Here is a 72,089-nt window from a genome sequence, read left to right as displayed (position 1 = left end):
CACCATCTGCCCTCTGCCTGAGCCAAAGATCCTGCCACTCATATCCTTTCCATGTTTGGGAGAAATTAACTGTGCAAAATGGTGCTTTTAATTGTAAAGACAAACAAGCCCAGACACAGGTATTATTCTTCAATCATCTATGCTATTTATTTTAGGAATGCTCAATTTTAGTGTGTTTACACACATTTTTATGGATCCAAATTCAGTAGTTTGATGTAAATTGTTTGTGGCCATTAGTTTTAGTCTAAGGATCAAACATGTTCTTAACAGCTCACAATGCTTTCTGCTTAGTTGTTCTATCTTTTTCAAATTTGACTGTGTTATGAGTTTCATAAATGAAATGTTTTTTTTCCTTTTATTTGAACAGATCGATCTTTGAGCAGTTGATGCTTGTTTTCTAACCAGAGATAAGTGGGAGTTATGTAAAAAAAAAAAAAAAAAAAAAAATAGAGCTTTTTTTTTTTAATGAATGAAATTAAGAATTATTAAAAAATGTTATGCCGCTGAAAATGCTCCTTGTAAAGGCTTGATGATACCAATGCGGCCCAATATTAAAATGTTGCACATTTTGCCTTACAGCGATGTTTTTTGTTTTTGCATTTATTTGTACTCTGTATGTATCTGTATCCTCCATTTATATTTAATTTGTTGTTGGAAAATATGAATTCCCCCACTGAGTCCAAATTATTACTTAATTCTATTCTATTCTATTCTATTCTATTCTATTCTATTCTATTCTATTCTATTCTATTCTATTCTATCCTATTCTATTCTACTCCTATTATGTCTGAAAGTGGATATGAATCTATGTAGGCCTATGTGTCAGGGATATGTTTGTTCAACAGTGACATCTAGTGGGTCTACATTGGAAGTGCAAGGTCCATGAACAAAGAGTTCTTTGTTCCAGAAAAGAGAAAGAAAAACTGTTCTGAAAGACTAAATTCCAGGCAAAAATCCTTATTTTATTCATCAGTCTTTAAGACACACTGAGATACAGAATCTGTATATGTAACAACATTAAAATATCTGAGTGAGGCAATGTTTATCAGGACTTGTCAAGCAGGGCGACCTCAATTTCTGTCTAATTTTGGCCTCTTGGGAGGAAACTGAATCCCTGATTAAAAACTACTTAATTTGAGCATAATGAGGCTGTCACACTTGTAAAGGCAGACACTTGATACGCTACTTTAAACAAAAACTGTTTGATGAGAACTCATTTGGGACTGTTCATTATCCTCTCTATCCCCTGAACTCAATCCATTCAACACCAAAGCCTTTCTCTTTAACCAGCAGTTAACTGGAAACAGATGTGAAAAAAGCACAGAGTCACACAACAAATTTCAAAACAAGTACTCAAAGTAAACATGTAAACTGCTCGGACGTCATCAGAGACTCAGACCACAACCACAGGCATGCAGCACACATGCTGTTTACATAATCCTGGGAGCCCTTTGCCTAAAGATGGCACTATTTTCCCTTTTCAGCTGTTTTTTGTAACAGAAAAAAAACAAATCTGTAACTTTCTGTTTTCAAAGTACTTTCAAAACCCTGTTTGGTCTCGTTTAAGCTACTAGTAAGTCATAAATACTTGTGATAAACTGGGACTATTTTATTCCTCTGAAAAAATATTTATTGTAAGATTAAGCCTGCAAGTCAATGTTACTGTAATATATCGACTTCCTAGCTGTTATGCATACTATTAATTTCATAACCTAAACCTTATGAGTGCATGACTGTTTAATTGTATGCAGACCTCTACAGACCTGTTCCTGTTTCTACAGTCATATTTTAGTTTTCCCTTCTCTCCCTTGTTGATATTCTTGCATTTTGTAATTCTGTAATCTTGAAGATAAATCAAAACGGGCTTATCAACAGGAAATCCCTTTTGAGTTCAAATCTTAAAGCTACTACCCAGTGGTGTGTGTTTTTTTTTTTTCACCAACTAATTTACAGTATAAACAATATCAGGAAATGCCTAAAAAAGCACGAGGCACAACAACCAAACTTTCCAGTCGACACTAATTAACAGACATCCTGGTGGATAATCAAGGTTTGGCTGATTTCCATTAGCAATCTAACCTCTAAAAGAGCTCCAGACCAACTGGATGCGCTGGTGAGCATAGCTTTTGCTGTTAAGGTGGATGGCCAAGACATTTATGTAAACAATTGACCAAGTAGAACAAGGCTTTTGTCCTATAAATCTGACAAGTTGGTAACAAGTTTAATAGACAAACCATTAAACTTTAAATGGTGCCTACATTTAGCTAAACTGCAGTGTTTATTATTTATATATAAATATGGTCTAACCTACTTATCCTACCACCATCAATGTCTAAATGTGTGTATGAATGGATCCTCAGACTTGGTAAAGAGGTAAAAAAAAAAATGCTTGTCATGATCTTGACTTGCCATATTACTTATTTCATTCACCTGCCCAGCTCTGCCAAGTTCTCATTACCATTCATCTTATCCACCAGCTTCAGCTACTATTTAACTTGCCTTCAGACCAGTCATCAGTGCTAGATTATTCAAGCCTTTGGTGAGAGTTCTCTAGTGTTCCTTTGTTTCTGATTGCCTGATCCTGACCCATTCTGCCTCTGGACCTCTGACCCTGCCTGTCCCCCATTCTGATCTGTTTGCCTGACCTGTCCTCTGACCCCTGCTGGATTTTACCTGTGTACAGAACAGAGAACTGACTCCTGACAACGTCCTGGATTTCCCTTGGCCCCTCTTTGAGTCTCTGATCTCCTGGCTGTGACTCCTGAGCCCGTCCTCGTCACCTTATTTATGCCTTCCTTCGTCTGCTTGGTTCTAATATCATACCTGTCTTCCGGCCTCTTGCCTGTCCTCAGCATCTTGCTGGTAGCCAGCTGGCTGGAACCAACATCATCCTCTGGGCACTGACTGAACTTTAAGGCAAGGTTAGTGACTCACACATTGGTTATCATCTTCCACCAGATAGACGTGTTCACTAACCTGCTGTCTCCTCCTGTTCTGAGCCTGACAATGCTGGCCATTTACCATACATTTAGTTTTTAGCATTTTATCTAACAGGATATTTTGCAGGAAACATTACTGGGACCTTTTCATAAAACACTTTACCGTGTTGCATGATTAAACTGTTTTGTTTACAACGTTATATTAATGCAAATAGGAAAGCTGGGTGTGAGTTGTTGTTCGGTCAATGACAAGATACATTTGAAACTAGTCTGATAATTCTGCAGAGGTCAGGCCTGTGGCTTAAATATGTGAACTTCAGCCAAGGAAGGGCCTCTAACCCGATAAACACCTCTACCTTTGCATTCATTTGCCTCAGCAACATTGTAATTTACATGTGCGTCAGCCAGGCTGAGTGTGTTTATAAAATGTTTCCAGCAGATGGAAGTATAAGACAGGAGGGGAAGTCCAGACAGAGAGGCGTTCCTTATGTCTTCACTTTGTAACCAGGCCTAATATCCATTTGCAAAACAACTGCTGAACCAAATCACTCTTTCTGTTTTAGACACATTTAACCTTCCTTCACATCTCTGCAACTTCGCAGAATGAACGTGTCAAAACATTGTCACGATCTGTTTGACTTATATCCACCTCAGCGTATCATGTTAAGGTCATTTGTATATGTTGGCTGCAGGAGACGGCGATAGAGAGAGAGATCATGAAGATCGATTCCAATAGGCTTATGGAAATACTCGCCTCTCTTACTCCCTGATATTTCTACTGTGCCTTGTAAAATCCTACAGATCACCTAAAACATTTTAAACCATTAGTGTTTAAGGAGTTGTTTATCAGGATCTTATAAAATCAACACTTATGATGGTTGAAGAGTGAAAGAAAAATTTATTTTTTTTCCTTTTTTTAGGAGCAGCTTATTCAGTACCATTTAGAACCACTTTCTGATGCCATTAAAATTATTAAAACCCATGTAGCATTTTCCTTATGTAAAAGTATGCTCTAATTTGTTTTTATCCACCACATACAATCTCAGTAATATTCATGAGTGTTTATGGTATAAATGTGTATGAATATGGACATGAATACCTTGGTAAGACAATGTACAGCTGTAGCTTCCCTGCACTATAAATGTATGATCAATGCTGCAGTAATCTCTCTAAGGTGTGCTCTCCAGCTTTCTTTAAAATAAGAAAATGGGGATGTGCAGGTAGTTAGTGTGCACAACCAATGTACGAAGGCCTTAGTCCTTGACATGGGTGACCCGGGTTCGAATCCAGCCTGTGTTTCTTTCCCGCATGTCTTGCCCTCTCTCTCATACTCCCTTTCCTGTCACCCAACTGTGGAAAAAAAAAAAAAAAAGCCACTAGTGCTGTAAAAATTCAAATAAAAAAAGATGAGTCAACATTAAAACATTTTATTCCTAGAAAACCAAGAAGTAAAAAAAAGGTGGGAAAACTAAAAGTGGTGCTGGGCTCTACTGGTAAGCCTTTCTTCATCGTTTAACAGCATCTGTGGGACCTTGGCATGGGAAACTTGTTGTTAATTTTTTACAGAACTGTTTGGTTTTTCTTCTGAAAAGAAGAAAAAAAGCATAACAAAAGCATAAAAACAGAAAACTGGCTGTTCCGCTGGTCGGTTTTTCTCCAGTGCATTTTTTATTGTTGGAGTAAGTGAAAACACAATTCATCTGGTCTGTGTCACGACTGGAGTGAGCATTTCATGCGTCATCCTTTCATCCAAAAGTGGAGGACCGTGAAGTTCCTCCGCCCAGTTTGAAGCAGCTATGATGGGAGCCAGGTCAAAGTCCGGGGACTGAGCCTGTGCATGCTTGATTAAACACCAGCTTATAAAACACAAATAATCAACGATACATTAATAAAGTCTGGTGCTTTCAGAAAACCTCTGATTAAACTTTCTTCTTCTTTTTTTTTAATATGTGCAGCATGCTTCCATCCCTGATTTACAACATGATTTGGACATACATCATCACTCATCTTCTGCTCTCCCCTTCACTGGTGCGCTCTCGTTCCCCTCCCTTTGCTTTGGAGCCAGATGGATTACCTCATCAATCAGAATCCCGACCTGTATTTGTGTGTGCATCCCACCAGTGCTGTGTCTCTCATCAAAATGAGAAGATAGTATGAGGCTCCCACTGCAGCCATTTCAAAGGGGAGTAAATGACAAGCACAGCAGCTGTTTTGCCCCTCGCATCTGCAAAAACAAAACCAAAAACTTCTAACCTTTGCAGTACATTGAAACTCTTTAAGGTGGCAGAAAAAAGGCGATGGAATATTATCATTACTACCTGTTTCTTAATTTGTTAGTATAAAATAAAACTATGATTAATCAAACAACTGTAAAGAGTTAGGGTTTTGATAATGAGCTTAAAGGTAGCAAACAATCCTATATAATCATAAATAAAGCCTTGCACAGTTGGTAATACCTAAAAAAAAAATAGGTTTATGTACCTCTAGAAAGATACCTGTGTCTTATTATTCTGTTAGATGAATCATAAATTTGCAGACATCTACAACGGTTTTGATGGAAACCGATTGGAAGTTGTATTGTTAAATTGAAAAATCAGACTGTTTTGTTGCATTTAGCTTCGATCGAAAACAGTCCTCACCAAACTTATTCAAGGATAGTTGTTAAAAAGCAGAAACAAGAGGTTGAAAACCTGGACAGCATGAGTCCTTAAAAGTATGGCAAGGCCATTACTGACCAAATAGTATGAATTCACATATTTATTACATATACATTACATATGTTTGATAGCACGAGTCATTTTTACCTACTGGTTAGTTTTTAGTTAACACCAACACCATTAAATCTCCAGAAAATAAGGATTTCATGAATTGGGTAAAAGTCAGTTCTACCTTTACATAAAAAAAAAAAAATATCAGAACAAAAAATATTGAAACCTCCTAAAATCCCCACAATACAGAAAAGAATGTTTGATTTAGACAGCTTAACCCAGAGTTAAATCTTATTTCAGAGTTTTGCAGTTGAAAGTCTAAAAAACACATAAAGGAGGCAGATAAATTTTACACACATGTTCATGCTTTGTATTTGGGAATAGATAAAAAAAAAATGCAAAACAAAATCGTGTCTTTTCTAAACGTTTACAGTTTTTTAAAAAACATTTTATATAGAGACATTATTAACTGCTTTTCAATGTAGATATTTGGCTCAGTTTTATTTATTGGACTCAGCATATCTTAAATGTTGAGTTCTTTGGGAGTTATTTTCCCTTTCTGTTTTTTTTTGTTTTCATAGAGTAGTTTTTGTTTTTTATTATTATATTTGCTTTTCAAAAAAAAAAAAAAGAAAAGCTGCACATGCTCTCTAATTCTGCTTTCTAGCAATCTTTGATACCTCAGTCAACAATGTCACCATTGAGTTCTAAGCTCTTTGACCTCTTGCCTGTACAGTTGTAAAGTCTCTGCAAGTTTTCTTTTTTTTCTTTCTTTCTTCTCATTACTCCAAAGGAACAATTATGGAGCAGGCATTGCTGATAACACCTAAGGAATTTGAAGCATGCACAAACAGCCCTTCCCCCATTCGCACAGTGTCCCTCCCTCCTTCCCCCTCATGCCCACATCCCCCCGTGGTCTCTCCTCCCACTCCATCAGCAGCCTCTCCGTCTGCCTCCTCAAACTCAAATCTGTTGCTCTGAATTCTTCCACCTGGGTACGCAAGGTGAACTATTGACAAAAAAAAGTAAATAAATAGTTTAATCATATTAGTATTATCATTTTTTTGTTTGAGAAGTCTATATTTTATGTCTTTCTTCCTCTTTGGAGTCAAGAGGTGGAGTTAACACCCTTGACCTAACATCTCAAGGAATTTAGCTAAATGTAATGTCTTGATAGTTGATCAGTGATTTGGAGGTTAACTAATTAGATTGTAAAGGTATTTTTTTCAAGAACAATGCAGCATAAAGAAGAAAATGAAAAAGTAGAAGAGTTTTAGCATACCGGGGTCTTGGTCAGAAAGGAGCGGGACGAACTGATGGATCGGTTTATCAGTCAGAGGAATATGGATGCTGCATTGGTCTGTTAGGGTGATGAGAGAGCTGAACCAAAAAGTGAAGCTATGGGTTCATATAGGCCAAATTTCATGACCATTACCAAACGAACCTGATCATGAGTACAAGTGGCTGAAATTAGCTTGATCGGCAGCTTCGGCTGGGCACTCCTGTAGAGACAGGGTGTTTCAGCAGGCAACTAGTATGAGTAGAATTAAATATTAATAGACATGCAGTTAATAAAAAATAATAAATACTGAATTTTTTATAGGAAAAAAAATGTTCTTGTTTTCTTAAGACCACATTCTAACTCTGTTTATGAATTTTTATAAACTATAAATCTTTAAAAGAATGGTACGTGGCATGGTGCGTGGCACTTTTTTTGAGTTCCGAAATGCAACATTTTGTTGAAAATTGGATCATAGGTAAATTAACAAAATAACCTTTCTATCCATCCATCCATCCATCCAATTTCTCCAGCTTAGTCCGTGTCAGGGTTATGTAGGGGCCAGTTCCTCTCTCCACCTCTCAATGAGCGAGAGGCGGGGTAAGCCCTGGACAGGTCGCCAGTCTCTCACAGGGCAACCCAGAGACACTAAAACACACACAATAATGCTTGCACACACATTCACACCTAAGGTGAATTTAGAAAAACCAGTTAACCTAACAGTCATGTTTTTGGACTGTAGGAGGAAGCATCCTTGCAGAAAGACCCCAGGCCAGGAATTGAACCCAAAACCGTCTTGCTGCAAGGCAGCAGTGCTACTCACTGCCCCACCATGCAGCCCTATTTCCCTTCTATTCCTTTGCAATTGATGGCTAAAGTATCCTGATTTGTCAAAGCATTTGATAACTAAAATACTTTAAAACCTTTAGTCGTATAATAAACAAAATGTGTGAATGTCTAAGGAGTGTGAATACTTTTGCAAAAAAAAAAAATCTATTTGACCAGGGCAACATTTTACAATATTGCATCTCATAAAGTACCTTTGTTTAATGCTGACAAAAGTGAAACACAGGAAAAAATGTTAAAATAATTAAAAAAATGTATCTGTTTAAAAATACTATTTGATTAAACACTGAACTGAAGGTTAAGGAGAGGAGCCTTTTCAGGGTTTTATAACCAGGTACAATCAGGTAAAAGGCTAGAACAGAAAGACTGGATGCTTAATTTCATTCAGACTGCAGTAGAAGGCAGCAACAACCTTAAATCTCTTTAAAACTCAAACTCATATAGCAGGATATAATGATATTTTAAAACATGCACGTTTATTTTTATGTGACTTTTATGAGTATGAGAGAGTATGTTCTTTCAATAACTATTTGTTCCCCTTCCAAAGATTAAAAAAGGAACCCTCTGCAACACATCTGAAAAACACATTCCACCAGGAATGCCTGACAGATTGTCTGACTGTTTGTGTCGGTGTGGGTGTGTGTGTGCGTGTGTGTGTGTGGTCTGTTCTGCAGACATGTTAAGTAACTGTTCTCACGTGAAGCAAGCATGTACATCTATTTGTTTGCTAGTGCTTCACTCTGACCACATTTTGTCATCTTGTAAAACAGGGATGTAGCTCATGCCAAAATGTCTTCCAGTTTGCAGATTAGGGGAGACAGGATTTTAAACCTGCATATCTTATAACTTTTTCAAACAACGCAAGGACTACAATTTGGTTTATTTATTTATTTAACCTTTGAAATGTAACTCATGTATAACAGTTGGATGTTATCCAAATGTATCTTGTGGTTTAGAGTTTTCTTATGCTAACTGCATGAAAAGCAGCCGAATGTTTCAGTGTCATTCTTTTAATGAATGTTTCCTCTACTAATTTGCACCCTCCTTCACCGCTGTTGTTATCCGGCTCTCGACCTTGAACCCCTTAGCGATGGTGACAATGACCAAGACCCTCAGGAACACATGAACTCCCTGAACCAGTCAACACCATTCATAACTATTCTCCTAACACAAGGTCCCCTTCCTGTGCTTTAATGATTTAGGTACACAACCGCCACATAAATGCTGTTGCATAAGTGTGTGTGTTTGCAAGTATGTGGGAGACTGGGTGTGTTGGTTGTTAATGCAGGCAAAGGGTGGGACTTCCTCAAAATGTGCTGTTGTCTTTAAATAGCTGTAAGAATGAAAGCTTTGGGTGATTTTTTTTTTTAGTTTTTTGCACAAATTTGTACACATAAACAGCTTGATTACAACATAACGAGTATTATCTTTTCATTCTAGACAGGAAGTTGTTTTTTTTTTTTTTTTTTTTTTTTACTTATCTTTGATTCACAATACAAAAGACTCATTTTCAATCACCAGTGAAGTCATTATAAAGTTTAAAAAAGAAAGCGACAGCAGGCAAAGCACTATCTACTCTTCAATGCGATACACAATATTAGGAAATTCTCCTCATCTGCAAAAATCACACATATAAGTATGCAGATGCATAAGAGGGACTACACAAGAAGCTTCATTACCCAGGAGGTTATGGTATAAATCCACATGCTGGAGCGCTCGTTGTGGAGGGGTGGGAGCTGGGTTCCTTAGCAACAGGCCTGTTGATATCCAAACAATGTTCATGTCGTCAGAGTATTGCTAGTCGAGCCGGACTCCGGTTCTGCTGAGTGAGACAATGTGACTGTGTGTTCCTGAATGGCAGTGAAGGAAAAAAGAGGCAGATTGGCCTCTAGACCAGAAGATAGTGGGACAAATGCAAAAGCCTGAATGGCAGAATATTTTTTCTTTCAGACCCTTTGTAGTTTCCATACATTTACAGTTTGCATTAATATATATTATATTCAAGTATAGAGGATAACGTTAAACTCAGTGAGAAGTTTCTCTTATCTACATACAAAAAGTTATTAATTCCCTATAGATTTAAAAAAGCCATTAACTCTAACCCTATTTCCTCTGAATATATATATATTATTAACCCTTTAATGCTTCAGCTAAATACTTGACTTGAGTCTTTGAAGTGAGCTAAATATTAGGGTGATGGTAATGAGGCCAACCAAGCTTAAAGACTTGCAGCTCATCACCATGAATACATTGTTTAAACCAGCAAAAGACAGGCAAAATGCTTAGGAGTTACCTTTTGAGAAATGCGTCTCTTATTTTCTTTCAGAAAGAAAGTTTGTGGTTGAATGAAAACAGTTAAATGTTTTTATCTGCTAGGTGTATGAATAATTCTTCATCTTTTGTTGCTATTGACATTTAGGCAAATGACCCTTAGCAGGTTGCACCTCGACCACAAGCTTATTGGTACACTCAGCAAGCTTATTATGTTGAGTTGAGAAGAAACCACATGCTATTAGCAGCCATCAAACAACTTCTGGTATAAAACAGGCTGGATCTTTGAATCACAACTAGAAGACCAATTTTATAATGGTACATTTTCTGAAAGGATTTATTTTGTTTCGTGCACAGTCCAGATAAATTTGAAAGGGCCAGAGTCCAAACATTCCCCAAGTGGAATCAGTTTTGATGTCTGTTTAAGATATTCTCTTCCAGCATCTGTTTTTCTGACAGCTGTTCATCTAAGATGAATGTTAAGAATTTGGAGGTTGCCCTCTCTCTACATTAAAGTTCCCATATTATCCTACATATGAAAATAAAATAATGTGAACAATGAGGCTCCCAGAGCAAGTTTGTGCGGAAATTCATCTCACATTAGGCAAACAACCTTTACCAAAAATCTCCTTATTCAGCCTTCCTCTAGATTAGTTGTTTGGGCTTTGCACACCTGAAGTCCGCATCCCCACAACCTGCAACCATGACAACCAGCCAGAGTTTGCAAAGATAACCTAGGAGCATGGAATAATACACGAGATGAAGTCTGTAGCTTGACCAATGGGCTGCTACAACCGCTCAGGACAGCTTATTTCCCCTTATGGTGTCACAAGGGGAAATAAGCCATAGTGGTGGAGAAAGGTAATTATAAAGGCAAAAGGGTTTTTCCAAGTCTTCTCTATACCATGTATTATTTCTGCCCAGCCAGTGAAAGGTGGCAACTGATGTGTTTAAATAATTGGTAGCACAGGGAACAACACAGACCCTCACCATGATGATACCACCACCATATTTGTAAATCATTACAACTTTTTGTGCTTGAAAGTTTACATACCCTCCCATCCATCCTCTCCCTCTTATTCCGTCAGGGTTAGGGTGGGGCCGGTGCCTATCCGTGGGCGAGAGGTGGGGTACACCCTTTACAGGTCACCAGACACTCGTAGAGCAACACAAAGACACACAACCATGCACCCACACATAGTTGTATTTTCATGACTTATGGGGACATTTCATTGACTTACATTCATTTTATATGGCATAAACCTAACCCTAACCTGAACTCAAAGAACAAAACTTTACCATATGGGGACCCAGCTTTTGGTCCCCATAAGGACATGACTGACAGTGTAAACAGTTTAAAGTCCTCACATCATGGTAAAAACAAATCCACACACACACTCTCTAAACACACTTTTGAGATGACAATTAACCGTCATGTTTTTAGACTATAGTAGGAAGCTGGAGTACCCTGGAAATAAACCACTCATGCATGGGGAGAAAATGCAAACCATGTCGAAAGACCCCAGGCCAGGAATAAAACCCGGAATCTTCTTGCTGCAAGGATACAGTGCTACCCACTGGTCCAGTGTCCAGCCCACATACCGTTCCATTAAGGTAAATCATGAATTCCCATTAGTAATTCAAATAAAACAAAACTGAAAAAGGTAATAATAATATAAAAAAAGTAAAAGATAATGTAGTACATTTAAACAATGATTTTTATTTTTTGTAAAAACGAAACAATTGAAAAAATCAAACTGTCCGAGACAGATTAAAGCATCTTGCTAATGAACAGTGAACCAATATACCTGTCAACAGGCGAAGAAATCTTAATTAAAATGTCCTTAATGTTACAGAAAATATTGTTGCTTGTAGTAGCATAAAACCTGCTGCAGCATAAAACTTGCTGCATGTGCCTGCAGAAACTTTAGCCTTTAGCCAAATCAATAAAACAACCTGACGCAAAGACAGCCCTGCTGGTTTTATCTGTAACTGGGTTTAAAAGGACAGGTGCATGTTGCTTCGCAAACATTTCAATTTATTACTTTATACTACATTTGTTTTTTTAAATCACATGTTTGATCGATGACACCAATGAGACATTTTTAGAATACAATACCCTACAATTTAGAATACATCTTTGAATACAGTAAGTATTCAAGTCAGAAGATGAAGCAGCAATGGATGAAAAGAGAGACACAGTTCCAGGACAAGTCTCGTTCACACTCCAACGCCGAATGTTTTGGTTTAGTACCTTGTCTGTGTACGTCTGTGATTTAACAGCTTTCGTCTGTGACCTTCAGAGGAAACTACAAGACGTCATTCATGTGGGTATTTAACCCACGGCACAACTGCCCGCTCAAAATGACTGGATAGAGCTGTTTATTCACAAGAAACTGCTCCACAACGACGTGTTTCATCCAGAATGTCTGCACAGCCTCATTTTAAATGCTTTACCCCATTTGTTTTTTTTTTAAACGCTCTCGGTTTGTCATTTTTAGGATAGTTTTAAAGCCATTAAGGGAAAACAAGTGGGAAACAAGGACAGAAACAATAAAAATCCTTGAAAACATTGATGAAGCATCTATTGAGAAACACTTGATGTGAAATATGCTGAAAATATCGCTTCCCTCTTCTTTAAGACTATTTATTTGTGGGATATAAACTTAATTTCTTAAGTAGAAGGCAAGGAGACTTCTGTTGTTCTCTGAAGACATTTTAACTCTAATTCAAAAGGCGTTTTTAGAGTAAGAGGTTCCGGTAAGAGGTTTAAACAATGCTTTTTGCATTTCAGGTCATCTTGTCTACTATTATCTGGAAAATATGGGGTGTTAGTTTCCTTGTATTTTGCACCACTAGCTTTAAACAGTCCAGTTATTCAAATAATTTGTTTTAAAGAGACAACCAGCCAGGTACCACAGGATAAATCTTACGCAATCACCTCAATCACTAAGGTTCCCATGTTTAGATATATAAATTGACCTTGTCTAAATAGAAACAAGCAACAATAACACAGTTTAAATGTTTTAGAACTTATTACTAATCAAGAAGTATTTTATTGTTGGTAATATGACTTTCTGCACGGGGCGCTACAGGGTGTCAGGCTGAGGATGCAGCTTCACTTCTATAAGAAAGGGGAGATTACAGAGGTTCTTCTTGTCAATTTATAACATTTCTTTTATGATAACACAAAAGAAAAACAACATACGATTTAAAAAAACATATCACCATGTACATCCTGGCAGACAAATGGCACATGGTCCCTCACCACTCTATAAACAAGCACAAGTAAGAAGCAATTGGGAGATCAGCAAAGGGAAACCAAGGGAAGAGTATTTAACTGATTTCCAACCATACGAGACCAGGCAGGAAGTACTCATAAATGATGTTTTATATAGTGAGCAATATTCTCCTATAATGACTATAGGGGCTTGTATTGGTTCTAAAGAGCTGAGGGCAATTTTCTTTTATAGAGACAGTGGAACACAGTTTTAGGTTATCTAAAAAGGTGAGAGGACCTTTAAAATTAAAGTAACAATATGGTAAAACCTGGAAGTTAGCTGATATAGTTTTAATTTGCAGGCTGGGATACACCAGGTGAATTGGAATATTGGGTATGAAGGCTGCAGCAGCAGTTCTAGACCAAATTTACCAGGAGGCCAGGCTGGGGCCAGTGCTTTTTTAATGAGGACACAGAAAAAGGAAACATAAAACAAGAAAAAAAAGGAAAAAAATCATTAAATCACTAATCACTAAAGAGCCACTTGTTATAAAGGAGAGCCCAGAATTTCCTAATGATAATTAAATATGAAACCGATCTTAACCAACGATTATGTCTACCTTTAAAAAGGTCTAAAAATCAGTTGTTATTAATACTCTAAACCTTTCATTTACATCTGAGAGCACTATCTTGTACATGTTTTTATTGTTTCATAGGTATTGCTCTTTTTTGTTTAAATATAATAAGATTTAAACATACAAGGTGTATGGTCCTATAAAAACTGTCATAAAGAACATATCGGTATCAGTCCAAATCAGTATCGACATGTCAAGATCTGTTATCGGTTAGAAGTACCTTCATCTTTAAATCGTTGCTGAAATAAAACGGTAAATGTACAAAAAACACCCTTAAATAGATCAAAGGAACCAGTCATATTGCTTCTGTACCAACACATATAATTATAAGAATACATTTAACATTTAGGGCCAGGACTTTAACGTTTTAATTTTGGTTAAATAATAAAACAAATGTTAATGTATTGAAAAAATTTATTGCATTTTCATATATACATATTATAATCCTAAGCAGGAACCTTTTTACTTGTTGTTTTTTTATACATGCGTAAATCTAAAGAGCAAGTGGCATCACAGGTGTTGGTCCACTGAGGATGTTCAGGCTTATAAGCCATGGCTCGTTTACCATGCAGGCAAGAGGAACTTTCCTGGAATTTTTAAATTCCAATTTCGGGCCAATGAAATGCAGTGACTTATATGATGTCAGCGCATCTACCAGAGGCGGAAGTCTGAAGCAGAACAAACATGGCTGCAACTGGATTTGGTAAGAGTTTGATTTATCAGATAACTCTGTGAAACAAATAAAAAGTATGATATGTCTCAGCTACTACTGCTGCTGCGATTGGCTAAAAACTCAGCATGGGAGGCAGGTACCCAATCAGCTTGAAGAATGTACAGAATTGTACAGAATGTCCCTCCCTTTTGTAAACACTTTCTATAGGTGGCTTCCATGATGTGTAGACTTCAAATTGAACTACATATCAATCTGGTTTATGCCAGCTTAATTAATCCATCTGAATACCCTTAAATGAATATGGATGTCTAAGGTACAGTGGAATTGCATCTGTAAATGCTATCCAAATACTTCTGTAATTAGGAAGGAACTAGAACATAGATTGTTTATTTTTGTAACTGGCTTAATGAGAAACAGCAGCCTCTGTGGTAATATTTTAATTACACTAATTGCTGCACATTGAATATTAATTGTTAAGATTTATGCATACAGTAGCTGAACTGTCATGGTTCTGTAAGTATTAATAACTAAACTTTATCGTCTGTTCACAGCAAATGTAAAACTCTTATAAGGCAATATTTTTTATATATAAATCTTTTTTACATTATTTAGTAGGAGGAATTGCGGTATGATTAATGTTTACCAACTGTTCCCTCTTTTCATAAAAGTAGCAGCTAAATGATTATAATTATTAACAAATTTGATGGTTGAACAACCTAAATAATCAATTAAATACAAGAAATATATATGCTAGTGCTCATGAGATTAATTATTTTATAATTGAGGAGCAAAAAATGGTTTTTAGAAATGAAAACTTTTTTTCATTCTTATTTATTAAAATGTAATAAATAAATAAATCACAACTTAAAGAATGTGCCAACACTATTACTATTACTCCTTCAGCACAGGGGCCAGGGCCAGTTTTTAGAACTGCCCATAGGGCCATTACTTGAAGGATTGCAACAGTTACCCTTCATTTTTTTTTAGGGATTATTTTTCTTTTCTTTATATTCTGAAGTATTGCTATAATTATTTTAATTAAACAGAATGGGTCAAGTGATGAGTTTAAAAAAAGTTGGTGGTTAATTTAGCAACCCCAGGTTGTCCAGTTCATTCATGCCAAAGTCCCCAATGTGAATGAAATAACACTGTGAATGAATGTGATCTAGGCCTTCTCTGTAGGGACCCCTAATGGAGAAGAAGTGCAGGAGCCCTGCAGGGGCCTCAGGGCCAGTAGCGGGGCCCTGTCCTGCAGCTGCAGCAGCAGCAGCAGCAGCAGCAGCAGCACCACTCGCAGTCTAGCAGCGGGACTCCAGGTTCTCACTTCCCCAGCTGCTGACGTCAGCTGGCAGCCTGGGCTGAGCTCGCCGCTCCGGACATAGCGCCGAGGAAAATGCTGCTCTCCGTACCGCCAAGGGCAGGAATCAACCCCTACAACGGCTACAACAGCAGAAACAGCAAAAAGGTAAAGGCTTTCGGGCTTTTCACTCCTTTCGCTTCTGGCTTCTACTCCCCCCCCTCTCTCTCTCCCCCCCTCACCCCTCGTCCTCCTCCTCCTCCTGCGGGGCAACAAACCCGCGTCCGTCGCGACAAAATATGGATCTTGTGACAGTGAGCCGCCGTGTCCTTGAAAAGCTAAACGCTCTGAATTGAACTTAAATAAAAGATGGAGTAAATGTGGAGCGACTCCCCGGTCCGCTGAGTGTCAAAGCTGGGTTTGAGGAGGTGGTGGGGAGGTGGGGGGGTCTACCGGAGGCTCCTGTCACGCTGGACCCCCGCTGCTGCTGCTGCTATCTGGGAGTATTTCTATGTGTGGCAGACACAGCGGGGATGTGGATCATCTCTGCTCGCTCCTATCAGAAACTCTACGGCGGGGAGCAACTTTTGCGTGGGGAACTCCACGGTGCTGGGATAGCGCGTCCGTGGCTGGATGTGTTTATGGAAGTGGGGGTAGGGAGAGCGGGAGGGGGGAGAATTTAGAACAAAATCTCTCCGTGGGCTCTGGGACAGAAATATGTGCTGGTAGATTCAGATCTTGGTTATTTCCGCCGCCGCGTGAGTTAGCTAAGTTTTTTTTTTAACTTTTACTTTTTTCCTCGTTTCCAATCTGAAAGCGGAATATGCCCCACCCCTCGAAAAATCCCACCAGACTATGATGACTACATTCCCAGATTATGAATTCCCTGCTCATGTTCATTTATGACTGTGACTGTTTTTATGTAACATCAGGAATACAACGTTGAATTAAAATTAAAACGTCAACATTGATTTAGTTACAGAAGTGAGAAATATTTGTCTTTCCATTTTAAATATGAATCTTACAGAAGAGGATTAGGGACACTGAATTTTTTTTTTTAAACTTGACTAATTTTTGAATTTTATTTCAGTTTAATATGTGGGAAAAAAAATCAGAATTCTGACTTTAATTTCAGAACTCTGAAATTTTTTCTCAGAATTCTGACTTTTTTAAAATCAGAATTCTGACTCTAATCTTAGAATTCACACTTTAATTTAATCTCAGTATCCAGACTTTAATCTCAGAATTCAGACTTTTTTCTCAGAATTCAGACTTTAATCTCAGAATTCAGATTTTAATATCAGAATTCTGACTTTAATCACAGAATTCTGACTTTAATCTCAGAATTCAGATTTTTTTTTCAGAATTCTGACTTTAATCTCTGAATTCTGACCTTTTTCTCAGAATTCTGACTTTAATCTCAGAATTTTGGATCTTAATGTAGATGGGAACCAAGAAGGAAGAGATGTGGGAGCACTTGGCTTCAGGCGACTTTTTATGTGCCCGAGGGGTCCCCGGTGATGCTATTACATTAAAGGAAGAGCAGAAGGTGATCTCTAAACAGACGTGGCTAAGGCTTAATGCTAACATGTTTATTAGCTCTCAGGATTCAGTCAGAATCCTGAGATTAAAGTCAGAATTGTGAAAAGAAAGTCAGAATTCTGACTTTCTTTTCTCATATTACACTGAAATTAAATTTAAATTTTAATCCTCTACCGTAGAATCTTTATATCAGTCATTTATAGAGAATTGTGTTTCTGTGCTTAGTTTTCATTACATACATTTTACTACAGTGAGCTTTTAATACAGTCAAGCACTGAGGCTTAATTCATGTTTTTTTATGTACGTTTTATATATATTCACAACCTTTTTGTTTTGTACCACTTCAAAGAAACAAAGCAACAAACAATATTTTATTAAATATTATACATTAATATTTAGAGTGAAAAAAACATTTTAAAAATAAAAAAAAGGGGGAAAGCACTACTCTAAAGGCTTATATTCACAATTCAAGGCTTTATGGTTGGATGAGGATCGAATCTTGGACAAGATTTCAGATTTCCATGATCATTTACTGTATAATAGATGATATTATCGAATTTATTAGTTCAAATCACTGGGTTTTACCTGCTGTCTACTGTTTACGCCAATGTTTTAGAAGAGGGTTAAACTTAATCCCACAATTTGTGTTTTTCCTGATACATATCAATGCATCTTGTTTTATTTATCTGTCTGTCTGTGTGTCTGTCTATACAAAAGCAAGAAGTGATAACTGAAGTCTAGCTTTACATTTCTTTTTCTTTATTAATCTCACTTGATACAGTAAATAGCACATTATTGAGGCTGGACGATATGGCCAAAACATCACATTTTATTTCCTAATTTAGTTTGATATCATTTTGATATCAAGATTAAGAAATATAAAAGCTTTAGAAATATGCCTGCTCAAACTTATAACAATTATTTTGCCATATTTAAAAAAATCCTCCAACATAATATTACATTATAGAAATATTAGCTATAAAAACAACACATGGAAAGCCAGTCAGGGACAAATGCTGTATCCATAGATTGTAATGGTTTTTGAAATATCGAAAATGTGTTTCAAAGTGATATCATTGATATTAAAATAACTAATATTGCAATATCCATTAATATTGAAGTATTATCCAGATTTAATTGAGGCTCATCTAAAACGCCATCTCTGATGATATTTTTTCGTACTTATCTGTGAAGCAGAACACAGTGCACACCTTAAGTTTGACTTCAAATTGAATTTAAAATAAATAATAACATAGCCCCTATATAGCGTCATAATTATTTCAAAACGCCCGCAAGCAAAATAAACATGCTCACATGTATGTTAAACTAGTTCTGCTCATGGTTTATCTACCGCCACATAACAAATTCACACATGCGCCAAAAACTGCCGCTTCAAGAGGAGAAAATCGCTCTCCGCATGTGCTAGCACCTCCCGCGCACGCTTGGGATCGTGCTCGGGATCTCACAGCATGCACGATTTTCTATCCAGTGATAGAAAATGTGACACCATACCCCTGAAGCATATTTTAAATCTTACGCTGACAATGAAGTATTTTTTCTTTTTCTTAAAACTAAGTCATTTAGATATAGTGCAACTCCACCTGACTATTAGACTAGACTAGTACTAGTTGCACTTTTATCCACGTGCTACATACTGCATTTCAACCTACACTTGTTTCTTTTAAGGATGTTTTACATTTCTGTTTATTACATGCACTTATTTTTAATGAGTTCAACATTACTTTCACAGTTTAGGTGATTGTTGCATGTGAAAAAAATAGAAAAAAAACTGAAAATAAATACTGGACTTAATCTGAAACATTTACTCATTAACAGCAATATTTTAAAGCAGTTAGCATCAATTGGCACCTATAATAGTATCAATATAGCAGACCATGACCATTTTATTTTACCACTGATAACTAAATCATGCAGGAATTTGCATGTATAAGCCAGTTTTTTGTCGGTTTGCAGCTGCTCAGTTTGCTTATGGCTTGGCTCTGCCTGCAGTGCATGTTTTTGTGTGGTCATACACATAACACATCATCCCTGTGGACAATAATTTAATTAAACATAGCATATGGTGACCTTCCATTCATTGGACCTACAGTAAGTAAGCCCCCTCCCAACCCCTATGTTTTCTGCTCTCTGATGGCTCCTGTGATCTCCTGGACCGTGAGAGGTATTTTAAAAATGTATATCAGCATATTGTCTTTCTTTGATCTTTGGCTTTGCCTAGCAGCTCATCCTCACAGATCCTATTTGTGCCTATCAGCAAAAAACCAAATACTCTTGTTTTTTTTTTTTTTTACACTCTATTGGAAAGCTTTTCATTCGTTCTATTTAACTGATATTCCATTTTGAATAATTGAATTTATTTATTTTGATGTATCATTTCAAACATTAAAAAAGAACAAAAGAAAAAGAAAGACAAAAAGAAAAATATGAAACATTTAAACAAAAATGGTAATAAACAAACACAGACGATTACAGCGACTTTAAAACTTTAGTATTGAGAACTTAGTATACATATAAACTGCATTTAGTTTCTGTATAAAGACAGACAATGTTTAACTCACTGGAGTCAAATGAACCGTCTAATGATGCTCCTCATAAGAGAGTTCAATATGAGTGTGTAGCTGGTCTATAGATGTGGGCACCTGCAGGTTTATCAGTAAATCCTCCATTTTCTATTTAGTATTATAAAAATAGTTATTCAATTTCTTCCTGACATTAAAATATTATAGGGAAAGAAGATTTTCAATAATCACACGGCATTTTGATTCACTTCTTATTCTTTTTGAGTATTTGTGCAGCAGGAACTGAGCTAATTAATTCCTTAAAACTGCATTTATAAAGACATGCTTAAGAGAAGAAGTTTTCCTGTCACGATATGATCCAAACATTTGTTCAGATGTGAGCCTTTACTGATTTGCTTGAGCAAATTGAAATCTCACAGATCACACGCAGTGATTAGAAATCTGTTTCTGTTGTAGCTAACACCTTTTTGTGTTAATGAAGAAGAGTTCCCCACATTTATGAAAACAAGATAGACCTGATGGAGAGGCAGATTTTTCTAGACCTCTGTTGAATTAAAGAATGCATGAATCTTAAACACACGGTGTGTAAAACTAAGAAATTAATAAAATGTTGCAGAAATATCGAAAGATAAAAGAACAGAATATTAGAAAGGCAAAACATGAAGTGATTTGATTTTGAAACCTCTGTCCTGATGTGACACCTACTTTGTGGAATGACTATTACCAGTAGTGGTTTTTGAAATGGGCATTATGGCTCATTACCCCAGAGCTCTGTTTTGCTAAGGGGTATACTGATAGAGGGATTTGTCTCCTTCTTAATGTGTTAGTTTTACTGTTTCTATATTCTTTTTGGTCTTTTAAAATTTTTATTTGCTGCTCTTTGACTTAAAGTTCAAAAAGAAAACACATACTTACAGTTTCTCGTTTGATGTATGTACAAAATTGAATATATCACAAGTGAAAACATTTCCAGCATATGATAGCAGACAACGCTTATTTCCTCATTGGGTCACATGACCCACTGAGACGCATGCCGTGACGAGTCAGGAAGTAGTCATTTTACATAGCGAGACAATGTTTATTTACCTTTGTGAGGGAATTTTCATCCTTTAACGAGTACGAATACGAAGCAATCAGAATCCTAGTGGTTTCATTAATGCTCGCTGGTTTATTCCTCACTGCTAAATGTTCTTTGATCTTATGCAGAGCAGGTGGAAGTTTATCTTTCCAAACATTTTCCAGATGGATCTGCGCTGTAATTAGTTTAGATCAGAGTCTAACCTTTTGTTTGAAGATTGGATCAGATAATTCGGATTGCTTCTTTGTTCCGCTGGGTTCGGTTCGGTTGGACGCATGCTGCTGCGGCCGGGCGTGAAGGCTGGCCATCAGTGTTGGAGCCAAGTGTGCGGTGCTAGGATTTTTTGTTATATGAAATAAAATATTTAATAAAAACAATAAACAATGCTTTGAATCAGCTTTATTTCCATCAGGTACTTATACAACAGAGAAAACAAGCCGTTTAAGCGTTGGTATATTGAATCCAACTGATGCTGTGGGAGTAGGGGTTGATGATAAAAGAATCTGCCGTGATCCAAACAGAGTTTGCTGTATCGGCTTGGACGCCCAAAGATTGTCTGGGTAATTTTTGGCTAATCTGTTTACTTTCCGGATCGAAATTTGATGCAAAACCGGGTCCTTCGGATAATTAAACATTCCTTTTCCCAATCGGAAGCCATTCCTACAATTGGCAGCAATACAGAGGACCATTGTAATGACGTTTTAACAATCCTTTCAGAGTGTTTAACAATGCAGGAAGTAGTATTTCTATAAAGCCGTCGGAGGACGTTTGACTACACTGACGTCACTGCTGTGTTTTGTCACGTGACTGCTATAGAGGAACTAGTGGCGCCCAGTATACTGTAAAATTCTCTCGATTTTTAATACTTCGAGCATTTTTAGCTCGATTAAATCAGCCACATAGAGAACAGAAAGGATAATCTACCATCGCACACGATAAAACTGCTCAAGACGCACTCTTTTCTATTTGAACTTTATGATAGCTGAGTGAAGATGGGCAGTAATATTGACATTAAAAATGAATATGTAATCTAGTGTTCCTGGAAGGCTTTAGCTGTAAATCAATGACTCAGTATGGTTATTATTAAAGAAAGATGGAACTACAAGAACTTTTCTGTTGTTCCTGAGCAATGTAATATTACGCAGTTCCTTACTCAAAGTCCATTTTTTTTGCAGTCTGAGGCTGCAACAAACGATTATTTTGCAAATTGATTAATCTGTCGATTATGTTTTCAAATAACTGATTAATAATCGGATAGCCAAAGGTTAATTCAAGAAGATTTTTTAATGTAATTAAACCACGTTAAACTAAAGCTTTTCCACTTGAGGAGTTTTGAATAGAATATATCGACAAACAGAAAACGTTTTTTTTTTTTTATCCAAAATGTTTATGTATATATATATATATTTTTTTTTTTTACAATTTTGGTATAATAACTGCTCTAAGTGGGTCCCTTTGCATTTTAAAAACGTAGCTTGTTGACCGTTAAATTGAAAGGTGGATAAGCAGTAGTGCGATGGACTGCCTTCTCTTTCTGCTGATTGAGCTTTAACCTATTTCTGTTTCCTGTGATGTTTTTTTTATACCTATATCCTGTATTGCTACGTATTCCTCATTTCCACTGATAGATCTGCAATCTGAAAAATTCTCCAATCTTTCATAAATTAATTCAAGAAAACATAATATAAATGACTGCCAGTAATTGTGGTTTTGATCCTTGCATAGATCGGTCAGTTCTCCCAATGGTAGATACTACATGATGATCACATTAACGCATTTCTTTAAAGAAGACTGTTCGCAGAGTAAACGATTTCTCTGAGTCAGCACTTGTTAGTGCACATACCAAATGTCCTCCTATAGGTGTGGTAAAAATTAAATAACCAAATAAAAAATTGACTAAGTGACAAAATGACCAGTAGCCTGTATTTCACTTTTCTGTGTATGTAAAGGAAATGTGAACTGCAGCGTGTACCATGCCATGCCAAAGGAGGCATGAGTCCTGGTCGCATGGAAGCTGCAGCAGCCAATACTGTTTCTCTTTTACTGTAAAAGTTGTTATGAAATGTGAAAAGGCCTCAGACTGTCAGAGAAAACCCATATTTGTTAGAAAAGATATCCCTTTATTATATTTTAAAGATCTGACCAATAACAAGCACAGGCTCCTTCCAGGTTTCACTTTCATTGGCTGTTTGTTTTGGGTGTGGTGAGCTGCTTTGTTACTGTAAGGCCCTATAAATGCACACTCAACTAAAATCAAGTTGCTGGTATGTTACTGGGATATTTTACCTAAAATGTTCATTACCATTTTGTGCTCCTGCCAAGTCCAAGTAAGTTTGTTTGTTCTTTTCTGATCGCTGATGTTATTCATAGCCTTTATGTACATTTTAGTCTCACTGATTCTCCTTTTTAATTTTCCTATTTTTTTTCCATGCTTCTAGATTGTAAAAAAAAAAACTAAGCAATTAAAGAAAAGGTATTATTATAATTATATTTTTATAATATAGGCTGCTCAGTGGCGCAGCACTGCTGCCTTGCAGCAAGAAGGTTCTGGGTTTGATTCCTGGCCCAGGGTCTTTCTGCATGGAGTTTGCATGTTCTCCCTGAGCATGTGTGGGTTCTCTCCGGGTACTCTGGCTTCCTCCCACAGTCCAAAAACATGACTGTTAGGTTAATTGGCTTCTCTAAATTATCCTTAGGTGTGAGTGTGTGTGTGTGAATGGTTGTTTGTCCTGCTTGTCTCTGTGTTGCCCTGCGATGGACTGGCGACCTGTCCAGGGTGTACCCCGCCTCTCGCCCATTGACTGTTGGAGATAGGCACCAGCACCCCTCACGACCCCAATTGGGACAAGCATGTCAGATAATGGATGGATGGATATTATAATGTATATATTATAATTATTTGCCTAAATTAGTTAAATAATAATGTTTAATATGATTGGGGAAAAGGAAATCAATATCTGCCCTACAAAAGCACTTAGCTTAATGTCCAAATGCGTAATACACCCATAAATGGAGAGAAAAAAGTTCCCTACATTTTCCAAGAGTGAGTGAAAAGGTGTAAAGTTTCTGTTTTACCCAAACTCAGCCGCCCCTCCCATGACTCAACTCCTCATTTCCTGACTCAAATAAATACAATTAATGCTCTCAGATAAAATTTAGCTCATTTCCACAAGAAAAAAAACAACTTACTGGCTTAGGAGAAATAACAACCTGCGGCTTCTCACTTCTAAAGGTATCATTGGTCTCAGTCACAGCCTCAACCGACGGCATGTTTTTGTAGTTTTCATTGTGTTTTTTTGTTCTCTTCCTGGCAGGAGACCCTTTCAGCTGATGTCTACTTACTGCTGTGATTTAAAGCTCTGGATACCTTAACATAGATTCCACAGAGCCAAAGAGCAGCTATAGATGAAAAGAGTTGAAGGAAATGCGTAGACTGGAGCACTGAGCTGTGACTCAGACATAAGAAGGTTGCAGTTTAAAGATCATTTGTTTGAAGTCTTCTAAGCCCTAAGAACAGCAGATGTAACCTTTCACTCGAAACTATGAAAGAATTCAGACACAACCAAACTAGGCTGTTATCAGTCATGCTCCTTTTCACCCTATTATTAGGCTAATGCCTTAACCTTTCTTTAAGCTGCATTACAACACTCAGGGTTTGACTGCTACATTTGGCAGAGGCTTCACATTCTGACATAAACATAAAGCTGACCATGTTTTGAAATGGACCTATCTCTGCTTTTTGTAAAGCTTTAACTGGATTGTACCATTTCTTTCCCAATTCCAGTTAAAAGTAAAAGAGCAAACGACAAACAAATTGGCCTCCTCTGATTGAGCCAATTTGTAAGTGAATATCTAAATATATTGCATGATTAACCGGAGTCCTCCCAGGAACTAATTGCATTATAGTTTTGTTTTGGTATTATTTTGCTTATTTAGAATAAAATGTCTACATTTTCACTGATTATATTTAGGGAACCCAGGTAAAAAGGAATTGCTGACCACGCAGTGACAGAATCTAAGCTTCAGCACTAAATATTTAGACTGGGATTGATTACTTCAGTTTAAAAAGTAGTTCAAGCAGGTTTCTTTCTACAAGGCTAACATGAAGTGAAACCAGATGACTTATGGGAAGGAAAGAGTCTAAATTTAAAATGTTTATTTTTAGTGATTCTGTCTAAAATGATAATCTGCATAGCTCTATATAATACCTCTCAAACAAATGGACAGAACGGCACTAGGTTGACTGAAACTGAAAGCCTTGAACTGAATTTGAAAACTGCTGGAATCAAATTTCCCTTATTAGCTGGTTTGTACTTACGCGTTGATCTTAGATTTATACGCAAACATGCAGATTTAAGCATGTACTATTTCGATATTTGTCTCTGTAGTGACACATTGGGGTCTAAATTGAAATGGAGCCTCACTGCTATTTGCCTTCTACTCTGTTGACTTAAGACCAGCGTACACTGTGCGATTTTCGGGACGAATTCACAGTCGTGTGAGTATTTTCCGATCGGATAGACTTTCAGCCTGATAATGTGTCGTGAGTCATGTAGTGTACAGGAGGTTATGAGCGGCGATCAGCCTCTCACGACCGCCTCCTGATCAGGAATCGGGAGGTCGGGGGAATATCAAATATGTTGGATTTTCTCCTGACCGTCGTGGCCAAATATCTCAGGGTGCATACGCAAACAAGGATTCTTCTTTTTATTCGTCCTCTCAGATGTAAACACAGCAGCATGGCAGGGATGCAATGAGTGAAATGCAGCTCCGTCTGCAAAATTGACGGACCGCAGATACCACGCCTGCTCAGCCACGTCCTTTTTCCATAGACGTAGTCACCCTTTCTTTCTAGGACTTTCAGCACAAAATTGCACAAATTGCCAAGGCAGCGCGGTTTACTATAGTGAGCTTAACATTCCCCTTCTATTTGTTTGGCTTCAGGATAGAGAGCTACAGAGTAGCTCCATCCCACTGCAGAGCTGAGTCCGACGTGGTTTTTAGTCACACAGTGTGAGCAGGTAGATCGCATCAGAGCGTAAGGCCGAACATAAATCGTGAGCTGTGAGCAGCAGATGCGTGCAACGATTGAAAAAAAATTTAACAATGTACGCTCGGCTTAAGCTTCCTCTAAGGTCATATTCATACTTCATAACTGGTATTTTTTGGGAACACAATTTGGGCTCATATCCGAAAATGGAAGGGTGAGTGCTAAGAACTACACCTAGCTTTTATTAGAAAGAACTCTTGTCCCTTTAGTCTGCTAAAGTCTCACATGTTCTGAGCATGTATAAATATTTTTTTTATCATGGCTCTCTCTACATTTCAGTTGAAAGACCATTACTGTGTCAGTTGTTAAAACGATGCTTTAATTAGGCCATTTATCCTGACTTTGAATCTGTGTGACAGCTGCAGAAATTGTGTTTTTTTAACATATTTAACTGCTTATTTATGCTTATACATCACAAAACTGTCCTCGAGTCAGAGCTATGAGAACATTTCATTTTGATAGTTACAGTCGCTTGTTTAGGTGTACATCTCTAGGTTCCCTTACAATTATGCGACTGAAATGTGAACATATACGTTTCCCGCCAAAAGACCGGAGGCAACCTTTGCAGTCAGGGCCGCAGTGGCCAAAGGGAGGATCTTAAACGTCTGGTCTGTCAATCCGAACCGGCTGGTGTTTTTTGATTCTATATCCTAAAAGCCATAAAAGCCCTGGTGCGAAGTTGCTGCTTTTAGTGCGTATCCACTCCACCGCAGGTGACAACGTGAGACTGGGTCAATCAGACACTTTGAACATCAAGTGGTGATATTAACAGAACCCCCTTATATGAAAAAAAAGAGAAATTAGAGTGGGCTAAGTCAGGAAATATGCTTGAAAGAAAGGAGAAATAAATTATTGGAGTAGGGAAGAACAAAAAAGTACAATTTTGAATTAATTGACTGAGTCTCTCCATTGCTTTGAAGTTAGGTCTTACAGAGTAACCTAACATAAAACCTTTAAGAGTGTTGTCCAGGGAAATGTGACTGCACTGGTAAAGGCTTTAAATGACGCATCACAAAGCAATGCATCTAAAACCTTTGGGTTGACATTTTAGTTTCTTAGAACACGGCCTCAAGAAAGCTTTAATGCAACCCTTTTTATTGGCAGACATGTTTTTTTTTTTTTGTTTGTTTTTTTTTTACTAGGTCTGCTAAGGTGAGCACAAAATCTCTTGTCTGTTTCCACCATTATAGTTTTATTTGGGAACAATTACAAAGTGGAAAATACCACAAACAGCTACTGTTGTTCACCTCTCTACTTTTGTTACCATCCACTTTAACCTTGGTGAAACATAAAGTAATTGGTTTAGGAAAGTCTGTAGGAGCCTGCTACCTCTGGCCAATCACTTAGGCATTTAGGGAGTTGAGGATATAGATAACATAAGGAAGCTTATTTTTTGATACAATAATATAAACATTAGGGGTGTGCAAACTCGGAAAACAGGTCATAAAAGAAGCTTTTTTTCCTAGAAACACTGGCAGCTGTGTACACATTTTAAGTTCTAGATTTCCTTTTAAATTTTTAAAAATTATGAATATAAACTGATTTTTTTTTTTAGGATTGTGGTTATAAATGGGATAACGGTCCCGTTGGGATTTAAAGATAAGTTTTGTTAATTTCATATCTATCTTTAATCTTAAAAGGTTTATTTAGGATGTGGACTCAGAAAAAAATGTTTTATAAAAAGAGATTGATTTACACAAACTCTCGAAAATGTAACTACATTTCCAAAGCATTGCCTGGTCCCATGAATCTGGATTTCTGTGGCAACTTTAGGATGACAGGTCAGGATCTGCTTTAACAAGCATTAAAAAGAATGGAATCAGCATGCCTTGTATTAATGTTTCTGGTTGTAAGTGGTCTAAAGTTGCGGGGAACATCTCCTTTCGATAATACCCTTTGCACCAATTAAGAATTGCTTAAACACAACAGCCTAATTGAGTGTTATTCCTCTCTATTTGTGACTACAGTGCAGCCATCTGCTGAAAGCTACTTCCTGTTGGATAAAGTATCATCTTATACTATGTCTTGATCATAACAATGGGGCCACTGTGCTCCAATGGCCCCTACAGTCACTATATCTTAACCCAGTAGAGCATCGTTGGGAGATGCTGCAGCAACTGCAAGAAGCTCTCAGGTCCTGATAGACCAAAAATCTTTATTGAACTTTGCTGAATATGTTGGAGTCAGTTATGAGTGCAAAATGACATTCAACCCGGTGTTACATGGTATACTAAAAGAGGAGATCTAAGACTGTATGCTGGTTACCCTCTCTGGTCAGAGATGGGTTTCATTATGTCATCCACAGATACAACGCTTCTCTTTAGTGCCTCAATTTGCTCCACACATCATTCATAACAATGAAAACAGGAGACAAATCAGGAAGTAGAGGTGGCTAGAACACCCTAAAATGTACTCAAGTAAGAGTAGCACAGCATCAACAGAGTTTTCTTTAAAAGTGGCCCTCAAGAAACTATTCAAGTAAGGGTAAAGAACTATATGGTAAAAGTGCTTCTCAAGTAGAGTTTGGCATCGATAATTGATCTTAACTGATTCCAACCTTGCATATGCAAAACCCAGATATCGGACTCAGCGCCGAGAGATGCCGCTGGTCGGGTTTGTCAATGTGGAAGAAGAACTCCCTTGTTGCACAGTGTGTGAGGTTTTTAAATCATTCTCATCTCTTAGATGTTTTTAAGTTAGTCAGTCCTCATAAGGGGGCTGACCGAACTTACGATTCCTGATAAGGATGTGGTCACGAGAGGCTCATCACCCCTCGTTACCCCCTGTATACTACACAAACAAGGATGCATGATGAGGCCGAAACATCTGTTTGATCCAAAAAATTCTCTCACGACTAGAGAATCGGCCCAAAAAGGGCAAAAACTCTTACAGTGTGTGCCCGGCATAATACCAGAGAAAAAGAATCTGCAGAAGTGTGTGCACAGACATCTGTTTGTGCTGCGGCATTTAAAAATGTGGCTTTAATTTCATGAAGATATTACCAATTGGCTACCTCTGACACTAGCTATGGTAGTATAATATGCAAAGGATGGCACATTGGTGAAGCGATTAATCCCAATGGGTGTCAGAGTGAGAGGATCGTCTTCGAGCCGCTGCACCGATGTAACATTAGGCTCCCTGAGGGAATTTGTTCCTCAGCTAAAATCGTAGCGCGGCTTCTGAAGGGAGAGCTGCGCCTTTTCCTACTTTCTTCCTCTTACTTTATGTCTGGACAGATACCTGCCTCATTTCATATCTAGATCTGCCTTACCTCATAATATTTTGTAAGTGTAACTTCATCTGTTTATTTTAGTTCATTTGGAATCTGTTTTATAAGATAAAACTTACAAACTAAGTACGAAAGCTGATTGTTCCTCTGTGCGTAAAAAGCAAATCATCAGTACTTCCATGTCTAGTTGAGTGGAGCTGAGGTGCAGTAAACGATGCTGTAGATTTAAACTCTGTCAGGATGCCTTTCTGTCTCAGAACTGTCAAATCATTTGAATGCATCAGGCAGAGGGAAAATGCAAGGGCATTGCAGAAACCACAAAAATTGGGTTAAGAACTGTACAACTCATTACTAGAAACTGGAAGGATACTGGGGACGCATTGCCTTTGAGGAAAATATGTGGGTGGAAAAAAATCCTGAGTGACGTATTGACAAACATTTGGTGAAATCCAACCAAAGGAACAATAGAAATCCAGGCTATGTTTAACAGTGAAATGAAGAGCATTTCTACACGCACAATGCAAAGGGAAATCATGGGATTGGGACTGAACAGCTGTGTGACCTTAAGAAAACCGCTAATCATGGAGGACTCTGGAGCAATGGAAGAATGCAATATGGTCTAATGAGTTCAGATTTACCCGTTCCAGAGTGATAGCGATAATCAGGAAAAGAAGAGAGGCAGGTGAATAGATGTTCCCATCATGTCTAGAGACTCCTGTCCGGTCTGTTGGGGCATTACTATGATATGTGGAGGCTGCAGTTGGACGTGCTTAAAGAATGAGGTCAACTGACTACCTGAATACATTTAATTACCAGGTTATTCCATCTATGGATTTGTTCTTCACTGATGCCACGGGCATATTTCGAGATTGCAATAACAGGATTCATCGGACTCAAATTGTGAACGAGTTGTCCAGGGAGCGTAAGACACAATTTTCACCCATGGATTGGCCACCACAGAGTCCAGACCTCAACCACATTGAGAATCTGGGATGTGCTTGAGTAGGCTTTCCCCAGCGGACAGACCATCAGTACCTTCATCAATGCAAGCTCTTTGTGAAAAATGAATGCAGCACTGGATGGAAATAAATCTTGTGATGTTGGAGAAGCTTATCGAAACAATGCCACGGCGAAATCAAATTTAAAGACGGTCAAACGAAACAGTGTGTGTGTGAACTTTTTAAAATCTGCTTTTTACTACGTATTCACTTTACTGATAAATATTAGTATTAAACATCAGAGTTATGACATTACATAAAAGTAAAAAGTACATTGCTTTAAAACTTCTCCTAAAATCTAATTTGGCAGAGTACACTTTAAGATGTCAGAAATCATTTTCTTTATTTAACTTTTTTATTTAATTACAGTATGCTTCATAATCATATGTTTCTGTTCGCATTAGCTCTAAAGCAGTGTATAAATTACTTATACTACATTAGCTGGGCAGCTTCAGTGTTTTTGTTCAAACCCAGCTCTTGTGCTGCAGTGAGTCTACTGTTACTGAACCCTGCTGTATTGCCACCTTTGCCCCTCTGGCATTTTGCCATCTATATGTTTATCTCTCTGTGTTTACCGTGTCAGATTCTTTGGATCTGTCCTCAGCGTGAGCGCCAATAAAATAAAGCAGGCAAGGTTAACAGGTAGAAATGCAGCCTGGAGTCCTTGGAGAGAGCACAGCTCTTAGAAATTTGATGCCAAGTACAGCGGTTAATGCCAGACGCTCAGTGTGTCTCACATTTTGTTAGATCTCAGGCCGAGCTGCGGGGCCAGTGTTTTCAGATATCTGATTTCTGGCTCTCCAGCTCAACCCGACCTGACTTAAAAGCTTTGCATGCATGTGGATTTGCGCACAGCATGTGTGTCAAGGTGTGACCGGCAAAAGTCAGACAATCCGAGGGTTACCAGACAACCATAAAAGCACAAAAAGAAAAGGGGAGGGTTGAAGACAGACAAAGAGGAGGACTCAGGAACGAGTTAGGGCGTGAGTTTGGTGTCCCTGTCACCTGGTTGGAATGCAGGTCTTCTTATTGGTGATAAGATCACGAGCAGACACAACGGATTTCCTTCCTGCGCCTGTAACATTGGCAACATCTTTAAAAGACACGGAGTTCAGCCACAATCCCCTTAAGCTAACACAGAAACATTTTACAATTTAACAAATAACAAGCTTCTACTTTATTTGGTAACTGTAACTGAAGTTTCCATTTTGCCTTTTAAGTATTGCTTAAAGAAAACCAGCTAGGGACATACTGAAAGCTGGGTCCTCAGTCAATCCAGTCATAAATCTATACCTAAGCATGTAGTGTAAGCCAGTCAGCTGGTAGGACAGTTGTATCTCTTCCCCCTCCCCGCCTGAGGAAATGGACAGGAGCTTCAGTAGACAGCGGGATGGTAAAGGAAAACAGACCTCCCAGCAGCCAGGAAATTCAAGGAATCCCATGGGTCATATCAGGGTCAGATGGAGAAGTCTCACAGGGAGAGAGGGAGATAAAACAGTGGTGTGACACTAAAAGGGGAGATTTACCAGCAGTAGCCCTCCACTGATATGTACCAATTATCAGATGTGCAGTTTTATTGAGAATAAACCACTTTTTGTTCCATTAGAGCATGAATTACTAATACTTTGTTAGAGTCAAAGATTAAATAGTCAATAGATTTTATTTATTTAAGAGCAAAAATCCACTTGTGAGTATTACAAAAAAGACAGCTTTTTAAAGATACACATTTTGTCAGTTTGATGGAAGTTCATGTAAAGGTGCTGGAAAATCTTCTATTTATAGAGATGCTCTTGATTTTTTTTATATTTAGCTTGGTGTTATAAATAATCCAGTGCTATTTTCATTCTGTTGTGGAGAGAAAGAAAAAGGAACGCTGAGCTTTTAAATGAGTTTAGCCATTGAAAGCGTTATACAGCAAACATGTGCCAGAAAGCTCAGTTTAGAAACGGTTGAATCTGGAATAAAGCATTAATCAAATCCAACCCAAAAAGTTCTCCATTATGACAATCTAAATGTAAGGGTCTGCAGTCATCTAAGGGTTATAAATATTCATTACAAACAATCTTTATAGAGAATTTGTTCAGTTCGAAATTTTTACAATAAGAATATATTCCTGTCAAAAATGAAACATTTTGCTAATATCATATTTTTTGGGTTGATGTGATTATTAGCTAATAATCCTAGTTATGAAAACACACTTTAATACAGTTACAGTTAAAATGCAATTCTTTTTCCTTTGCATTTTTAAGGCATAAAACATTTTTTAATCAAAGTATAGGCATCTCAAGAATTTTCTTATGAAGATACCTATTAAAGTTATGTATTTTATAAAATATGTTCTACATGTTTTAATGTGATACATTAAGACATTTGTATTAAACTAGATATCTCAGATGTCTTTGTATTTAAAATGATACGCGGGTTTAGTGTTTTGGGCTCAAAATAATGACAACCTTTTATAACCTGTAATGTTTGTAGTTTCACTACCGTAGCATTTTATGATGTTTTTATTATATCACTACTATACCTGCTGACAAACAGAATGAGAAAGCACTGGGGTTATTAAACTGGATCAAATCACCAGAGCATTACTAAAAACTTTACTTACCAAAACCATCCACCTATAATGAACTCACACTGATCATTATTAAGTTTAATTTCCCCACTCAGGCTTTTAAAACTCTTATGACTTATGAAACTAGTCTAGATTGAATGAACAAGAATGTGTGTGTGTGTGCCTTTAGTTGAAGCCGGATGATTTAAGGAGTGTTGTTGCAATGACACGCTCTTGGTTTTGTCTGGAGTATCACTGGGACTTGGCACTCTGGTAAAGGCTGTATGAATGAGATTAAAGGTCTGTGCTTTCCTGTTCTTTGATTCACAAATTAGCCACCTCCAGACCATATTCATTGGGAATTACACTGTGAGACGACAAACTCCTGCTGGCAGTCTGTGTTTACCAAGACGTTTGGAAGTTGCTCACACAAAAGATATTAAGAATAATCAAAATTAAGAAAAATATATGTTTTTAGAATAAAATTACCATTGTCTATGGTTTCAGAAGTTAATTTGTTGTGGAAAAATTAAAAGAATTGCTTAATTTCAAATAGAATGCACTCATAAATCTATTCTATCATATCTAATTTTGACTTTAGCTGTCGGTCATTTTAGGACATAGTTGAGATATTTACAATAAACTACAAAAAAAAAAATAAAAAAAAAACATTTCTCCCCACCTGGCATTAAATATTAGTTGTATTTCTTTCTCTAGAGTCACATGCCTACACATTTTCTGCAGCATCCTATTGCATTGGAGCTACATCTTTATGTATTTTACGGTGCATCTCAAACACAGGACTGTCTGACATTACAGAAAAATATTATATCATCCAAGATATCAGAAAAGACTTGTAGGCCTCCATCATTAAGTGTTAAAACCAGATGCCTAGAGATTTTTTGTTCAGACAAGTTAATATACACTTTAACACAGTCTGGAAAAAGCTAAGAGAACAAGATGTTTTGGTGCAAATATGGGTATCAGTTACAGAACAAAAGCCCAAAACATGCTGGCTGAAGTGGATAGGAGGGCATTAGGAGGAAGCTTTAAGACTTAAGGAAAAAACATTGTGGGGCAATAAAAAGCAAACATCAGATAGCTTTAGCACAAATGATTTTTCTGCAATGAAAATTACTCTAAGCACTAGATATAGTCTTTAAGACAACAAAGTCAGTGGTTTGGACCGACCCTTAGAACGGCTTGATCTCAGTCTCACTGGGAATATTGGACACCTTAAAAGGCAAGGGGGGCTTCAACCCTAACTCCCTTTACACCAGTTCTGACAGAAGGAATGGGAAAAAAACTCCAGCAAATTAGTGTAAGAAAATCCATTCCTGATGCCAGTCAGGAATGGGCACAAGTATACTTATGTCAGCTTCTGAATTGATATTGGAGTTTAAAAAGTACCTGTAAATACAGCTGTATGTATGTGGAATTCCAATGTGTGTGCTTGTTCTACATGTGAATAAATGTAGGAATCTATGGAATGTGAAATATGGTAGGAGATAATACAAATTATCTTTTTTTCTTCTCCTCCTGAGAACAAGGAGCCTCTGTGTCACCTGTCTGTCATGGCAGAGCATCAGTAGAGGTTAAGGGTCTTTCTCTTTTTTGCTTTCTTGCTGTCAAACAAGCAAAGGTCAGAGGAGCTGTCTTTGCCACACGAATGGTTTGTAATTGGTGGAGTGGGCTGATGTTGTAGGTGGTCCTTGTTTGAGCATGTCATCCTGCTGAGCTTTTCCTAAACACTACCAGGTTGACAGTGACCTCTTTTCTCTATTTAATTAACCCATTGTCCTCTTTTTGCCTCAGTCAAATCAGTTAATATATCTTCAGCTGGTTTCTTCACCTCATGCCAAAGACATTTGCTTATTTCTTCATGCCAAATCTCAAATGAAGTAATCCAAAATTGTGAAAGTAAAAATCCCATAGAGAACTCTACTAGAATCATTTCTAAAAAAGAGAGTTCCTGTTAGTTAATTAAAAGGCAGAGAAAGTAAAACAAAGCCAGCTTAATTTATTCCATCAAAATAAACATATGTGTGATTATATAACTTTTTTTTTGTCTCTTAAGACAGCCACAGTCCCATGTTAAGATGAGGTTATGAGATGCACCAGTCATTGTGCAACATCCTTTTATGTTGCTTGTGTTAAGTCATGGGCTTGTCTACCACTAAAGCTCACGAATTGACACCACTGTATTGACCCATTTTGTGTGCACAATCAAGGGATCTGACTTTGGTTTCATTCCCTGGAAATTAAAGGAAATTGCCGCTACTCTGTCATTTAAAAAGTTGAAATACTGCCATTAAAAGTAAGAAATACAGAGGTCAATACAGATGTTTGCCAATTGAGAAACGTGCTGTTGACATTATGTACAAACTGCTCGCAGTGTTGTTATTTCTATCTTGGTATTACCTTTGTTTCTCTTGTATTTGTTTTTTATTTAGCTTGAATGTAACCCTGGTTCTGACTTTAGCCTGTTTCAATCTTTTTGTTCCTCTTCATAAGTTTTAGATTAAAGATATCAGATGTTAGAGATTGAGCAAAATGCAAGTTTGAGCAAATGTTAAGAATTCACCTTTGGACAATTTGCCTTTTACTTGTAAAAAGTCCATGAAATTGTTGGATTAAACGTGAAGCCTAGCATATTTAGCTTCTAGTGTATCATTAATTTCTTTTTAAAAGGACTAAATGAATGTTTCCTGGTATCCTTAAATCAGTGTACAAATACCTTCACTAGTAAGAAAGAAGTTACCCAACATTGAGAAAGCATAAGAGGCCCCATTTTCCCTGCATGGAGCAGTCAGCCAAGAGGCCCCACATTCCACTTCAGCATACTGTATTAAAGAGTGTTGACATGCGGGCTGCATGATATCAATTTTCACAGCTCCCACATAATCAACTGTTTGATGCAGGACTACTTTCCGTCTCTCCACATGTGAACATTCTGCTTAAGGTTTCTCAAATCTATTGTCAGCGAATAACAAATGCCAGTAAGTTTTCACATACTGAATATCTCATAACTGTCTTCTTCTTTGTTTTTTTCCCAATTCCAGCAGGCCTATGTGTCCTCCAGCCACCAGATGGCACCCCCAAGTCCCAACACAAACAGTAGTAGCAACAGCAGCGGCGGAGGCGGAGAACAGCTCAGCAAAACAAACCTATATATCCGTGGGCTCCATCCAGGAACTACAGATCAGGACCTGGTGAAGCTCTGCCAACCGTGAGTGATTTTAGACCTTTCATCAACTTTTTGTATTCCTGAAAGATGCCTTATAGACAAGTTTGCCAGCCAGAACCATTGAGGCCGCCATTTTTGTATGTTTCTGCTAAGAACTTAAGGGAGTGATTTGAAAAGCGCTCCATGGTGTAAAACTGCCATTCTGGTGTCTTTTCTGTAGAAGCAGGTTACTTCAGAATGAGGGAAATGAACCAGCTTAACTTCCTAGTTACATATACCCCTTTCCAATTGTGTGGAAAACCCATTTAATTCAAGGAACAATAGGCTTTTAGTGGCAGTGGGAAAAGCTCACTGACAGGTCTACCCAGGTCAAACGACTCGGCAAGTGACCCGTGTTAAATTGCCTGGGCTCTAATCGGCATGTTGTGGGAACACCAAACCCTGCCCTGCCCCAGTCGCTTCTGATCTAAGAAGCTGAAAAAACTCTGATTACATTCAATATACATGGCCCAGCACTGGTGAGAGGGATTTGGACAGATAAAAGAGCGAAACAATAAAGAATACTGACTATGCTCTTGCTCCAGTCCATGTTGCTCTCCATTATTTACTTCCCTGATTTCCGTCCCCCCATCACCAACGCTCACCCAACGTGATGGTGTCACCAGACACAGAGTGGTAGAAACAGTGGCCATGCAGCTTGCCAGCAGGGGGTCAAAGCTGAATGTTAGTGGGTCATTTCGGTTTTGAAAAACCCGGGTTTTCAGTGTGAGAGCTGCTTTAATTAAAGGTACCCCATGCTCCCTATGAGCATAATCTGACTGGTTAACAAAAACTTAAGATGGTTTCAGTCTAGTTCTAGATGGTTTTACCACAGCAGGATTAACACATCATCATCAAGTACCATCATGTGAAGTAAGTAGAATGTTCTTAAATAGAGATAGTGAAGCAAAATGATATTTGATAGTTTACTAAACACGTGACTGGCACCAAAACTGTTCTTAAGCCTTCCGGACTTTTTTCAATGAGCAATAGCTATGATTATAATGTAGCTGTACTGTTAGGTTGTTTGTGCTTTTCACTTGACTGGCGCACCCTTGTGGCTTCTGGCCTAAGGTTAATTTACTGAACATATGATAAAAAGCATATATAACTCAGTCCATGCTGACAGACCATAAACACTAGGGATCGAACGGTTTATGAAAACCGTACGAACCGTTCTGTTCGACTGAACCGAACCGAACCGAACCGTGGATTTTATGAACCGTTCCACACCTAATAAACACCCAAAAGCTACATTAACATGGATACAAATAACTGGATTGAAACCCTGATCAGATCAAAATTGTGTAATGTCTGATCAGAAAGAAATGTCATTCTTAATGAGAGAGGTGGTTTTCTCAGATCACCATTCCGTTTGGTCTTCATGTACACACCCATTAGGATGTTTTGAGTAAAATCATCCCTGTGCATGTGTGCAACATCAGCGTAATGTTTTTCTCTGTACTAGCCTTCATTCACTGGCTCATGGTCCAGGATAAAGGAGGCCGCCCTCTAGCCCTGTAGATAATGAGCTTTAGCATAAGCTACTGTACTGCTGAGACATTAACTAAAATGACCACTAAAATAAATATGCGACAAAGGTCCATAATGGAAAGAAAACTACATCAACAGACACAACTTAAGACCAGGAGAAAATGAAATACCAGGGGCACGAGTGGCTAAAGTTGAGGGAAAGCAGACAGATACGGGTTTGTTTACAAAACTGGCTGCTTCTTCTTCTACTGCTAAATTGTTTCAGAAAATTAGACAGTTCTGCACACATTTGGTACATGATTAAACATGTCCTGATTGGATAATTTTATTTAGGGTCCGTATAAATAGAGATTTTGAGCTTCAGATCAACCATGAGTTAGCTCGGATCATAGACATTTACTGCATGTAAACGTTGCTAATGAGATGGCAACAAATATAAACATGATTAAACATGCTGCTAACATGCTGTTAGACACATTGGTGACAGCAGCAGGTCTGAACTGCTACATCTCCCTTTATTTTTCACACAATAACTCAAACATTTAAAGCACATTATACTTGCTGTCTCTCCAGAAATCCCTACATGCTCTGCGCAAAACAGTAACAAACACATAAGCTAATGAATAAACAGAATAAACTCGTTACAGTGTTAGTTTGATATTTTTTTTCTTATTGTGTTTTATTCTGATTTATTGTTTTTCTTTATATCATAGTATTATTTGTGCTTGGAATATTTTGTTTTTGTTTACTGTACAGTGCTTCAGTTTAACAAATAGTTTCCCTAATGTGGTTTATAAATAAAAGAGATTCATATTTGGACACCCAGACTTTGTTTAGAACAGAGGCCTTTAGCTTACTCCTTGAAAGCTGCTGTGCGGCAGCTATTGGACACATCCATGCCAAAGCAAACCTGCATTAAGCGGCTGAATTACCTCTTTAGCAGGTCTTCAAGCTCACCAACTCCGAGACTGGAAGCATGGTAGTTCATATCACTAAGGCTTGTATACTTTTAAAATGACTTTTCTTTAAAGACATCCCTGTTAGTTTCCACTTTTTGACTTCCAAACTGAAGAAAAGAACAGCTATGTGTTCAGGCAACTAATAGTGTACAAAAACAGGTGAAGGAGGCTCTGCTACAAACATCCAGAATGAACTCTGCCTATTCCACATTTAAAATTGTCATAAAAACTTATAGTATACAAAATTAGCCTGTGTAGTTTGTTTTCTGAAAAAGACAATGTGTACCCTGTTTAGAGAAGGCAACCTTCAATGTCTTACGTGGTGATCAGGCACATTTGATCAAATAGATCTTAAAAGCTGTGCAGGCTAACATATTGGATAACATTTTTCTGCACTGTTTTTATTTAAAAGAGGCTGGGCCTGTGTTTATTTATTTTCTTTTGATCAATAATCGTATTGTGTGACCAGATCTAGCCAAGATTTCTAGCCCACATTAAGTGAAATAAGTTTTAACTTTGATACTGGATGAGTCCCACAGAAACCTGATGTTAGGAAACGTGTGCTGTTCAGATCTGGGCCCTTCATCTTTGGGACAGATGATTAAATTTCAAGAGCTGTTTTAGGCAGGAAAACAACAAAACAGATACACTACCTTGCTTATCATTTATAGCTATTGTACCGAGTCAAAATATAAATCACAACCATGAACTTGTATCTAGTTTTTGACAAATAATCAGAAATATGCACCTTAATGAGCTCCAGTTACTCAGATTCCCTCACATAAAATCTGGTTAATCAATTACCTTTAAAAGGCCTATTTAGTTACGGTTGCACAGCTTGTGTCTTTAATTTAATCCAGATGTGAGGGCCTTAGAGGTTTGCTGGAGAACATCAGTGAACAAATAGCATCATGAAGACCAAGGAGCACAGCAGGCAGGTCATAGATGACGTCGTGGTGAGATTTCAAGCTAGATTAGGTTACAAATGTTTAAACCTTCCAACATCCTGCAGAATGCTAATTAACCCATAATCTATAAAAGGAAAACGTATGCTGCAGTTGATGGCCATTCTCCTAAACTGACAATATAAGCAGAGAGAGAGTTAATCAGATAAGCTGCCAAAGTTCCTCTAATATAACATTGGGAAGGCTGCAGTGATTCACAGCTACTGACAACTCTTCAATTCAGTTTATTTATATAGCACCAATTCACAACACATGTCATCTTAAGGCACTTTAAAGATACATTGCAACTGGATCAAGGATTGGTTCAAAGTTTTCTATCTAAGGAAAACCAGCTGATACCATCCAGACATTGACTTTACAGGAATTAGTCCTCCTGGAAGAGCAGTTGGGAACTGTAGATAATAGTTTGCATTCCGTCATTGAATGTACAAGAATCCCTCACACTGAGCATGCATGCAGTGACAGTGGACAGGAACAACTCCCTTTTAACAGGAAGAAACCTCCAGCAGAACCAGTTTCAGTGTAAGTATAAATGTAGCGCAGTCATGAAAGAAAACCTGTTTAAGTACGATAGACGCTTAAATCACCTAAGATACAAATCCATGCACCGCTTTTCTTACTCGCATTCTTTTCCTATCCACAATAATCTGCTGCAATGTGTTGATATCATAAACAAGCAGCTGTAAAGGTGAAAAAGCTCAAAGGGAATTAATCTCTTTTCAAGAAAACAGTGTATTTGTCAACAGTTAAAGAGAACTTAAAGGAATAGTACACCCAAAACATGATTAGCCTTCATTTTCTACTCACCCCCATGCTGAACAACACCCTGGAGTACTTTTTTGATATCTCAAATGCATCTGGAGATCTGGGAGGCTTCTTGCTGTCTGCTGACATTCAAATAATGGAGGTCTATGGTGACCGAGACAGAAAGGTCCATAAAAGTCCACAAAAAACGTGTCAATATTCCTCCATACTGCTCGTCCAATGTATTCCAAGTGTCCTGAGTGGGTAGCATCCAGAATTTACTCGAAACGAAGTCATTTAGAATGTTTTTAGAGCATAAACAGTAGTGTATAGGATTTCCTGAAAGCGCACACATGCGCGCTCACGACGCTACGGAAGCCGGCACACCAAACCAGCGCATTCAGCTCGGCAATGAACTCATGCTCTTCCTCAACACTGAAGTCCTCAGACATTTTTCTTTCGTTGTTTCTTTCTTTGCACAGGTAAACAGCACATTTCTTCTTCTACGCTTGCATTATCGGCAGAGCAGACGCTGAATGCGCACTTTCATCTGGTTTGGTCTGCCGGCTTCCGTAGCGTCGTGAGCGCGCATGTGTGCGCTTTCAGGAAATCCTATACACTACTGTTTATGCTCTAAAAACATTCTAAATGACTTCGTTTCGAGTAAATTCTGGATGCTACCCACTCAGGACACTTGGAATACATTGGACGAGCAGTATGGAGGAATATTGACACGTTTTTTGTGGACTTTTATGGACCTTTCTGTCTCGGTCACCATAGACCTCCATTATTTGAATGTCAGCAGACAGCAAGAAGCCTCCCAGATCTCCAAATGCATTTGAGATATCAAAAAAGTACTCCAGAGTGTTGTTCAGCATGGGGGTGAGTAGAAAATGAAGGCTAATCATGTTTTGGGTGTACTATTCCTTTAATACTTTTCTGAAAAGTATTAGAAACTCAGCAAGGTATGATAAAATCAGTCTAAACCAAAGGGCAATGAGGTAAGCCCAAAGGAGAGATGGAGCAACAAAAAATACAGGAACCTGTATTTTTCACTTTTGATCAGAGATTATACTTCCTGTGTCAATAAAGTGTCTCAGCAGCAGTGAACTGTGTTGACCTCATTAAACCAGTAGACCTGCGTGTGTGTTCTTATGAAGTCAAGGATAAAGCTTGCTATAAAGCACCCTAACTGGTTTGGCAGCTGTAGGTCAACGCTACGCTGTACGTCACATAGGTGACTGTGAACTTTAGTCATGTATTCTCATTTCCAGGATTCATTCACATGAAAACCAAGTCCTTCAGTGAAGAGGTGTGGACCAGTCTCATAAATCCTGGCTTCATCATGTGTCTGGCATGTCAGCCAGCCCCACCCTCTTTAATTACTGTGGTTTTGTTAACATTGTAGCCAATTCAGACATGTAGGTATGTATAAAAGGTTAGAGATGTTAAACTCTGTGTGTCCACAGGGCTCATTGTGAAACTTATGTAAGATTAAGGCAGCAGTCAGAGCCGGTGGGAAATCTGTGGTTACTGCTTTAAAAACTGAAACCTTACTGTAGAAACAAACTTACAGTAACATCTTTGTAGAGTGGAAAGAAATTACTAGAGGACGGAGGCTTTAGAAGTGACTCCTGTTAGGGGGGGTTGGTGGGGGGATCTTAAATGATGTGGGAAACAAGTTGCATAGCCTGCAGAGAAAGAATGGCAGCTGCCTTCATATGGGCTAAGGTTGTCTTTGAAGTCCCTGTAGCATTAATCGGGTAGGATGGTGCTCAGCTGCAAAGGGGCTACATTTTAAACTCTCTTTGCAACTCTCTGGGAGTTCCTGCAAAATCTTATTTTTTGCATTATATTATTTAGATAAGGCCACACAGTGAAACAGTGGGTAGCACTGCTGCCTTGCAGCAAGAAGGTTCCGTGTTCGATTCCTCCCACAGTCCAAAACATGACTGTTAGGTTAATTGGCTTCTCCTAATTCTCCTTAGGTGTGTGTGTGTGAATGGCTGTTTTTCTTTGTGTTGCCCTGCGATGAACTGGCGACCTGTCCAGGGTGTGCCCTGCCTCTCGCCCATAGACAGCTGGAGATAGGCACGCGCAGCCCTCGCGACCCCAGCAGGGATAAGTAAGATGTAAGATGGATCGATGGATCATTTAGATCAATTATCAGGGTTTCCGTGGGTCATAAAAAATCATTAAAAGTCATTAAATTATTATTGTTTAAATTAAGGCCTTAATTGGCATTAAAAGTCATTAAATGTGTTTATTGTGGCATTTAAAATGCTTTAAAAAAAAAAAGTTGATAACAACAATTTCGTCAGACGTTATTATCACAATATATTTGCGTGAAACTGCTTCCGGTTGATCGCAAAGCTGTATGTTCAGAAAAGAAGCTTGAGTCAGAAAAAAAGCTAGAGAATGGGGGGAAAAAAGCACATTTCAACAAAAGTGGTTGGAAAACGAGGAATTCAAGACCTGGCTGCAGCCTGTCAACGGGTACCTTTTGGTGGCATTAAAATTATTTCTAAGAGCATTAAAAGAGCATTAGAAAGCATTAAATTTGAGTTATTCATTCCTGTATAAACCCTGATTATACATAAATACAAATGCATCAAAAAAGTGAACATTTTATCAGGCTTTACAGCAAACACAGCAGATCATTGTCAAGGAAAAAAAGATCAAATAAAAACAAGTCCTATTTCTGCTTTTATAGGTGTTCAGTAGAAAATTAAAGGCAGTTATTTTAAAATATATAAAAAAAATTACAACCCCACCAGGTTGTATAATGCTGCAAATGACACCACCAAATGTTTAAATAATACAAAATGTTGTTTGTTAAATCCTCATGTTGCTTTATTGATACAACATCCATCCATCAAGCCGATCCCAAGCGGGGCTGGTGCCTATCTCCAGCTGTCTATGGGCGGGAGGCGGGGTAGACCCTGGACAGATCGCCAGTTCATCGCAGGGCAACACGGAGACAAACAACCATTCACGCACACACTTACACCTATTGAGAATTTAGAGAAGCCAACCTAACAGTCATGTTTTTGGACTGTGGGAAGAAGCCAGAGTACTTGAAGAGAACCCAATGCCCACTGTGCAGCCCATTGATACAACAATGATAAACAATATTAGACTTAATGAAATAAAAAGAAAAATACAAAACTCTTCAGATGATGGGTTGTTTTTGGTGAGAGGAGGAATTTATCATAAACCAACTTGGTCCTTTATCTAATATCTGATTCCCCCGTTCTTGGGACAAACCACTTGGTCAAGATTAGCTGTCATGGGTTTTTTTTTTTTTTTTGCATGTATATCTGGAGAATTTTGCCTTGCTCAGATTTGCTTTAATTCTGCCTCACTGGAGGCTGTGTTTTAACCATGAATGGCCTATTTAGTAAGTAATAGGAACTGAAAAGGATGTTGTTAATAAGGACTATAGGAAGGAGGAGGGGTATGATTTAACAAGTTTCACTACCTCATACTCCATGACAAACATAAGCACTAAAAAACACATATATTTTAATATCATTAATTTTTATTCATGTTTGTATGTGTTGAATTTGTCATTTAGCTAGATTGCCTGAAATAGTCATTCATTCATTCATCCATTCATTTTCAGGCCACGCCTTAGCTAGACCGCTTCAGTAACCTTAACATAATTTCTTTCAATTTTTTTTGTTTTATTTTTTAGCTACTTAACAATGAGCAAAAGGGTACAATTTGTTCAAATCAACAGAATATACTAAATGAAACATCTCATGAATGGGGAAAAGTGAACAATACATGAAAGCATAGAAATATAAAAAAACAGGGAACAATGGTGGTTCAGGTGTTTAAGATCATTCTCCTCCTGCTCAAACCAATTTGTTCTTTTGCTTCAGGTTCCAAACCTCTTGCCAGATATTATCCATCAGGAATTTGTGTCGTGTTCTTTTTAGAGCACCAGATCATCCCTTTACCCTTGCCGTGTTTCACTGTCAGTGTGATGCCGGGGTACAAACCTTCCAGGAAAGCTTTTTCCTGAAGACTCGGAGAACATCAAGATATATTTTGGCTCATTTTAGTGCTGCCTTTTACCTGTAAGTTGTCATTAGTGTTTTTTTTTTTCATATAAACTCTTTATTTTTAATCAAATCCAAGTCTCATAGTCCTGAAGGCCTACTGTCATTCAGATGTTGCTCTGGATTGACTCAAAACTTTCTGAACGGGTCATTGACTCGTTGCTTTGGGGTAAATTTGGTATAAAGGCCGCTCCTTGGTGGCTTCACCACTTTTGCTTGTTTATATCTTGATTTATGGCAGAGGTCGGAGATGTGGAGTCAACAAGTTATCTCCATGCCGTGTCTTCATTCTCTCGGCCTCTGACCCAGGGGAGTCCTATCTGCACAGTAGATTAAAGTGCAGATTGACTAATTTTTCCCACCTGTGATTTATGGATAAAAGGTTTTTAATTGTATTTCCCAGAGCTTTATTAGTGTATAGCTCTTCCCTGTGTTGCACATTTTTTTCTTGAATTCCTTTATATTGGGGCATGTGGTGCTGCTATTAAAGATCTTTCACATACATTGGTGTTGTTAGGCAGTGATGTTTTACGATGCAGGTCTTACAGAATTTAGGTCAGGGTGTGGGGATTTAAAAAGAGCACAAGTTTTCAGATGCAGGTATTTTGGTTTGGCCACTTAAACAATAAATTACATTTACCATATAATAACAGATTTAGAAAATGCAAATGCTTTATTGCTATTTGTAGCAACATAACATTCAATGGGAGGAAGACACAAATTTTCTCCATCTAGCCCTTTAGGGTAGTATGCCTTCAGCTGAACTGCTGCCAGACAGAAGGGGAAAGGTTCAGGTAGCTTGCAGATCCATGCATGTACGCTTCAAGGAAGTAGTAAAATCCTGAGATAGTCGACTCTGGACAAGAAACCATTGAAGGCTATTACACAAAATACATTCAAAATACAATCATAATTTTGTTGAAAAAAAAATTCAGTTTAGATTTTTGGCTAAATTGCAGAGCCTGACTGAGCATCTGATACAAGTAATGATTAGTTTTGTGGTATAATAAGGGTTTTTATTACTAACATTAAAGTGTATATGCCCTGAAACATCTACTTGTGATAAATATATAACAAAAATATGTAAGGGAATGAATTTTACTGCTGTACCAATGGCATATTTTAGGTGAAAAGCCTATCACCCTTGTTGCCTTAATGCAGGTTCTATTTTCAGGTTGTATGTGTATTATAGCTGCAACAGAAGGTAACATTAATACAATTAGGTCCAAATGATTCTGTAATTTTTTTATATTTTAGAACTGTGAGTTGACCCTAGCAAAAAAAATATTTAAATATCAAATAGTATATTCTATGTTTGCTTCTTAAGGCCATAATAATTCATATAGAGAAAAAATTGTGTGAATAGATCCTTTCAGTAATTCAGTTTTGATTTAAATCCCCTATAAAGTGAGAAGACTATATTTTCTTGTTTTTTTGTGTGTAAATATTAAAGTGTATTGAATGTAGAAACGTGTGCAATTTGGAGTTACTGTATCTTCCTATATTCTTAATACACACATATGCAAAGCAATGGCTCCCCTTAATGACACAATATAGGGCACACTTGCAATGTCATTCTTTTACTCAAACTTGACTTTATCTAGTTCTAATTTTAGGTTTCAGTACATGCGTTAAACTGTCACACAAACAAAGCTTTCTTTCTTTCTTTTAACAATTATTTTTAACAGCATGAAGATAGGAATTGTAGAGCTGTATTGTTTACATTGGAGCAGAGTGGAAACAACATTGTTTGATATGACAGGCTATATCACTGTGATAAAAATAAACTATTTTTCTCACTGTAGACATCTATAAATAGATATAGAGCAATAGTTTTTACCGGTCAATCTAAAACCAGATATCAAATCCTAATTTAAGTTCTGTTTATTACCCTGATAGCATATAACTTTATGGTTATATGCAGGCAATATATTACAGCACATTACAACTACAAGCGGTGACATGGGGAGCCAAATGGATAGGACTAGCTAACTTTTACAGCTCGACCCATGTAACTTTTTAAAACCTTGCTATTCACATGGGTAACTCTCTAATACTTCAATCCGAGCAAAATAAACAGACAGAGAGAGCAGTAAAGGCTACGGCAAGATGGGACCCGCTCTGGAGCTACAAGAGGAGAACAATTAATGAGTGATTTAACAGTCCTTCTAAGGACTGAAAAAAATGCATTTTTAAAAGCCACCCACAAACATATAAGAGCGTTCCTTCATCCTGTGTCAGCATTTTTCTTTTCTATCTTCCATTTTGATAAAAAAAAACTCAGTAAAATTTGTTTGCTTTCATCACAGACTTAACTTTTGCACGGGCTTCCATCTATTCACTATAATTGCGCTGCTTCATTCGCTAGACCGCGTCCTTAGTGTCCCTTATGCATCACTTTGCTCCTGAACACTCTTCGTTTAACATTTAGATCACCTGCTCCAGTCACGTCATTTGTGTTTTGTCTGCCCCATCAGTCCAATTGCCATCGTATTAAGATAAGAGTAAATGTTGGGGATGATTTTTTTAAACATACAACTATTGACAGGTTTTCCCAAAATAACTTTAATAGTCATAACTTTGTTACCCCTGAGCGAATAAACTCTAAACTAAGGCTTATGCAATTGCAGCGGTAGATGCTTTTCATCCTCTCCCACTCCCATTATTTCAACTTCAATCAGCTGTTATACAAATAAATGTTAGTTTAGTGAATGCAAATAGAAGCTTATATGCATTGTTTTTAGATGTCTTTCGTTTTTTATAGGTGTCTATCCAAGTTATCTGGAGGGAAATTCTCTATCCCTAGCAGTTTACATTTAAAACCAGGTGACATTTGTTGTGACAGAGGTTATAGCTGTCTAGCCTGGTCTGAGTCAGCTGGTTAAATGTCTGCTGCAAAGGGATGGGAGTGTAGGACCCAGCAGCTGTAACATGAGGGTGGAAAAACAGCACGAGGGAGGGGGTATAGAGGAAAGGAAAGCAAACTGGAGGGGTGAAGCATCAGGTTTCACTGTACATTCCAGCCAGACGCTATGTCGCCCGAACGTAGGAACACCGGCCTCCCTCACAGGCTAAAGGCAAAGTAAGGTCTAATGTGGAGCTGACCGACTCTCCTATAACACTGCATTCCAACGAGCTGCATGTAACGCCCATAGCTGTCTGCTTTTAAGCTAATTTTTAAACCATGAATATTCATGAGACTGCATTAATGCAGTAACTGACTCCACTGCTTTAGGGACTGGCCTTTATTTTTTGTTTTTGTTGACAACCACAGCGGATAAACAAAGAACAGGATAATAGGTTGTCTGATGTGCCCCATTCCTCTGTTCCTTCATAGATAAATTCAGAATAGAAAGAAAACATGTTTTTACCACCTAAGACTTCTAAGCATTATTTAGGCCATAAATATCCCAAAGGCAGATCTGGATTTCAAACCCAGGCGTTTTGGGTGTGATCCTGTTTTATTTCCTTGGTGAAGACAGTTTTGCAACAAATAGTTTTAGTCCCTCAGGCCCTGTCTCCTGTCTTTCAAGAACAGCTTCTAGGAATAGAGTTACTGTACAGTCCCCAAGAGGGGACAGAGACAGAGGGGCGGGGGCACAGAAAGTTTTCTGTAAACCCTTAAGATTAAGTTTATGAGACCGAGTTGCTCACAGGAAGGACAGAGTATGCATTCATGTGAACGTCTGTAGTCTGGCACCCTGAGGAAATGTGGAAATGTTGGTATGCATGTTGTAGGAGCAGATTCCTGTCTGTGTCTCTGAGTCACCTCAGCTGTCACTGATTCTGTGTTCTTTTGTCCCTGAAGGTATGGAAAAATCGTGTCCACTAAGGCCATTTTGGACAAAACTACCAACAAGTGTAAAGGTGAACCATGTTTCAATTTATTTAATAACTATTTTCAATTAATGCTTGTTATCCCTTTCCTTAATTTGTCTAATATTTACAGTACTTTTCAAAATTGTAGAGCATACCTCATTATACTGACAGCGAGCCTGACTGCCTTGTAATCTTCCTTAGAAACACTTAAATATACTTTTAATGAATTTTTATATGTAATTTATTGAGGATCTATTCATAAAGACAATTTTGAAAAAACAAAACAAAACTAAAACACTGCCCATCTGGAAGCAAAGAAAAAAAACCTTTGCACAGTAGTGTATAGTTTGTTCTATCAATGCTTTTAATTGATTTTTTAAATTTTTATCCAACTGGAATAAAGATTATTTATCACAGCACATTTAACACAATCTGCTCTTATTTGCAGGGTATGGTTTTGTGGACTTTGACAGTCCAGCTGCTGCTCAAAAGGCTGTCACAGCTCTGAAATCCAGCGGGGTCCAGGCTCAGATGGCCAAAGTAAGAATCACTCGAGACTTGGTTGACTTTAGTGAAACACATCTCAATCGAAGTCACTGTTCAGGACGAACAGTGACTTCAGAGCAGACCAGATCATTCCAACACATTAGTGAAGGGAAAGATTGTGGAAAAATTGGTATGATTATTTTTTTGTGTGAACCTGGCATAACCTGTTTCTCCATTTAGACCTCTTTCCAATGGTTGAGGAGGGAGGCTAGGATGATTTTAAGGGCCCTTGACTCCTGGGGGCCCAAAAAAGAAGAAAAGATTTGTCCCACTATATTTTTCAAGTATAAAAAAAAAAAAATCCAGTAGTAAAATAAAAAATAATAGTCATGTTTTCCATCATTTTTCAGCAGTAAACAGTGAAATATATTGACACACCCTCTCCTGGGAAATTGCAATAAATGGTTTGGTCCTCAGGTCCTGCATTGCATCAGGTCTCCCCATTTGTCACCGGAGGTGCGCTCGTACTGGGGCTACAATCCCACACGGATGTCATTTGACATAGTGATAACGAAATCAAATCATGAATGATGCAGACCAGCTGGGTGCTGTCTGAAACGGAGCATGATTGCAAGTTTTTTATGACTTAGTTGTGTTTCGTTTTTAGTTTTCAGGGATTAATTCAGCATTAAATGACCCTATTGTGTGTCTGTAAATATCAGAGAGGCTAAACAACTAAGCCAGAAAGCTCACAGAGCTGAATTGACCTTTACCAACCAGACTAGGCAACAGGAAAACACTATGGTCATCAGAGGGTTAACATCAGCTAAACGCTAGTAGATATTTAGCAGGATATTCACAATAAATAACTGTCTTTGTCCCTCCTTCATCATGTAAACAGATGATCTACCACCAGTTTCTTTAACCCCCCCACCCCACATTATTTTTTTAATGATGATAACTATAAAATGAAATGGCCTCTAGTTTTTTATACTGTATCCTGGACAGTTGCAGTTAATTGGGTAGCCTCCAGCAGCCTGTATCAAAATCTGTGTCCATATTAAAATAGTTTAGTTAGGTTTTTTTATTCAGATTAAAATACAACCATTACAAGAAATCTATAAATCTTAACTAATTCTCATTAACAGCCTGAAGCCACATAAAAAAATGCATGTTTTGTCCTTAAAAGTACAGATGAATAAAAAATAATTTCTCAGAGCCAGCATAAAAATAACATGTCCTTTAATAAAGTTATAGTGAAACCTAGTAGGTATATATTTTCACAATCCTAAACCTCTTTTCTATTTATGTTTACATAGATACAGTTGTATTTTTTGTTTAAATAAGCTGTTATTATTTTGATAGCATGTAAAGTTTAAAGCTAATGTATATTTAACTTTTTCAGGTTCTGATCATTTTCCTTTGTAGTAATATTACATAAAAAATTACATTGATATTGAATGTAAATGATACACTTAATTGCATCTTTATATCAATGTCTTCCATGGCGCCCAAAATTCCTGGTAGTCCCCTTGCACCAGGGTGTTTGATTGGCCCCCTTCGGTTTCCACATTGTCATCAGGATATAATCTGATTAACCTTAGATATTAGTCCGTAAAAAAAGACCTCAGTAGTTCTTATCAGTTAAATCTTCCCAGCAGTATTTTTAATTAGGCCTAAATCTACCGTAAATTTGATCTCAAATCTGTACTTAGATGTATATATCTAAAAATAAATTTGGGTAAAGTAATATTCTAAGTTCTTAGCCCATTAATCTTAGATTTTTTTTCACTTTTATTGTTCTAAAACACAGATGAAAACAAACAGTTTATTTTCAGAGCTTTTAAACAAAATTTCTCAGGCAACACAGAACAAAATTAGGGTTCGGGGTAAGTCTGTTCCACTTTACTGATTCCCAAACAGGCCAATGCTCAGTGTTCACCTAACCGACTTCTATTTATTTTCATGGGTGATTTTTTTATTTGTATTTTAAGCACAACTTCCATCCTTGTGTAGTCTGTCTCCGTCCTCCTCTCTTCCTTTCCTCTCTCCCCCTAATGCTCCCCCTTCCAGCCTTACTAACCTGCTCCAGTTGTAGTGCTTGTTCTGAGCTCTTTGTCAAAGTGTCTGCAGTCAAAGCAACTCTTGTCGGCCCATTAAGCTGATCTCTCTGGCTCATTCTCCCCTTTGAAGAAACCCTAGGGAGGGTGCCACTACACCCACTGTCAATGGGACAAGCACAAAGACCCAGCATTGTCCATCGTGCAGGCCAAAGCTGGTGGCTGACACCACCACTTAATACACTTCATCCTGGTTGGCGTCCCAGCCCCGTCTCCTTTCCAGAACCCCAAACATAACCCACTGCAATGCAACACCAGGGTCTCCCTCAGCCTAACTCTGGAAAACTGTCAGAGATCAATGTGGCAAGCTGACCTGAACCAGTACACCGCAACCAGATCTAGTGTCTTAAGTTTGCTGCAGCTCCCCTACAAGAGTGCCACACAATCCAGTATATCTTAACACACGACAAGTGCAACGGGACACCAAAACTTGACTCACCCAGACAGCATGTGCCCTGTCAGACGTGTTGATAACTACTCTATAAACCTAAATATAAACAGCTGCTTGGTGTCACTGGGTTACTGTGGTTGAAAGAGAAAACTGCTATCAATCCAATGTTGTTTTTTGATCACTTTTAAGGGAGAATGTACTGATCTGACTTCAAACATGAAATTTGATTTTTTATGATGACCTGATGAAAACACAACATTATAAAACACAACTGTGCATTGGTTTCAATGGAGAATATGAGTTGAACTCTCAAACAGTAAATGCTTATCCTTACATGACTCTTATCAGGACATCCCTGAAATCCAGTTCAGCCTGACTTTCATAGACCTTCACCATAGTTGCTGAGCTGTGCGGTTCACAAACACGGTAAACCACACCTTACAGTCACTGTCCTCTGAGTACGCTCAGTTCCTGAACAAGCCACGCGGGACCCACAGCCGCAAGCCCGGCGGAGCTGCATGTGTTGGGGCAGCAGAACAATGGTGAGGTTATAAATAGATCCATTCTTACCTCCCGTGTCAAACTCAGACGTCACACATGCTGCTCTACACACAAGCAAGCAAATCTGTCTCCACAGAGGCACACCTATTACAGATGTGGCTGAGATACGGCCTGGAATGACAATCAGCAAGGATGGATTTGTGTGTGATCTCCAACGAGCCTTTGCTTTTTACTTAAGGTTGGGGGACAGTAAATAAAAGTTTCACTTAAGCTCAGGCCGTCTTCTGTATGCCTCTTATATAACAAGCATTCAGATTGACTACAGTAAGTGAAAACAGGTTACATCCTCTTTGCTGCTGCAATGCTTTAATGCCATAAATACTCTCAGGAATTTTTGCAGCGTCATTTCACACCTCTTTCAACTTTCAACGTGTGCCGGTGGAGGATGCTGCGTGTTCTCTCCTGTTTGCTCCACACAAGGTTCCAGTTCACATGATTTTCAGCTGTATCTCTGACAGTTTGCCCATTTCACAATGAAGCCTCTAATATTAGTGGTGGCTTGGTAATCATATATCAGTTAGCAGCAGGGAGAGGAGACGTGGATGTTGGTAATATATTAGATTTAGATCAAAGGCAGGACCCTGCTGATTAGTTAAAGCAAATCTGTCTTCCCTTCCTGTTTTGCTCTTTTATGTCACTCAATAGTTTTAATGACCAACATCAAATCAGACATTGGCTATATCCCTTTCTTATAGTCGTCTCTTCCGTACAAAATATCAGCCTTTTGAGCTGCTAATTCCTCCCACACCCTCTCTGCCCTATCCTCTTCTTTCACTCTCTGTTTTCCCTTCCTGTCTGTTTAGTCCAGCCTCCTTTCTCCTGGTTGCCAGGCTCCTGTTGCTCTGTGAACTCTTAAACTTCATGCCTGGCTTCCTGTGGGCTTCTGCACACTCACACAAACACACTTCTAAGGCATTAAAAAAAAGGCCTCTGAATAACCTCTCTGCTTGATTTATTTACCGCCTTCAAGATATCCCCATTTAAACAAAATTAGACCAAGAAACATTCACAGATAATATGAAAAAACTTTTTTTTCTTAGTATCTGTGAATGTTATTCAGTGTGCAGCAGGATGTAGCAGTGACTATCAACAAGCAGTGTCAAATTATGTTGTTTTCAATTATATTGATTAGGTTAAACTTATTTAAAGCCAACTGATAGCAGTAATAAGGAGCAGCACTCTGGCAAAAATGTAATGCAGGAAGTATAGAATTTAATGAAAAGAAAGATCCAGCAGCTGCCTGGACAGGAATCTTCACGGAGACGTTACAGAAATTTCAGTCTGTTGCATAACAGCCATGCACTTAAGTTATGTTTATTGGAATTTCAAATGATAGATGAAAAGAGCAATGAACCAGTTTCCTTTAGGAGTCACTCATTTAATAAATAGAGTCCATGGCACTATATATGTAGCACTGCACGTAATTCTGTATGCATGGTTCACACTATGAACCATGGTACTGGCAGCATTATGCTATGGGGATGCAGTTTTTTCACTGGAACATAAGGTTTTATCCTTTTATCCTGTTGTTTTTTTCATTCATTTTGAAGTATCGCATTAGAAGAGCTTGTTGGAAACAGCAAAACCTCCAATCACCTTACAAAAGTTTACATTTTCTATTCTGTTTTACTTAAAAAAAAAAGTAAATGCACATAAGAGGAAATGGAAACACATTTGTTGAATAAGTTCTGACATAGAAAATGTTAACCTCACAGGACAGATCAGCTGTTTCTGTCACTGACGTCATATCTCTCCCTATGGTTCCGGATTGCATGCAATTAAGGTTGCTAATACTAGCTGACATGATAAAGTGCAGCTTGCCTAATTGTAAAGAATTCATTAAATCCATTACTGATCTGTGGTCTGCACTAATTTTCTACCTCCATTTCCTGATCATTTGAGCAAAGCGTGACATAAACATCGCATCATTTACTTGCTCCAAGGGGTGTAAACGCATCTAATTCAGATTTTATTTTTTCAACATTTTAAATGTTTGCTTAAAATTCACATCTGGATGGAAACCAATCTGCTAAAGCTCTTTAGAGTTGATGTAGAGATGGGTGGAGACTTATACCCTAAAAGAAAAACCTATTAGAGAACTGGGTATTAGGTTCACCTTCCAAGAGGACAACAGCCCTAAATATGCAGCTAGAGCTCCAATGAATACCTCGCCTCAAAGCATATTTATGTGTTAAAATGGTCCAGTCAAAGTACTGAGCTAATGATAGAAGTTAAAAGCTGCTAAAGACCTGGTGCTGTAACTGCAGTGAAAAGTGGTTCTGCTAACTCTTAACTAAGGGTGGCAGAATACAGATTTAGCATTTTTAAGATTATTATTTGTGGGGAAAAAAATGAAAACCTTTACTTTTTGTTTTAAAATAAATTCTATTTTATGATAGTTTGTCACATAAATTCTCCATAAAATACATTGAAGTTTGTGTTTGTACACAAAAAGTGAATGTTTATGGATGTCTGAATCATTTTGACACACTAAGTTTTGCAGTGAGACATTCTTTCTCCTTCTGCACAAATCAGGTTAATAAAAAGCAGATCTTTGACCATAAATTCATGTTGAATTAAAATGGCTTATAAACAAACTGTTCTGTCTGCTCCGCAGCAACAAGAGCAGGACCCCACCAACCTGTACATCTCCAACCTGCCGGTGTCCATGGATGAGCAGGAGCTGGAGAACATGCTAAAGTCTTTTGGCCAGGTCATTTCTACACGCATCCTGCGGGATGCCAACGGGACTAGCCGTGGTGTGGGATTTGCAAGGTGAGACTTTTTAGTGTACATTATAATCTAATGCTGCTAAATCCATCAAACATGTAATGTAAGGAGACTTCTGCAGTGGGAACTGAGTTAAACTTTGTGTTTTAGAATGGAGTCCACAGAGAAATGTGAGGCCATAATTCAGCATTTTAATGGCAAATTCATCAAGACTCCTCCAGGGGTGCTCGGTAAGTGGAGGCTAGTCTTTGTACTATAGTTGTGATGTTGTTGTGTTTTTGTTCCCTGCTGTGATCACTTACTTGTTTGATCTGTTGCTTTCTCAGCACCCACAGAGCCCTTATTATGCAAGTTTGCAGACGGGGGTCAGAAGAAGAGGCAGAGTCAGGGGAAGTATCTCCAGAATGGAAGACCCTGGGCTCGAGACGGAGATACGGTAACTACGCTTTAATCATGTGTCTCATGAGGAACCTACAGGCACATTTTATTTGTTAAAAAAGTTTTTAGATGTTTTTTTTCCTGAAACTTTCTGTGCTAGCGGGCTGTTTTCGAATACATGCTGTTTCGCGCCGGTGTTTGCATGACCTCACTGGTTCTGAATCCTGTGTTGTTTTCCCAGGGAGGGATGACGCTAGCGTATGACCCAACAGCCTTACAGAATGGGTGAGTGAGTGCTATGCATGGAGTGACAGAAAACAGCCCCAGCCCTACAGTAAAATAAACACTGCAAATAAAAAAATACATTGTGAAAGGTCGCCCTCTGCTGGTCAGCTCAGCAACATTGCTGATTTTCCTGTAGACATCCTGTGCATTGTTTACTTGGGGAGGCCGTTCTCACTGTGTTCTGTCTGTTGCCACAGTTTCTACTCCTCACCTTACAGTCTGGCTCCAAACAGAATGATCGCTCAGACGTCCCTCTCACCCTACATGCATTCTCCTGTCTCCTCCTACCAGGTGAGACATTACAAGATAATTATTGTTTTCAGCATCACAGTCTTTTTTAATCTACTTAAATAAGAATGATTTCATGTCTGAGCTTAACCCCTCATTACATTTGCATTATTAGGGAGGATAGACCTGCATTTCCTCTGGTTCTTGCCTTCCTTCTAAATCTTTTCTCCAACTTTTTAGTGGCCATTAAAATGTCAAGGGTGAACAAATTAGATTTATAATTGTTTATTTTATTTACAGGTACACAGTCCGTCCTGGATGCACCACCAGTCATACCTCATGCAGCCAGCTGTGAGTATCTCACAGAAGTCAGAATTTTGCTTCCGCCTGCCACCAGCATAAATACAGCACCCATAGAAAAGGGAATAGTTAACTTATACTAAGACTTCTGGTTTACTAGCGCTCTAATTTAGTTTACTTCCTTATTTCAAAGGAAGAGCCGATAAAGACACCACGTAATAAACTGCTCTGTCGTTTTAATGCGTGGTGGTCACAACAGTGGGAACAAGTCAAAAGCTCTGTTCTTGTATATGTGTGGGTGTAACTTACAGTTGCATGTAGGCCATCTCATTAGACTTTAGTGTTTCAGGTACCTACAGGCCTTTACCTTTACCTTTCAGTCACCTACAGGTCAACAGATGTACATTCACAACATTTCCAGCATAATATTAGTTCGTAAGAAGGTTAGAGTCACTCCTGATCCACGCATGCAGGGAGACAGCAAGCAAACTCTGCTTAGAAGGAGTCTGAGTCAAGATTTGACCCTCTTCCTGCAAGGCACAAGCTTAAGCTAAATATCCTATTGGAAAGTTCCTCTAACTACATCCACGTTTTTTTTATGTTTCTTATAGAATATGTAGAAGCGAGGTTAGTTCTCAACAGTACTTCTTGCACAGGTGGCATCCTCTTGTGAAATTTACCAAGCTCTTGAAATCGACCCAGCTAATCAGCCCTGGTGTTGCATTTTATACACCTGAATCCAACTATTTACATAGATGAGCAACGTTTTTTTGGAAGTACATTGTCAAGGTTAAGTGTGATTGATGGCAGGAATAGTGCCTAAGAATGTATCTAAGGAATTGATTGGTGTTAGATGCTAAATGTAGTGATGCTTTTACTGAAGATGGAGAGAATATGCCACCAGAAAGAGACAAAAGACAGAACTATATCAGGTGTCTGGAAGCTTAAAAGTAGGATGTTTCAGTCTGAAAGCCCTGGTTCCCTGTTGCTCTGTGGCACTGCTATGTCTTAAGTTCATGGAAGTTTCATTCATTATCATCAAGAGCATCTTTGTTGTTCAGAAAACTATTTTATTGCTTAATACAGTGTAACAGAGATGGGGACCTGAAAGTTAGGAGGAAAAAGCTGAATGAATAAAATCTTACTTTGAAGTTAATATATAATCCAAAACAAAAATTCAAGTTGCAGATTTTTCTGTGAACTCTATCAAATCTAATCCGAGTATTTTGTGTTGTATATCCAATTCATTTCTAATTATATTTACTTTTTTCAACATTATTTTTAGGTTCTATTGGCCTTTTATTTCTGTTATTTTTTAAAGTAGGTAGACAGGAAAAGGGAGTGTGGAAAGGGAGAAGACATGCGACGGCCCCGTCGAGGACCATGGGTTGTTGAATATGGACAGCAGCTCTTTATAAATTTTGCATTTTTAGTCGACTGATTAAGAAAGCCTGCTGTGCGTTTTGCTAAAACTGTCAGAGATTAATCAGGTGTTTCCTCTTCATTCCCTTACAGGGTACAGTGCTAACCCCAACAATGGAGCATGCCATGTCCATCCAGCCCACGTCCATGATGGGGCCTCTCACTCAGCAACTAAGCCACCTGTCTCTGGGCAGCACGGGCACAGTCAGTATCACTATCACATCAATATGGCTTCCTGAAATCCAAAGCCATGTTTATTCAGTTCTCCATGTTTTCCTTGCAGTATATTCCAGCCAACACTACTATGCAGGGGACCTACATCCCCCAGTACACCCCAGTGCCTCCCTCTAATGTTCCAGTAGAGGTATGCGACTCCTCCAACTGCCTGCTCATGTATAAATCTGTGATGTGCACCAATAATAGTTCACACTTTATATGACAGAACCTTAAGTTTCTAATAGTGGTCGAGTCCAAATAGCAAAGAATAGAAAGTAAAATTTGTTGATCAGTAGGTTAAACACCTTAAGTAAGGTTTTCAGTTGTGCAGCTGCCAATGATTATTCCTGATCCCCTAATCAGTTAATTAAAGAGTAATTTGCAGTTTAGAGACTTACTTTTATCGGTGTTTAGAAAAATATGTCAGCATTTGAGTTTGGAATCAAAATAAACTTACGTATGATCTATTTTATGTTGTTCTTGTGACTTTTAGTTCTGTATCTAAAACAGGACACTGGAAGTGATGTAATGTAGGGGAGTCTGCTTAGTTTCACAGCAGTACAAAATGGATACCAATGCTAATTCTTTAGAGACTTTAAATGTGCAGAACTACACGTATGATGGACCACATCTCCTATAGTTATGAGCCTGTTGCTCAAGAGACTAGGGGTAGAATTAATGCATTCCTGTATTGGAAAAGTAAAGTAACTCCTGAAAACAGCTTGTTTTCAGAGGTAATTTCACCGTGATAATTTATTCCAGTAGCAGCCTGCTATTTTTCTGATCCACAGATGTCATTCTAAGAGATTTTGCACAATCATCTGTTTTAATAGTTTGAAAACAGATCACAGCACAAAATCTCTGGAGGTAAGCAGTGAGAAACAGCAGCTGCCGGAGGTGAAATGTCTGCTGCTTTCTGTGCATGGTGCAGTGCTGCCAGAGAAAATAGATCCAGTTTTCTTCCCTTTATTTAAAGTTTCTCCAGCATTCATATTAATCCTAGTCAGCCTGCCTCTAGCAAGTGATCTCATGTTTACTTAGCCATCTGCTCCTGTAAGATTTACATTGGGACTGGAACAGCTGTGGGATCTCGATTTCATTCATTTTCAGCAGTTTTTGACCATGTTTATGATCAATAAATGCAATCTCTAACTCCTATCAAACTCAGTTATTTGTCCGCTCTTCCCAATACGTACCTAATCTCCACAAAGAGCTAAAGCAGCGCCAAACATTTGACATCACGTCAGGGAGTCAAATGTAGCGACTTGTTTTAAAAAAAGCTGTTTTTAGAGACTTTACTGGTAAATTTACTTCATCATGGTGGCCAAAAAACTTTAAATCTTACATAAACTTTTCAAATCAAATACGATCCATGAAACATCACTTAGTTTGAATTTTGTCAGGAATGTAACCTGTAATTTGCTCTTTAAGGGGAAAATGTTGCTTAGTCAGAAACATAATCCCAAGTTTTTTTTTGTTTTTTTTTGTATTTAACCAGGAAGCCAGATTTAAAATATATTTTACAAAGAAGACCTGGCCAAGGTAGCAGCTAAATCACAACTTATATGTTCAAATTGAACACTAAGGTACATTTTCATGATAAAAGATAAAAGTACAAAATGTTAAAACCACAGTAAGACTTTGAAGAACAAAAAAAGTACATATCTCCATCACAAAATTTACGGTTTTAATTTCATTAAGATGTAAAAATAAGACAAAACTCATGGCACATTTAAACTGTGGCTGGAGTTGCGGGTTTAATTCCTACTTTTACATCTGTCTCTGTCTGTGTGTCTGTGTATGAGTGGAAACACAAGCATGATAAAAATATATAGTAACGATTATTGAGGAGTGGAATTTCATATTCAATTATTTTCTTTTGCCTTGGAAATATGAAATGCTTTCAAGTTTTCGACATATTTAACTCTCTTTTTCACCAAAGATTATAAAGGTTTTGTTTTTTTATTTCTCTCTTTGTATGACCTCTGAAGTATATTGGATTTTATATAAAAGATGTTAATAAGATAACTTTTATTCAGCCATTATTAACCATTATTACACCTGGGTTTAATGAATGAATGAATAGGAATTTATTTCACACAATTTAAGACACAATTTGACAAACAACAATAAATAAATGAATCAAACAAATACAGAAAAAGACTAGTTAACATCAGCCAAACCAAACACCAATTTCACTAAATTAACCTGATCATACATAGCAAACAAAAAACACCTTCCACCTAATCAATCACATAACTACTTTAAAATTACTTTTTATCTTTAAAAAAAACCCTATATAAACATCTTTAAATGATTGAAAACTACAAACAAAGAATGATCTGGTTTCTAGCAACTACAGTAATTCATCATTTTCTCAATGGCTTACCCTTTTATGGAGGCCTTTGTCATCGACGTGGCTGACCCGGGTTTGAATCCGACCTGTGGTCCTTTGCCGCATGTCTCTCCCCTTGTACCCCCTTTCCTGTCAGCCCACTGTACAAAAACAAGCCACTAGTGCTGTAAAAACCTAAAAAAAAAAATAAACAAAGCTTTTTTCGGGACTGTTTCTATTTACCTGGTATTAAGTGCGTATATCAGCGATCCTCCACTCATTAGAATAGAATACATTTACTTTAGGATTAAATTTAGCTCCTTTCAGGGTTTTTGCTTTGAAGTTTTTCTTCTTATTATCTTTCTCCTGTGTTTTCCTGTCAGGAGAACAGTGGTCAGCAGCAGCAGGTGGCCATGGAGAATCCGGCAGAGCATTCAAACTACTCATATCAACACACCAAGTGAAGCTAAGGTGAGAAAGAGACATTTTAAGGGCCCAGGACTAACAAGCCTGGTGTTAATATTACTAATTCAGGGGGTTTATTTCTGGGTATCAGAATAAATGAAAAAAAATACTTTTTGATTTTTTTCTGGTGTAAAAATTTTTTGGACAAAAGCTATGATTACGAAGACTTAAACATTAAATATGCCTATCCTACATCTTTATTTTTTTTATTGTCTAAATTATGCATATTAATTAATGTGCACCTTCAGTGTAACAATGCAGAATTGTACCTTTTCCAGCTCCCACCAATGAGAAGAAGCCACAGGGCACGAAACAAATCCAACCAAAACAGGATTAAGCTGAAAGAGATCTCTACCATAACCAAGAACCGGGGACTTGATCATGGATGACAAAAGGAACATGCGTGTGCCAGTTAGTATTTTTTTTTGGGCTTGTGATTGTGATTTCGTCTTTTTTTTTTTTTTTTTTTTTTTTTTTTTATGAGGGGGTGGAGGGGGTGTTATTTTCTTCTTGTTTTTATTCTTTAAGGAAAGGACAATAATTAACTTCATCGGACTCTTCAGCTCACATCCTCAAGAGTTGACCAACCAAAGGTGGGAATGTTCTTCAGAGAAGATTGGAACTATTTTGAACACTGAAAAAGGAAAGAATACATAAATAACAGAGTTGTTTAAAAAAAAAAATGTCAAAAAAGAAACGAGAGGAAGAAACAACACAGAGCATTATTTTTGTGCAAGTGGTATTGCAAATTCTTATTTTAAAAAAATCCATTCTGGATGTTTCAGAGTGATTCAAAGAAAAGTTGAAACACAATGTGTCTTTTATTTTTTTTTTTGTAAAATATGCAAACTTTTTATTTCCTCATGTCTGTTGTTTGACATTCTGTTTGCAGCAGCAGCAATTTTAAAAGCTTGTCTAATGTGTGTGGAGGCATTCTAACTGTGGGAGGTAAACCGTTTAAAGCTACTTCTTCTTGGAACTGCTGCAAGCATTTCTATTCAAAATGGATGAAAATAAAATTGTTCATAGCTTTTGTTTATTTAGACCATAACGGAACAAAAGACAATCGATTATTTATATTTATATTCGTATCATAGTTCTATTTTTTGGAGTTTTAAATCATTGAAGCATACATTTATAAAAAAGAAGACATTATTTAATCTAGTCTTTAAAGACAAGCTAAAATGGACTAAAATTCTTGACCTTACAAAAATGGGTTCTCTAAAGTGACTCGATATTTGAAGGCTTAGTGGCAAATATCTGTGGGCTATAAGGAAGGTCAAGATGACGTGTTCATTTTGACAGTCCTGGTGCATTAAATTGCAAAGACATCATATTGTCTATGAGTAGGCATGGGCTGGATTCCTGTTTCACCTCCTTTCTTCTCTTTAATATATATGTTTTAGATGTTATGTTGATTCCAAATTTAGCATTAGCTTGCCAGGCTCTCATCAACCTTTCTTTTAAAAGAGCCAAAAAACAAACTTAGCCCAACATTTCCTCTTTTTAGCCGCCCCACTTTAAACTCTAAATTGTATTTTAGTACTTTGGTTTTTGTATGAGAAATATCCTGCATTTATACTAATTTGGAATAGTAAATTTTAAATTCAAATATAAAAAAAAACTAACAGGGAAAAGTTTCTGCTAACATATATGGGTACATCATTACTAAAATGGCTATAAATGTGGGTTTTTATTATGATCGCTACAAAACTCATCAATATTCTAGCCGATGAAGTACTGCCAACGTTTTTAGATCCAGGATGCTCCATGGAGATATGGGTCACTAGCATTAGCTAGCAACATTTTAATATAAAACATTTAACCTTTTTTTTTCTCTGCTCCGCTCTCAGTCAGTTGCTGCCTGAATGAATAGCAGGCATGAGTTGGTAGAAACCCAGCTTCTAAAACATTTCTACTGACTTCATGTATAATGAAGACTTATGCTGTTACCCAATTCTGGTAAAAGCCATTTTCTTGGTGCTTCTCCTTTTTTTTCACATTCTAGTTTTAACATCTATGAAACCATTGTATCTGTCCATTGTGTTTTAGGCCACCAGTTTCCTCTCCGGCCCATGTCTATCTCTAAGAAGTGGTTTTAAGCGGTTTTGTTGCAGCTGCCATTGGGTCTTCTAATTCAACCTCTATCCCAGGGGTAAGGTGAACGTGCTTTAGAACGAAGCAGTTAGATATAAAGTGTAAAAATAGCAATGCAGTTACTAAATTAAAGTGTAATTTAGTAAAAGCAAAGAGGGAAATGTAATGGAAGGCTTAGAAAATCCCTCAGAGTGATTTAATCTGGTAGGAAAGGGACCGATAAGTCTTTATTTTTAATGCTGCTGTCACCTGAGTTTGATTCTGTCAGTGAGTTTTAGTTTGTAGAAAGTTATTTTTGTCTTTTTTTTTTTTTGTTTGTTGCTCAAAAGATTTGCCTTTTTGATGAAATATTCTTAGATTAGATTTTAGCTGTAGAGTTTAGCTCCTCACTTAGATGTTAGTTTTTCTCTTCGAATGGCTTAAGGCTGTTCTCTTGGCCGCATCAAGTTTCCTTTTGTTTTACTTTCATGTAAATTTCCATTCAAAGCCTTGTGTTGTCTGTCAGCCTTCGTATTGTTTCAGAACTGTTTTTAAAGAGCTCAATCAAACTGACTTAGATATTAATCCTGCTCGCTGCTGCATCAGTGTCGCATTGTTCTGATACCAGTCAACACATCAAGTAAAGCGAGGCTCTTGTCACCATGTTCATCCAAATAAAAGTTGACCTGTACATTTATTGACACCAGAACTGTAGATATGTTAAGTAGTAGTTTTTACAAAGGACTGCTCAAAAGACCATGGAAGTGCCATTACAGACGATTCTTACAGCCTTAGTGAGACTGCAAATCTGAATGGTGTGAGAGATCCAAAATTCAGCAAAAAAATACAACATAAAATAAAAAAGCGAAGCCTTAATAATCCTTCTGTGGATAAACTGCCTGATTTCTCTCATAATTGACTTTGATTTGTATACTGTATGCTAAGAAAATTGCAACAGGCTTCTTTGCATCCCATCAAGTTATCTGTTACATCAGAGAAGCTGCTGGTTCTTAAGGACCTTTTTTTGCCTTCCTGTTTAAACGCCCACCTTTCAAAGCAGTGAGGGCTAGATAGTGTCTGTCTCAAGGCTTCAATGTTTAATTATTCTCATTCTGTTTTGACCTTTTTTTAATGTTACCTTGTGGCTGTTTTGCTGCTTTACTTTTCTGCAACCAAAGATGTTGTAGTCATCTCCGTTCTTGCGTCTCTCACACACATTTTGTTTTAATAGGCAACTTTTTTATATTCAGATGAGCTCAGACATTCAAAATAGGGTATCAAGTGTGCAATCATGCTCTCAATTATGACTACAGTTTAAGTTTTCATGTTATTTTTTCATTTGCAGTCCTGTTAAGATCATGTATCATAATGTTCTCCTGATACATTTTTTCAACAATGTGTGAAGGAGTTTCCTGCACTGTAAATAGCAGAGGTTTGGTGTAGTTTCAAAGATGCTGTTGAATTTATGGGGGCTTAGTGCACATCTATGAGGAACTCTTTATAGTGTGACAGTTTTCAGACACGAGAGCTACTTTTGTACATAGCCTTAATTTCTCTTCTGGCTTTTCGTTTCTTTCATCTTTTTGATTTTGTGTACTATGATCTGTCCAGATTACATTGTGACTAACAAGTTTTCAGTTTCAGTGCACCATGAAGGAAATATCCAAATAAATGCTATTCCATGTGTCAGCCACCACTTTTAATACAAAAACCATGTTGTTTGAAACTATGAAATGACCATGTTAGTTGCAAAGCAGTGTTTATTTATTTTTTTTATTTTTTTTACAGCAGAGATGATGTTTCAAGAAGTTTGTAAATGAACTTGTCTTTTAATTGCAATATTATAAGAGAAAATACTCAAATTCTGTAGATAGTATACACAGTGATAAATAAAAAAGAAAAGATTTGTTGCACTTACTATTTCAAATGCTCTTTTTAGAAAAATCCATCCTAAAGTCAGTTTGATGGCTTGTTTCATAGTTTCAGATTGTTTCGCTGCTAAGATAGGATTTCCAAGCAGATGGTTTTAGGTTGTCCTGTCTGGATTTTCACACTGTTACTCATCCATTTTATCTAATACTGTTATTTTTCTAGGGAATTCACTATTGTTTAGAATCAAGGGCCCAATTTTTTGCCGTCTCCTCTTTGAGGGGTCCAGGATAAACCAGGGTGAAGACAAAAAGAACAAAATGTCTGCTCTAAAGCAAATGTTTGTTTTTGTCACATTGGAGCTGCTATGGTAACATGATGGAAACATGTTTTGGGTATGAATTGTTGTTTTGAGTGATTTATAGCAAACAGTTAAGATTTTATTCCCCCCTTGTAAAAATAGTGTTAGCTTTATATCCAATTAGATCAACTGAGATGTGCTCAGTGCACTTTTTTTATTGACGAAAGTGCAAGTCAAGGAAATATTAGTGAACTCGCCAACTTTAGTTAAGCATTCTGAAAATCCAACGGGTTCATCAACCTTCCCTGTTTGCGAACATTTAATTATTTATACAATAACTCATTGTACAGTTTTGTTAAAGGAAATAGGTTTTCTATTTGGTTTATTTTGCAAATGCCACTTGGCTACTTTTGTCTTCCTGTGCCAGAGTTGCTAAACTGTCTTTAACGTGTTCATTATTTTTTTTTTTTATTATTGATTGAGACAAGATTTTACTTCTTTATTTGATTTCTCCTTGAATTTGTCTTGTTTTTTTCTCTTTTTTTAATAAAAATCTGGTTTTGATGTTGGAGTGAATTGTTTTCATTTATCAAAGATGATGAATAAAGGGCAGGGTAGAGAAGCCAAAGATTTTACTCAATTAGTGGAGTATTGGAGTGGTGGAGTATTATTACTAATGAGAAACAATTTTTTTTGTTTTTAAGAATTACTCAAGAGAAATATATAAATTTGTAAAAACAAGACAGAAGTGCAAACATTTTTATTTAATGTGTAGTCATTTATTGGTTCAATCTGAAAAACTCACATGAAGAGAAAAGACAATTACAAGAAATGTATTCATACAGTTACTTGATCTTTGGTGGTCAGACCTCGACAGGAAACATAGCTCTGAATTTTGATAAGGTTGGTCAGTCTGTAGACTGCTGGTTAGTGAGACAGTCTGCTAAGCTTAACGGGGAGATCCAGTGGATTGTGTGAGCTGATACTAGCTTCACTCAGGGACCTGGAAGATGGAAGCCCAGGTGGATAACACCGGTTGAGAGAACCTGTCCATGATGAGCAAGCATGAAGCGACAGTGGGGAGGAAAAACTCCCCGTTGGGAAGAAACCTCTGGCAGAACCAGGCTCAACATGGTGGTCTTCTGCCGGACCAGTTGAGATGAGACGCAGAATCCAGTAAGAGTCCTGGAGTAATGAAACACTGATGAAGTTTTAGCTACGATGGTGGAGAAGGGGCTGGAGGTGGGTTGAAATGGTGTCATCTGAATGTCACACAACGCATCCACCGCCTGCGCACCAGGCAGCAGACAAGTTATGGATTGGAGTCCTTTTAAAATGAGCTTTGCATGCCGATTGGCTTTGGAGGTTTGGTTCAAAGCTAATTGGCTGTGTCGTAGGTGGATGCAGGAGAGCAATCAGTTTCTTCAGTTGAACTTCCATCCTCCATTTTTAAAAATAAAGTGTTGGTCATAAATAGATAATTATGGGCAAATAATTTATGTGTTAAAAACATTGAACTTTGAAAAAATTTTAAATCATAAGAAGCCCATTTTTCCAAAAGACACTTTTTCACAACATAAGTTCTAGGTAGGAGGAATGCTATATATTCACTTGAGCTTCAAAGAAAAATGATGTACAGACAATACAATTATTTTTGAAGAAGGAAGAGTCAGAAGTCCAATGTTAATTGTTTGCTGTGTTCTTCACAAATATTCAGGGAAAAGTAAAACATGTAATGCAGTAAATCTACTCTTAGAAATAAGTTTACTCAGTTGTTAGATGTATAAAAGGGCTTCTAGGACTTCTTCCCACGGCTCTTATAGAGAAAATAAGGAGGCCGGAAGAGCTTTGACTGTGGAATCAAACAGGTCCAGCCTTCACAGCCGGTACGCTCTGTCACCTAGCACCTATTACAGTTGACACACAAAGCAGGCAAAGAATGGATAAAGACCTTCTCACTACTGTTCTGGGTGCTATTTACATTTCGGAGGAGCTTCAGCAGAAGTACCTTCATCGCAAATTTCAGATTTATAGTCCCCACACTGCAGAGATATTGGAATCTGTGCTTTAATGTCTGCCAAACCCATTTACATAGAGATAGTTAAAACCTTATGATAAACCAAACATTACCTGCCATATGTCTGGCTCAATAAACATTTTATAAAACTATTTTCATTAATTTCAGAGGGAACCATTCAAATACTTACTGTAGTATTATATTTAACTGCACTTACAATATTCACCACTGTTTGGCACCATTTCCCTTTTTCCTCTGATCACGGAGCAGCCGGCTTACTTGGACTTGCAATTAATACAGGACATCCAAGCCTACATAGAATACACCAGACCCATCCCTTAAAACTGGCAAAAAAAAAGGGCTGCATTTGTCACCAACAAAACGAGGAGTCTTCCAATTTAAAGTAAGCGTGCGTGGTGTAATTGTGGCCGATTACGCCACGCTTAGTAAAGCTGCGACAAATCTGACCTTCAAAGGAGGCAGCCCTTGAATTCAAACTCAGCACTTGTCTGTTTCAGCTTTGATATTTTTACAGATGCTCTCTGAGACACGGTAGAATTCATTGTGGATTTTATCATGATTAGCCGATCATGACACTTCCACCTCCATGCTTCACAGGTGATACCAGGCTCTTTTAATGGTGTGCTGTAGTTTTATTTCAAACAATGTCCTTTTTTTAGTCTAATCTTTATTCATGAGTTCTGTTTTTTTTGTCTAAATTCTTCTGGGCGCCTTCTAGTACACTTCTAGTAAACTTTAATCTCACCCATTTTTTTTCCTTTTTTGCACCCCTCCAATAAAAGTTTAACATGTGTAATGTATGGTTAAATTAGAAGGCACTTTCATAATCACAGTAACAATAGCCTGCTATAATTTCCTTAAAGACATTCTAGTGCTTTAAACTTCTTTTAGCATCTCTCCATCTACCCTCAGCGTGAACTTACTTTGATTCCTTCTTGAATGTCCTTTACTTTTAGACGTCTCATCAGACACATTACGTGCTGAACTCTCATTCCTGAAGATTTCAGACAAATATTTGGGTCTCACCAAGGTTTTCGGTCTTATTAACAGACGCATCTGAAATTGTAGCATAGATTAGGGCAGACTTCTCTCACACTTTTACATTTTTAGAAGTTTAAAATAGAAAAGAGTGTTGGATTTTCTTTATTCTTGGAAAGTTTTTCTTTTTAAATATTTTCTAAATAGTCTGAATAGCTGAAATTGTTATCCATGTGTCCGCATATGAAAACAAAAACACAAAGACTGTAATAGGATGACCTATTTGTTTCACATAATTCCATTTATTTTTTTATCCTCAGATGAAAGCCTCCTGTGTCTCAGTGAAAGAGTGTGGTTTGGGAGCTGCAGGCACAGCAAAGGAAGGCCTTGGTGCTAGTTTTCAGAACAGCACAGAGGATTATATACCGTCTACCAGATCTGTACTCTGTTTATGCCTTATGAGTCTAAATAAAGCGGCCCGATGCATTGCCACCATTCCCTTCCTTCTTGGAAATCCCACTCACAACAGAAAAAGAGTTGAGCTTCTTTAAATCCTGAAAAAACAGAAACATTATCTTTCCCAAAGCTTTGAAGGCAGTCGCCAAACTGTATTCTGATGCTTAGCTCCCATCTCACCTTAACACGGACACAAACACTTCTCTCCTCAAACATGTTTGAAGAGGGGAACAGGATCACAAATCAAACATAACACTTCTACTGAAAGTCAAATCAACCACCAGCCTATTTCATTGACTTTTTTTTAGCACAAATTGAACTTTATGTAAATATTTCAATGAACATGTTTTCTTTCTGGGGATATTTATATCATCCACAGTTGCTTCTAATCTTTAAATTTTTTTTTACTCTGTTTACACATTTTATTATCTGCATTCTAAACCGAATATCAACAAATGTCATTATGGTCTCATGATGACAGTAAAGGCTATCCGTTCTTCGTATGCTCCATTTGAGGGGGTAGGGTATGTTTTAGGCATTGATTTTAAACCTCCTTAACAAATTTTAAATTGCACAAATAATATTTCCAATAATATTTCAGCTAGAATTTAGACCCATCTGCTAAGAAACACCATAAGGAAAACAGACAACTTTTTACTTTAGCATGGTACAGGCAGAAATAAAACTTCAACATCATCTCCACTGCATTTGTAATTTGTAAAAAAAAACATAAATTTCTCTCTGCTTTGGTTTCAAAGTCCCTTTTTTATTATTCACATGAAGCAAACAATGTTTTTCACAAGTCAGTTTTTCTCAAAGAGTCAGAATAAAATGTACACAGTGTCGTTTGTAGAACAAATATTTGCATTTTATGTTTTATTCACTACATAGAATCTCCTCATGCTTAAAAAAGTCCTTCATCTAAAAAAATACATTTCTATCTCACATAAAAGGCCACAATAATATTAAGTCAGAATTAAGTTTAAAAAAAAAAATTCTAACCAATTAAAAGCACTGTAACATGTTAGACACACATTTTCCCTTTTTAGAACATTTAGAAGTTGAAGGTTTCTCCTTAAAAAGAAATCCTCTATAAGATGTTGGTGTTCATCTGGAAACATTGTTATACGTAGATATTGTACGCTTGCTAAATACTGAGCAAGCAATCTAAAGTGATTTGCAATGCAAAACAAGCTATGAAGGGAAAACATAAGTAACGATTAAATAAAATCAGCTGGATGAAAAAGACTAGTGCCAGGCTTGATTACTGGCTGAGTGTTGTTTAAATAGTAATGGGGCCCATAGAGTCAGCTCTAATGGGTCAGATGGTGACTGCTCAAAAATAAAGGGCAGGTGAACCCTCACATCAATTCCCTAACATCTAAACAGCAAAGGTCAGAGAGTATCGTACAAAAAAAACAAAATTCCCACAGGTGACAGGATGGGGAATAAGCCTGCCTGCTCCAGAGTCTGATCCAATACTATCGATTTGTTTCTCTACTGCTGGGAATTGAATCCAAAGTTGTTCTGGAGGTTCTGAATCCGACCCCAGAACGCATGCTTCACTCATGGCCACCTCCTGTAAGCTGCAGCAAGAAGCTGAACAGGTAGATGATGTCCAGATAGAGGCTGAGAGTGGCGAAAACATATTCCTCTGGACTGATAGTGTAGCGCTTGTTTCCTAGGAGCTGCTGCGTGTCGAAAGCCAAAAACTGGGAGAGGAAAAGATAAAGACGGAGGAAATTAGAGTAAAAAGCAAACTGTACTGCTCAATATAGGAGTTCCTTATTAATAATCTTGGAGGAAATGTATCAGAACTGAATTAAATCCAACTCAACGGATTGCCTTGGAAATGTAAACATAATCCACCAGTCTGTACATAAACTTTCAGCATGTGTTCTACAATGAGCTCAGAGGCTTTCTATAAAACAAGCAGCATCACAAGACCAAGCATCACTGCAGGCAGCTCATTTATTTAAAGCAGAGTTAGCTTATAAAGCAACATCTGAAGCATCTCTCTGAGAACTGTTAAGCTCAGAATCTGAAAATAGATTATAGTGAAATAACAAACCTACAAAATCATAGACATCTGCCTAAGCCTTCAGGGTGGGACAGGAGAGCGTTTATAGGGGTGTTCAAGTCCAGTCCTCAAGAGCTACCATCCTCTAACTTCTAGATGCATCTCTTCTCTAACACACCTGAATTGAAAGACTCAATCCCCTCATTTAGCTCAGCAGAGGCGAGGTAAGGAGCCACTCATTTGATTCAAGTGTTTTAAAAATGGGTTGCATCAAAAAGTTGCAGGAGAATAGCTCTTGATGACTGGACTGTAACACCCCTGGTTCAACATATAGGAGGCCATGGTAAATCTAGAGGAGCTGCAGCTCAAGAGGGAGAATCTGTCAATTGTCAACATGTGGAGGAAGTAATCTGGTCAGATGAAACCAAAGCAGAGGTGTCAAAGTTATTAATGTTTTTTTACTCAAGTAGAAGTAGAAAAAAAACACTGTTTAAAAACACGTTTGTAGAAATTAGAGTATCAACATACGGTAAGCTTTTTACTAAGTAAAAGTAAAATTTTTAAAGCTACTTAAAGTATAAAAGTGAAATTAACGCAGGGAAATTTGTTAATGACAGATGCTTTAGTGCACTAACCTATTAAAGGAAAAATGTTCTACTATTTTGGATGATAACCTCATTGTACTTCATTTTCTTAATTTTATAATTAACGGCAACTGTGTCAAATTTAACGTGCACAATTTGGGACAGAACTGAGTCCAACCACAATGAAATTAATTGTCTGAAAGAAAAAGGTAATAATGTAAATGAAAACTAAAGAGTCTATTTCTATGTAAGGAGTAGAAAGTAAAGATAATTGCAAAAAAAAAATGTAAAAAGTAGAAGCAAAAATTGTCTTAAAAAGTAATTACTCCAGTAAAGTATAGATAGCTAAGGTAACAAAGTATTTGCACAGGTTGCTGGATTACAAGTATGCATAACAGAAAACTAACTGAATATCACCATGAAGACACCGTCCTCACTGCCCAATAAAATGGTGGCAGTGGCTCTATGTAAGTTCCTTAAAGAACATGAATCTGATCAGAGAAGTTCTAGAAGAAAGCCAATGGTTCTACATAGATGGACTAAAAACATTCAGCTACACGTTTATGTTGGTATAATCCAGATAAACCCATCTGTGGCACAACTCTAAAATCTTTATTTAGAGTTGCTAAGCTGCTTTCCAAACAAAGATGGATAGTTTATATGAAAGTCAAAGAGAGACACTAAAAATACTTCACTGGTTCTCAGGTGTTGAATTTGGGCTTTATAAATACAGTAAAATTATCTGATTTTTATCTAAATAAAACTGTATTTATGCATCACTTTGTCTATCACGTACCCCCCAAAGAAGTATGTGGATGTTTGTGTTTTTTAACAGACTCTTACCAGAGTGAAGAGGATGGCTCCTATCACCGCATAGATGGCGTGTAACCAGGGGACCTGTGATGCAAGACAGACATCATTACCAAACACAGTCGGGAAAGCGAGCAGTGTGCTAATTTAAGAAGAAGAGAACAAGATTATCTGCTGGGTCAATCCTGTCTGACTGCTGCATAAGTGAAAACAGCCTGCAGCACCTGAGGCTTTAAAGCTGCAACTGTAGTTTAACCCATCATTAACCTCAGCTAATTTAGTCTTCTTCTAGAAGGTTCTGCAGAGAAAATAAAAAAAGGAAAGATGGGTAACTTACATATCCGAAGGGGACGACAATGGAGATGGTGATAGCACAAAGAAGCATGGCCATACACAGAGAGAACAGCACACCCTGGCAGGAGGTTACATCGATCTGTAATAGGAGACGGGAAAATCAAGCAGTGATTCCACTAAATGAATTCTGCTCTGCCCTTTGGCAGGACGATGGAGTTTCTTCTGAGTCCTCACCTTGCTTTGGAAGCTGAACACGGTGACGGAAAGACAAACCAAAGCTGTGATTCCCAGACACAGCATTACAGACTTTGTGTTGTAAAAGCTGCAAACATTTTAAAGTAGGTTAAAAAAGAAGCAGTTTCTCACAACACGCATACAGACTTCTGAAAATATGTAAAACCTAGTCTACATGCTAAGGGACAATTACCTAGAAATAAACCCCATCATGAAGGCCATGCTCAGAGTCTTTGAGGAGAAAAAAAAAAACAAGAAGAAGCAGAGTTAGGGTGAAAAAAATGGAAAGTAGATAAAGATTATTAGTACTGGATGGAAAATACTCACAAAGAGAACTAAAAGGATGATATTCCATGGAAACTGCCTCCTGTTCAGCAAA

General features: G+C 37.6%; 2 protein-coding genes across 3 annotated transcripts in view; one reads left to right on the top strand and one right to left on the bottom strand.

Moving 5' to 3' along the window:
• The first annotated feature begins 15,841 nt into the window (after positions 1-15,841).
• On the top strand, positions 15,842-60,499 carry LOC107082112 (RNA-binding motif, single-stranded-interacting protein 2-like). 2 transcript variants are annotated; one of them, XM_015370613.1, is made up of 14 exons: positions 15,842-16,036; positions 35,925-36,088; positions 48,123-48,181; positions 48,582-48,673; positions 54,309-54,466; positions 54,572-54,651; positions 54,748-54,857; positions 55,041-55,084; positions 55,282-55,375; positions 55,613-55,663; positions 57,128-57,238; positions 57,318-57,398; positions 59,969-60,056; positions 60,329-60,499. In XM_015370613.1, exons 1-13 carry the CDS (start codon positions 15,965-15,967, stop codon positions 60,047-60,049), a joined length of 1,197 nt encoding a protein of 398 aa, XP_015226099.1. In that variant the 5' UTR covers positions 15,842-15,964; the 3' UTR covers positions 60,050-60,056; positions 60,329-60,499. The 2 variants fall into 2 exon arrangements, with proteins under 2 accessions (XP_015226099.1, XP_015226098.1); XM_015370612.1 differs by having other exon boundaries at positions 15,857-16,036; positions 35,922-36,088.
• An 8,034-nt stretch (positions 60,500-68,533) lies between these two features.
• LOC107082084 (protein lifeguard 2-like) overlaps positions 68,534-72,089 on the bottom strand; it is a 5,363-nt gene continuing 1,807 nt past the window's right edge. Inside the window, exons 7-12 of the mRNA XM_015370547.1 lie at positions 72,038-72,077; positions 71,904-71,941; positions 71,711-71,798; positions 71,520-71,615; positions 71,216-71,269; positions 68,534-69,480 (exon numbers count right to left, since the gene is read on the bottom strand). Of these exons, the coding sequence (XP_015226033.1) occupies positions 69,331-69,480; positions 71,216-71,269; positions 71,520-71,615; positions 71,711-71,798; positions 71,904-71,941; positions 72,038-72,077 (466 nt within the window). The 3' untranslated portion in view covers positions 68,534-69,330. The remainder of the gene's footprint in view (positions 69,481-71,215; positions 71,270-71,519; positions 71,616-71,710; positions 71,799-71,903; positions 71,942-72,037; positions 72,078-72,089) is intronic.

This window comes from Cyprinodon variegatus, unplaced genomic scaffold, assembly GCF_000732505.1.
Source record: "Cyprinodon variegatus isolate N-32 unplaced genomic scaffold, C_variegatus-1.0 Scaffold47, whole genome shotgun sequence".
NCBI classification, from domain to species: domain Eukaryota; kingdom Metazoa; phylum Chordata; class Actinopteri; order Cyprinodontiformes; family Cyprinodontidae; genus Cyprinodon; species Cyprinodon variegatus.
This window is presented reverse-complemented; position numbering and strand designations above follow the sequence as displayed.

Excerpts from the sequence above, each read along its gene's own strand:
- LOC107082112 (XM_015370612.1), top strand. The coding sequence starts at position 15,965 with ATGCTGCTCTCCGTACCGCCAAGGGCAGGAATCAACCCCTACAACGGC. Across the intron at positions 48,182-48,581 it reads AACTACCAACAAGTGTAAAG|GGTATGGTTTTGTGGACTTT; the intron begins GTGAACCATGTT and ends TCTTATTTGCAG. Across the intron at positions 48,674-54,308 it reads TCCAGGCTCAGATGGCCAAA|CAACAAGAGCAGGACCCCAC; the intron begins GTAAGAATCACT and ends TCTGCTCCGCAG.